This window comes from Amblyomma americanum, chromosome 5, assembly GCF_052857255.1.
Source record: "Amblyomma americanum isolate KBUSLIRL-KWMA chromosome 5, ASM5285725v1, whole genome shotgun sequence".
NCBI classification, from domain to species: domain Eukaryota; kingdom Metazoa; phylum Arthropoda; class Arachnida; order Ixodida; family Ixodidae; genus Amblyomma; species Amblyomma americanum.
The window spans coordinates 209181049-209235577 of record NC_135501.1 but is presented as its reverse complement, the minus strand read 5'-3'; the positions used below and the strand labels follow the sequence as shown (position 1 = coordinate 209235577).

The 54529-nt window shown below is 47.3% G+C and overlaps 3 protein-coding genes across 5 annotated transcripts in view; 1 reads left to right on the top strand and 2 right to left on the bottom strand.

The window, feature by feature from the left end:
• Positions 1 to 7697: 7697 nt before the first annotated feature.
• LOC144133554 (xaa-Arg dipeptidase-like) lies at positions 7698 to 23229 on the bottom strand. Of its 2 annotated transcripts, none has more exons than XM_077666728.1 (6): positions 22418 to 23229; positions 18304 to 18449; positions 13431 to 13580; positions 12741 to 12903; positions 10393 to 10635; positions 7698 to 8978 (listed from the first exon to the last, which is right to left on the bottom strand). In XM_077666728.1, exons 1-6 carry the CDS (start codon positions 22644 to 22646, stop codon positions 8647 to 8649), a joined length of 1263 nt encoding a protein of 420 aa, XP_077522854.1. In that variant the 5' UTR covers positions 22647 to 23229; the 3' UTR covers positions 7698 to 8646. The 2 variants fall into 2 exon arrangements, with proteins under 2 accessions (XP_077522854.1, XP_077522855.1); XM_077666729.1 differs by having other exon boundaries at positions 7701 to 8978; positions 12741 to 12882; positions 22418 to 23219.
• Positions 23230 to 25476: 2247 nt separating this feature from the next.
• On the bottom strand, positions 25477 to 41141 carry LOC144133553 (xaa-Arg dipeptidase-like). Its single transcript, XM_077666727.1, has 6 exons — positions 40805 to 41141; positions 37134 to 37279; positions 34017 to 34166; positions 31466 to 31607; positions 29468 to 29710; positions 25477 to 25851 (listed from the first exon to the last, which is right to left on the bottom strand). The coding sequence occupies exons 1-6, from the start codon at positions 41034 to 41036 to the stop codon at positions 25562 to 25564; spliced, it is 1203 nt and encodes a 400-aa protein (XP_077522853.1). The 5' UTR covers positions 41037 to 41141; the 3' UTR covers positions 25477 to 25561.
• Positions 41142 to 54212: 13071 nt separating this feature from the next.
• LOC144133552 (PI-PLC X domain-containing protein 1-like) overlaps positions 54213 to 54529 on the top strand; it is a 26583-nt gene continuing 26266 nt past the window's right edge. For both annotated transcript variants that reach the window (XM_077666726.1, XM_077666723.1), the window contains exon 1: positions 54213 to 54318. The gene's annotated coding sequence lies outside the window, so the exon portion shown is untranslated. The remainder of the gene's footprint in view (positions 54319 to 54529) is intronic.

Below are 54529 nucleotides of genomic sequence, written 5' to 3'. Positions count from 1 at the left end.
CCCGTGTGTGCGCGCGTGTGTGCATGCGTATGTGTACGTGCGTGCGTGTGTGTTAACACTCGATGGTATCCATGAACGATGGCGTCCTCATGCAACCTGGCAGGTGGCGGTTAAATTAATGATTGGCCGCTCGAGGATGCTCGCGACAACTTGGATAGCATGTGTTTTCTCTTCTCGTTCGCTTCTGCCCTCGTTTTTTAGGCTGCTAAGTGCGAATCTATGAATGTCAAGTAAAGAATGACCAATTGAGCATTTGTGGACATTGACCCCTTAGCTATCGTGTATTCTTAACTCGGAGCTCGGGCCGTGGTACGGCGGCGACTGCCGTCGCAAAGCGCGCTCATCAGAAGCGGTGTGGCGGCCTCGCGGCGGCTGCTACGTAGAGCCACGCAGGGGTAGAACTGCCAGCAGCGTGGCATCGGGTTATATCACGCCGTAGCGCGCGGCGACTGCGTTCACAAAGTGAGCGGGTGGGTTTACGCCTTCTCACACGTAAGCAGTATGAAGTGCCTCTGCCGACTTTATTTTCTTCATATACTGACCAATGCCAGAAAGTGTTGCCTTCGAATTTACAATTTCTAAGTAAAGCTTACACCGACCTTTACTCTATGCCAACTTTAAATCCTGAACTTCTGTCTTCAGGTTGCTTTCCCGCTTTTAGGCCCCACTCACCAACCATCTATTCCTGGCGTCTACCGCATGTGCCATCGCGTTACGTTCATTATCTCCGAACGCTAGACGTCTGGGAATACTGGCCGTCTCCGCCTCTACATCTGTATGGGTACCAATCGAAACATTATACAAATGTAGCCTCAGTTGTTGCTTTTTTATTTCCCGCACACTCCAATTGATTCCTCGTCATTAGCATTCTTTTTTGTAGCTGCGCATCCTAAGGCTCATCCTCCCCACACCCGGCTGCCGATAGCAAACCAGAACCAGTTTTCTAGTGTTTTGATCACTTTTCAAATTCGACATATCATGTGCAACGTATCTACCTTTTCGACAAATCCGTATTTCTCGCTCACAAATACAATGCCGCCGGATTTTCATCAGAGCGGGGCCCTGAAAGCTGTCGATCTGAAAGCCTTTGTTCTCTGTGTTTTCCCTCTTACTGCTTGTACGCACTGTCACAAGGCCCCTTGCCCGTCATGAAATTTTACGAGTACCGCCTTCGTCAAAAGTAACCATGCAAGCGCCGGGGTTTCAGTTCTCAGCCTTGTAGAGGAGCCGGTACGGCGTCCTTACAAACCGAAATGTGTCGACAGGTGAGGACAAACGGATTTCTTACCCCACCCAGGTTTACAGCTCCGCCTGGTCGGCTTCTCTATTCCCTGATCTCCTGCCTTCGGAAGCTTTTTTTCGCAGCGGCGTCGGCAGTATCCCTGTTGCGCTGGTGCCTCACGATGGCGGTGCAATCAAGATGACCAACCCTGGAGCTGTTCGGGCTGCTCTCCAGTCAGCCACTTCTCATTATGAGTCAATCTCAGAGGCAGGCCAGTTTGGACGCGGCGGGATTCTGTGCAGATCTCCAGACATCGCCTGTGTAAGGGATTTACTAAACTACTCATCCTTGGCCTCGCTTAGGGTAAGTTCCTTCATCCCTTCACATCTGGCTTGCGCGAAAGGTATTGTTCGAGGCGTGAACTCTTCCCTGTCTCCAGCAGAGACTCTTGAGCTTCTGTCTGCTGCAGGTTTTGTTGTTGTGCACCGCTGTAGCCGGGATGTACACAACATGCGCGTGCCTACTGAATCTGTGATTGTCACCTTTGCCGGCACTTCCTGCCCCTCTGAAATAAGGCATGGCCTCTACTTTTTCGGGTAGACACATTATCATCTAGGCCTCTGCAGTGCATAAACTGCTGGCGCTATGGCCATAGCGCCGGCGGTTGCAAATCCAACTTGCGGTGTTGCAACTGTGTGGATGGTCATGCAACGAGCATCTGCACTGAGCAGAACGAGAAGTGTTGCCTTTGCGGTGGGGCCCATTCTGCAAACTACTCAAACTGTCCCTCTCGAGCGCAGGAAATTCAAATTCTTGAGATAATTGACAGAAAACGCTGTTCGCGCCGTGACGCTATTACAGAGGTAAAAGGACGTGCCCACGGTTATGCAGGTGTGACCGCTCGTCAAGGAGTCATGTTAGACTCGACGCTGTTCCAGGAAATTGCGGCTGCTGTGGAGGCTTCCATGTCTAAAATGGTAGAAAGGATTCTCGCAAGTGTATCGGAGTGCCTTACAAACGTTCTGGCGACTTAGATTACACATGCCGTGCAGGCCGGTTTGGCCCCTCTCTCGACAGCAATTCCCTCTCCTCTTACCAGGCCGTTCTACAATACCTTAAGCATCTCAGCCCTAGAAACGAACTACTGCCCCTTCCGCTGTACTTACCTCGGGTACTTCGAATGATGTTGGTATCATCTATAATTCTGAGATGATGGAGTCTGATGCGCGGGTTCTCAAGCACAGCGGGTCCCCCATGTCTCATTCGTCTTCTTCTCCGCGTACCCAGCCCAAATCAAAGAAGCAGCAGCTTGGCACAAAGCCCAAGGATACCATTTTGGAGCAAGCAGTTGCTACTGCTAGGCTTTCGACACCTTAGCGTCGTTGCGAGTTCTACAGTGGAACTCTCGCTCTATTGTTTCAGCTTCCACATATTTACTCCGTATTTCTATCCAGCTTAATTCGGATGTCATAATTCTGCAAGAAACCAGGCTTTCAACCGAGAAACATTTTCATTTTAAAAATTGCCGTTCATTTCGCCTAGATCGCCAGTCAAGAGGAAGGGTTTACTAACTTTATTCTCTTCAAACTTTTGCCACAGGGCTAAGGCATCTTTTCAACAAATGTGTCCCGACTGTGAGATTTTGACATTAGATTTCGTGCTTCCTGGGTGCTCTCCATTTTCCATAGCAAAATTGTTATTTCCCCTCTGGAGTACAGGATATTAGACCTCTGGACTTGTTACTCTCTAACTGTAAAAACCCAGTTCTCGTGGCTGGGGACTTCAATTCTCACCATGTGTCGTGGGGTTTCAGGACTAATACATGCGGCGAACGCCTTTGGGACTGGGTTTCTGATCACAAGCTTATGTTCCGGATCGGCCACTTATCTTCACGTACAGACTCAATCTGTTTTAGATCTCACGTTCATTAGTCCTGGAATTGGCGTAACGAATTGGTCGATTGTTGATAGCGGCACCTCAAGTGACCATATACCTATTCATTTTGATATCATATGTCGTGTAACTCCGGCGTCTTCTCAGTAGCAGCCACATGTAAATTATGACAGACTTCAGACGACGTCGCGCTCTGCCCTTGCGTCAGTGTCTTACATCGCCGGGGCCCACCAGTCAACAAGCATATGTCGTGCTATAGAGGACTGCCGTAAAAAGTTTCTGGTGCGGCCTAAAAATGGGAATTCTTCTATCTGGTGGAATGCGGACTGTACAAGAGATTACAGGTGGAGGAAGGCAGCATGGAAAAAGCTTCTTCATAACCAATGCCCAAATAACTGGAGTAATTACAAATTTATTGCAGCCACATTTAAACGCACAGTTTGTCGTGCGAAGGAAAAATATGACACAGAACATTTCGATTATCTTTCAAAGTCGGGCAACCGACGGGCACTATTCGGCTTTCTACTGTCTGGAAAACAGCTCACGTACTCTCGTAATTCACAATCATTAGTTATGTCACCTAAAGAAGCAATCCAGGCGGTTGAATTAATTGCCACGGGCCTGCAAAAGCTGTTCTCGTCTCTACTATACGTGTACATTTGCGACTAATGTTGTTTTGCGCCAGTGGCGCCAAATAATAATGCCTCACAAGTTAACCTATCGGAGCTTTCACAAGTTCATAGTTTGCCAGCTGCTGCTTCTGGTCCTGATGGTGTCACTACAGAGATGCTCAAGATTCCTTTGAAGAGTCTCCCGACTCCTTATTTCACCTAATAAACTACTCTATCAAACACGCTTGGATACCTTCTGAGTGGAAGCGGGCCAAGGTGATCCCTTTACTTAAACATCAGGTTGGAGGCTACGAATTGGATAATATTAGGCCAGTTTTTTAACATCAAACGTGATAAAGTTAATAGAAAGGGTGTTACGAATTTGGGTGTCAGCCTCCGTGGACAGCAGAAATATACTCAGCCCGTGCCAACTAGGTTTCCGGTCACAGTGTTCGATATGGAATGCAAATGCTGATATTGAGAGCAGAATTCTCCTTGCTCGTCGTCAACGCCTGGTCGCGGCCTTGGTTACGTTAGACGTCGCAAAAGCTTACGACAGTGTAGAACACTCCATCCTAATATATAGGCTACAGTCTCTTCAGGTTCGAGATTATATAGTTGCTTGGATATCTGCATTTCTTTTAACAGGGAATTCTTTCGCGTCCATAATGGTGTTCTTCAGATAGGTACAAACAAACGAGAGGTGTACCGCAAGGAGCTGTTCTTTCTCCTGTGCTGTTTAATATTCTGCTGAGCTCAATTCCTCTCCATCGCCATGTACGCACTTACGTCTATGCGGACGACATTGCGTTTTTTGCGGCTGCGCCTGATATACATTCCCTCTATGGTCTGTTGCAGTCATATTTGAGTACACTTGAGCACTGGTTGAGCAGCTTACAGCTGAAGTTAAATGTTAGCAAGTGCGTCATCCTTCTTTTCCCGCTCCAGAATCCTGTAGTGGTCTCTCTTACTTGCCAGTTACAACCAAATACCACAGGTTCAATCCCTAAAATGCCTAGGGGTCATTTATGACGACAAACTCACCTGGCGACCCCACGTTGACCATGTTGCGGTGAAACGGGCTCGTGCCGTGGGCATGTTACGTAGATTATGCAGTCACCGGTACGGCATGCGCAGAGATGCGCTATTAATGATTTACATGATGTATGTCAGGCCAATTTTAGAGTTCGGATCTGTGTTGTTTTCAGGCTCGGCTACATACAAAATTCTTCCTCTCGTCCTTCTGGAGAGGGAAGCTCTTCCGAATGTGCCTCGGCCTCCCCAAATTTGTGGCTACCAGTGTGCTGTACCTTGAAGCCCGCATTCCCCCTCTTTTACCTCCACTTCAATTTCTAACTGTGCAGACTTACGTTGGTCAAATGTTTGAGGGGAATCCTCCACGGTGGAGTATATTTGTTGTAAGGGAGTACTTACTCACTGGCATCCACCCAAGTGCAGCATTACGGCTACAAAGGAAAGCTATTGATTGCTTTAGCTTTCCTTTGTAGCCGTATGGCTGCGCTTGGGTGGATGTCAATGAGTAATTACTCCCTTATTACAAATCTCCTCCACCGTTGGGGATTCCCCCCAAAACATTTGACCAACACTGCTCCCACTTCGAGTTACTGATCAATTCGCTCTCGTCCTACCATAAGCTTGCCGTCGCGGTTAGCTCTGTTGGTCGAGCGTATGCCTGCGCTCGGGTGAATGTCAGTAAGTACTCCCTTGTGAAGACTTACCTCAGAATCTATGAATCACATTTCCACCGTTCGCAAAGCATTTTCTGTTGTCAGCCAACCTCCTTTGTTGGTGCCCTGTGGTCTCGTTTCCATACACCTCAGGTAGTGCTTGTGCAAAGATTACCTGAGCCTTTAGATGCGAAAATTTATAACATCCTTCCTGCGTTATGCAATGGGCCCGCTGTTCACATTGTTTTCGACATTTTCCCCCAAAATGCAAAACTTTTGCCACCCTGCATTCTAAATGGTCTACTAGAAGATCATCTAAGAACCCTACCTACAAATATTGCAATAGCAACAGACACATCGCAATGCAACGAAAAGACAGGTATGGGAATATTCTGTTCGCATTTAGACTGGTTCTTTTCATAGCGCCTTCCAGATTTCCCCCATATTTTTCAAGCAGAGTTTCTGGCAGCTAGTAGTACTTGCTCTACGCAAGCTAGACCCCTCTATTGCCGCAGTGGCAGTAATTGCCGATTCTTTATCTTTGTGTTCGTCCCTCGCCGCACATGTGGACGGTCCCATTTTAAACACATTCCTATCCTTGCTTCCTCCGAATTTGAGTCTTGTTCATTTAGTATGGGTTCCCGGTCACAGCAGTGTGACAGTAAATGAGATTGCTGATAATCTCGAAAAAGCTTTCCTAAGCGACCCCGTGTTGCCTATCATCCCGGCTACAGCCTATATTGCAGCAACTAGGTTTCGGCGACGCGCGTTTTTAAGCACGCAAGACACAATGCTTTTAACATCGGCGGAGTATAAGCACCTCAGATATTCTTGGGACAGGAAAGTTTGTCGATCTCGGCAGCTTGAAGTATCTCTGAAGAGGCTGCGCTGCGGTATCCCTGCTCTAAATTTCTATCTACACAGGTCGGGTTTGGCGCTCTCTCCCCTCTGTGCATTTTGCCGTGAGCATGAATCTATTGAGCATTTTTGGCTTTATTGTCGCCGATTCACCTCTTTGAGAAGAAAGTTGCTAGAGGAGCCCTTGCAGCATCTTGGCCTTAGTTTGAGCAGCCCACTCTTGCTATCATTGGGCACCACCATATTTGGGTTCAGCCACAGATCTGTTTGTACCGCTGTTATAAATTTCCTGCTAGAATCTCATCCCCTGTCTTGCTAAGTGTTACAAAACTTTCTTTTCTATTCAGTATTCAATTTTGACTTAATTCTTTTTAATCCCTCTTTATTATTATTATTATTATTATTATTATTATTATTATTATTATTATTATTATTATTATTATTATTATTATTATTATTATTATTATTATTATTATTATTATTATTATTATTATTATTATTATTATTATTATGAAATCAAAACACCTTTCCCTTTTCTGTTTATGAAGTAGAATTCAGCGGTGTTGCGTGCCCGTGTGCTTTCTTTTTTATTAACTGAGTACAGGTGAATTCTTTGCCGATCCCCCAGTGTTAGTATGTGCCGTCTTTTGATAGGCTAACAACAACAACAACAACAACAACAACAACAACAACAACAACAACAACAACAACAACAACAACAACAACAACAACAACAACAACAACAACAACAACAACAACAACAACAACAACAACAACACCCATCTTCACCACTTGCCCAGCGGCTTAATCCCTGTATATGTAGACAACAGCACCCAGGGCATTGAAACTACATCTGCAGTCCCTGTAACTGAGCCTGCACTTAGAATGTCAGGTTTAAATTAGCGGAGCCTCCACCTTCCTTCTGCGCCGAGCTGGTTGCTGTCGAAGACGCACTTCGCTCGGTAGCCGCCGTTACCTTGCTTCCTGCAGCCCACGTTACCATCCGCACCGAAGCCCTTTAATCAATACGTCTTCTTCAACGCATCAGTCGCAGCCCAGAGATCTGCCAGAACACACACCGTCTGACAGCTTGCATCCCGCAATCCATTTGAATTGAGCGTGACCTGCTGAGTTCACAAAGCTCTGCAGATTCTGCAACCGACCTCGGACGTGGCCTCAATTTCTGCACTCATAACCCCGCCCAGGGTGCCCTGTCAGCAACTCACAAAATAATAAGGCACGCATAGATATTCACAACTTCTGGGTCTGCGCGGTGCTGAAGCCAACGAGAATTCGGCACCTGGTCTCCCGCCGAACAACCCGTCCTCGTTATTGCTTGGATAGACGACGCGGGGGCCCCACCATCACTCCCTGCTCGCCTTCAGTAGATCGGGAAACCTTTTCTCTTTTACCCCCCATTTTTTACCTTCACAACTCTCTTTATGACCCGAGGCAATAAACAAGGTTATAAAAAAAAGATGAGCATTCACCCGCGCCGCATTGCCATCGCTCAGCGCGAGACGCTGTTCGGAATGGCTCAGCAGAAACATAAAAGAAACGTAAAAAAAGATGGGCCTCTCTGAGTGTTTCATCTATATCGCTGTCAAAGAAAGATTGCTTTTCTTGAAAATGGAAACAAAAGTTCAGCTGTGTGATATGTAGCGACTCGCGGTGCGATAACCTGCTGGAATCCTGAATGCTCATGTTCCCACATCATAAAACATATTGCGGGGCTAGTCGGTGAAGCACCGTTTCTGTAACAGTAAATCAGCGCCACTATTAAAGACGAGCACACAGACAAAATGACACGGCGCCTGTCCCGTCATCTCTGCGTTCGTCTGAAGTGAGTAGCGCTGATTTATTCTAGAGACAGTCATGTTCCCAGGGTGTGTAAAAAGCTGTGAGGTGAAAGTTAGCTAAAGTGTTGTTTACTTCCCATCTGTCCGTGTGTTTCAAACGCTACAAGCTTCGTCATGACGAACCAACTTGCCCGAACAGCCACACAGACAGCAAAAGGAAAACGCTTGGATTTGTACGCATCAGCTCCCCTCGCAATAACTTTTTCCTTCAGTGTATTATAAATTCAGCGTTCAATATATTAGAAATTGTCACAGCTATCCCAACATGTTACGCACTCTTAACAACTAACTCAGCCAGAAACCTCCGACATGGTCCATATTTTCTCCTTTTATCCATCTCTCGACGGGAGAGCACAGCGTCTCTTCATTTCTTCCGCTTATTAAATGCAACCATACGTATTCGTTGCTGCGTCGCCCATCGCCGGTGTCTGTACTTGGCAGTTTACTTCGCTGGATTAAGCATAACTGTTCACTTGGTTCACGGCTGCATTCGACGCTAGCAGCGGGGCGTGAATTCACTTGGGCACCGGAGCCGGGCCCGGAACGGCGGCCGGCTGCAGGGTGTTTCTGCGCCACTCGGCGAACTCCGCCTTGATCTGCTGCACCAGCGCCGGGTCGGAGAGCAGCTCGATGGCGGTGAGGGCGAGCGCCTTGGCCGTCCTGCGCGTCGGTCCCTGGGCGTCGATGGCTCCGGCCAGCTCGGCGAAGCCGCGCGTGTGGTTCCGCACCCCGGTGCCCACGGCGTACACGCTGTGCAGGGTGGGAAGGCAGTGAGACACGTTGCCGGCGTCCGTGGCCGCTCCCGTGGGCACCACGTTGCTCATGTCGGCGTCCAGGAACTCGGCTCCTGCGAATGCGCCAGGTGATGCATGCGTGACGTCACGGGCGCCATAGTGCAGGGAGATGGAAAGCTTCAATAGCGCACACATACCCAGAAATTATGAACAAAAACATTTTAAGAGCGTTAGCTCTTACTCATCACGTTTCTCGATTCCTTGGAGTCTGCTACCACCTCCCTTAGGCGTGAAATTTTCCGTCCGAGGAATTCAAGATGGCGGCCCCCATAGTAAATCGATATAGCAACCGAATTGGTGATTGATTGGTGACGTCATTGGTATATCGAATTGTCGATTGATTCGGTTTTTATGTACGGGGGTGCGCCACTCTGTCAAGCCAGTCGTAGGCTTTTTGGGCGCACCCCTAACATCCTTGATGCTGAAATAAAGGTATTTGTATTTGTATTGGTGACGTCACTGATATATCCAATTGAAAATTGATTGGTGACGTCACTTATAAATCCAAGATGTCAAATTCGTTTAAAATCATTTTCTGGGTGAGTTGGTATTTCATGCTTACGATTACAAAGCGAAGACGAACACGGGCACGAAGGGAGACACCACAAAGCGCCACTCCAACAAACGTTTATTGCCGGCGCAATGTATTCGCTACGGACAGCAATAAACGTTGTTGAAGTCGGCGCTTTGTGGTGTCTCCCCTCGTGTCCGTGTTCGTCTTTGCGCTGTTAATGTAAGCGTCAAATTCGTATTTCCAGTGAAGAACTTCACTTTAATCTCATCCATATCAATTCTAGTAAACCAAACAGCTAACGCTCGTTACTTCAACGTCTTCCAGTTGGTGGCGACATCTTTTTTTCAACAGGAAAGTTAATGAACGCAATCTTTTCAAATATAGTAAGAATTTTCTGTAACAATCAATTAAACCCTCCTGTCGGAAGGCATGTATTTTTGGCTGTTAATGTTTTTCCAGTCGTCAAAAACGTTGCCCGTTGGTTTTCCATGGCAGTTAGCATTATTGGGACCTCGAACTTTAAAAGAGGAAGGTTTTCCCTCACTATTCCGAAGTCATAAACTGACCTAGTAGCCTCAACAATGCGATCGTACACGGCCGACTAGTTAACACAGATGCCTGGATACTGTTGAAGGTACATTGTAATGATGACGTAACTGTGCGGCAGCTCGCTTCATTCGGTGAAATTCGCGAGTAGGATAGAACACAAGTATGTCTGTCTAGAAGTATGCCACAGAGAAATAAGTCAAGTGTCAGGATATCGCCTGCTGAGCTCCGCCACAGAGTACAGAAGTTGTGGAACTTCTGAAGAAGTTTTTGCGCTCGCCATCTGTGAAGGATTGCTCAGGAAAGTTCGGTTGCGGGCTAGTTTGCGTGGCAGTATGAGAATACCGTGTCGGTGGATTACCAGAAAGACGTCTTTAAGAGGCAATCTGGGCTCCCAACGAGCGTACCGAGCGAGAGGCCGTGCTTCCGGTACACCCTGGTAAGCGCCACGTTATGCACCAGGTTCTTGTAGCGGATGCCCCACTCGAGGCTCATGGAACAGCCCGTGGCCAGGGCCGCGGCCCGGAAGCAGCCCTCGACCCGCATCACCAGGTCGTCCAGCTCGGCCAGGTCGGCGCCGCGGATGTGGTAACTCAGCTCGCTTGACTCCGGGATCAGGTTGGGGTACATTCCACCCCGCAGGATCACGCCTGCAGCGAAATCACAACACGCCTCTCACCACTGACCTCACACGCTGTTAAGCGACCTCGAATTGCGACGCCTGTGGTGGTTATCCTGGTGTAAAACGCACGTCCTTAACTAGCCGTCGTGCCCAAAAATCGCCATTTTGTACTTCCGTGCTTCCTTCCTCCGCGTGTTAATTTTACATGATAGTGCTCCGCCTATCCATTAGCACCACTCCGAGCTGCTAGAAGAATATTGCTAGCCTCATACTATGGCCTCATCTAGCACGAAACGTCACCGTGTTCTGGATCATTTACCTGCCTCAGCTACCTCCCAAGATCCTGTGTAATTCACCGGCGCACCTATTATTTTGCATGATTCTTAGTCGCCAATAATATCTAATAAAATCTCACAACTTTAAGGCAGAATCATATCGTGATGCGATAAATAGCCGATTCCTTCGTCTTTTCTCCGTATCTTATAGTTTACGAGGCATTTAACAGTCAGCAACGTCGATGCGAGCGGTGAATTTGCAATACGGCCCGTATGGACGATTTACAGCGTGAGAACATAGGCGTCGCCATATTTAATAGGTCACGTACCAAATGGACACTCATTACTATTTGCCAACTGGTTAGCCAAACTGGCCTTACCAACTGCATCTAATTAGTCATCCAACTGCACCCAATGTATCCATGTGAACATTTGGAAATTGGACAAACTTACGGCGCTCGGCTGCTGATCACCCGAAAGACGCGGGTTCGATCAGGGCTGCGGCGGTCGAACTTCGACGGAGGCGAAATGCTGGAGTCCCGTGTACTGTGCGATGTCAGTGCACGTTAAAGAACCAACAGGTGGTCTAAATTATTCTGAACCCTCAACTACGGCGTCTTTATATCCTATGAGTCGCTTTTTGACGTTAAGCCCCCATAAACTAAACTAACTAAATTGGACAAACAAGGCAGAACTTATATGCTTCTTACAATAACGGATCTCAGTAGCTTAACCTAGTGAACTCTATTCATGATTTGCGCTATCAATGAGGTGACTATTTAATGAAACAGCCGAGATCATCGGCAAGGGCGGCACGCCCCAGCAAGAGGGTTCCAGAAAGGGGAATGGAGGCAACGACGTATGAATGACGATCTGTTATCATAGAAATCACGGAACACACGTAATATTGCTGTGTGTACATTGTGCTCTGTATGCCTCTATCTATGTGCACCGTCGTCTTGTACCGAACCCAGGCAATGACCCAGGTAATTACGGTACAGCTACGTTGAAAACATAAATGCTGCGCATTATCTTACGAAGTGGACATTATTTTTATGGCATTCCTCCTGATTGCATTATCACGTACCTTTTATTATTCCTGAAACACCACTTCGAATTTATTTCTAAGCAGATTGAACATTTTTACGGCACCTACGCTTCACAGATTACGAAAGTCCCCGGCATCTATTTGCCAGCAGTTTTAGTTTGCTAATTTAATAACACCTACACGAGCGCTGGCCATTAACGACAGCCAGCGATCCGACGACCCAATCGTTCCGCAACAACGGAAGATGGTACAAAATAATGAGGTGCATAAATTTAGTCGGCGAATACGAACGCATGCCGTGTCAAGGGATGCCGTGTCATCTTTTGTGCAACCCGTTTTCGTGCTGTTTTTTTCTCGCGTTTGTAGCTAATAATAATCATAATTGGTTTTGGGGGAAGGAAATGGCGCAGTATCTGTCTCATATATCGTTGGACACCTGAACCGCGCCGCAAGGGAAGGAATAAAGGAGGGAGTGAAAGAAGAAAGGAAGAAAGAGGTGCCGTAGTGGAGGGCTCCGGAATAATTTCGACGACCTGGGGATCTTTAACGTGCACTGACATCACACAGCACACGAGCGCTTTAGCGTTTTTCCTCCATAAAAAACGCAGCCGCCGCGGTCAGGTTCGAACCCGGGAACTCCGGATCAGTAGCCGAGCGCCCTAACCACTGAGCCACCGCGGCGGGGTATTCCTGGTTAGATTTTTTCTTTAGGCGTGCAAATAATGCACAATGTTATATTACGGCGCCTGTCGTATAGCATGCAGCGCTACCTCGGGAGAGAGCAATGCACGTAATTTCGAAGACTCGCACCGTGCACCCTGCAGGTGGGCTTGATCTGCTGGCGCAGCAGGGAGACGTTCACGTAGGAGGCCACGGCCGCGTCCAGGGCGTTGACGCCCTTGTAGGCGGACTCGGCGGCGTGCGCTGATCTGCCACGGAAGCGCACGGTCACCTGCGCATCCACGATGCATGGCTGGGTGGCTGGGGCAAGCAACAGGTTGGGACAGCGTCGCTAAACCACCCTTAGTTATTCATGATGCATGCATTCAAAGAAAAAGAGGCAATGTCTGGAAATAGCTTGCCACGGGAACAAACCAAAACAACAATTCTTGAACAGAAATTTAGATTGCCTCGAACATGTGTACGCTTTGCATTGTTCGTTACGCCCTCCCCCTTTCCCCCACACTTCCGGTCTGCCGCCCTCACTTCTCCACTACCGTGTGCAGAGGCGTAAAGTCCGCTATCGCAATGTTCCGCGACCATTGTTCTGCAGTAAAGAGCATTTTGGGTAGAGGCTCGAGCAGCCCGAGTTCACGCTTCGAAAAGAGCCATGGATAAAGCGGGGTCATGCCGCTGGAGGAGAACCACTTAGAAATGACAAAAGAAAAAGCAACGGTTCTGCTCGGTCATGAGCAGTCACCCATTGGTGTGTCAATCAATTGTGCCTTCAGTACTGATCGGAACGGTACGTCGACGCAGCAAAGCTCCGCGGGGTTGTACCTGCTGCCTGGCTGTGAACCCTGTCCGGAGAGCCTCGTACGGGAAAGGGTGAGACATGAGAGCGATGTCGATGTCCTTGAAGGCCCCTTTGTCGATGAGCATCTGCTTGCCGCCGCAGTTCTCCTCGCCCGGAGTGCCCAGCACCACGACCTGCGTCGACGACGGATATAAACACGGCACGCGTCACGGACAATTGAAAACCAAAGTTCTGCGATTCTCTCCGTTACGAGACCTCGAACCGAAATCCGCGGGCATGACATGGGGCCAGTTTTTCAAAAGGTTATGAAATGGTTGCGCCGCCTATCATACCGACACTATCATACCTTGCCACTCTGCTTCCCCCTCGACACCCATGCGGTGGGTAGCGCTTGTAACTTCATCAGAATCCGGCAGGTGCCGTGACAGTCAGCTTACCAATGCTTGAGCATGGTGGCACTTCAAAAGGGACGCTCTTAGCATCCGTTCACTCGACCTAGTTTCGGACCTGCCATATTCATTGCGAAGAACGCGACTTACCTCCGTGGGCTGTGTTCACTGAGGGCAAGCGTTGTCAAGGGTTCGACCTACGTTGAATAATAAAACTTAAAAAAGGACGCTGACAAAAAGGAAAAACAAAAACGACGTTTCGGCTACCGTACAGGAGTTTTGTTTACAATGAGATGAATTAGGTAGCGTACCGGGATTAAACGCTCTTGAGAAGAGGGCGCAGAGAGCGTGCGTATACGTGGTTAGATTTCCAGTGTTGCGACTGAGGGTGTGATTAGTCGTTTGAATAAATAATGATTCGAGGTGAAGGCCACGGAACAGATTCTTTTCAGTTGCCAGCACGGGTGCCCTACACCGGTCGATATCGTGGCCAGTTGATACGGAGTGTTCGGCAATAGCATTGGAGCTCACTTTCTGGCATCGTTACAATACTCTTTTAGCGCCCTTTAAAATCACCAGTCTCGCCGTTGTAGACGCTGTCACAACCGGAACATGGGACGCTGTAAATAACGCCAGGGTACTTTTCTTTGGGGTCAACGTCTTTGGCGTTTACCAGCGCATGCCGTATTTATCTTGTGGGGACATGGGCAACGTGAACTTGGAATGTGCGCAGAATGCGCGCCAAGGCTTCGCTTATTCCGGGTGTGTGGAGAACAGCGGCACGTTCCAGAGGGGACGACACGGGAGCTTCACGTGTCGGCAAAGATAACTGCTTTTCTGCGGAAGCCACAAAAGCAGCTGGGTAATCGTTCAGTGATTGCAACGATGCTGCAACGATGTTAAAACGAAAAAGTGAACTCTAATGCTATCGCCGAACACTCCGTATCAAACCGGCCACGATATCGACCGGGGTAGGGTACACGTGCTGGCAAGTGAAAAGAATCTTTACCGTCGCCTTCACCTCGAATCGTTATTCATTCAAACGACTAATAACACCCTCTGTCGCAACGGTGGAAATCTAACCCCTGTATACCAAGCCTCCCTGCGTCCTCTTTTCAAGCGTGTTTAATCCCGGTGCACTACCTAGTTCATCTCACTGTGAACAATGCTCCCGCACGGGAGCCGAAACGTGTTTTTTTATTGTTTTTCTTCGTTGTTTTTCCTCTCTTATGTTTCATCATGATTGTACTCGACCAGAGGAGATTTCGTCCAACTTTCGACTTCTGCGTTGAATACTTCGGGAACGATGAAATGCTCTTCTCGGGCACCCGCTTCATCGTGATACATGAAATTTATTGCGTTTGACAAAAAAAATATTAAACGCCAGTCACAGCTTCAAATAGAATTTTCGACTGGAATCCCCAAAATTTTCATGGTGAAACTTGCTGATTTCTCTGCAGCTGCATGGCTACGTAATGAAAATAGATATATGCCAATGCTGTCGAATGCAGCTGTTGAATGCAGTTTGCAGAACTTCCAACGTGGCCAGATTCTTAATTAGCGTTCGCTCTGTTTTCTCCATAGCAATTCATTGTGCAAAGTGCTTTGGTATGGCCACCAGTTCCTGCACGTGAAGGAAGAAAACAGGCAACACGCAAAGCAACGCATCCGCAAAGCTTCCCCTTTGTGTTCACGTAGCACACAGCAGCAATAGCCACAAGTAAAGTCAGAATTTCTTTTTCTTTTTATCATGCTAGTTCCCATTGTGTGCTTCCGCAGTCAGTTATGCGTAATGTTTTCTTTCGCATTAACCCCACCGAGTCGCTAAAAACGATCATCAGGTACCTGTTGCACATAGCGCATGTGCTGTCAAAATACGTTCACTCTTCCCATTTGAGGAAAAGACGTTATCAATTGCCGCTTTTTTCTCCAATTAATGCTGCTCTCTCTCTCTCTCTCTCTCTCTCTCTGTCTAGCGGTGTTATTGCTCTCATTTAACTTCCATACACTCGCTTTACGTTAACATGGAAACTGTCATCGTCCATGAGGAACAAGATCTTCAACGCGTTCAACTCAGTGATGTATTATTGTGACATTACTGCGCAACATGGAAAGCAAGAAGAAACGATTTTTTTTCTTCGCATTTGTGAGGCGCCTTCGCCTCACAGTGTCTGCACGTATCTGGATGCATCGTTCCTGTGCCATTTCTGTTCTACACCAACTACCAAGCGCACTGAATAACTGCAGGTGTAACACCTTCTGCATTGGCCGCAGCTGATTGCGCGATGCCACGACGTCGCCGCGCACACGCATGCATAGAGCTTCTAAATATTACCTAGAGGGATAGCTGGCGGCACCGTCTACGCGAGTTTCTTAAATAGCACGCGATCAACGGCGGCAATGCCGGCAAGACGAGGTTTCGTATGTGTGTCGTGTGTTAGGCCGATAGCGTGGACTATACGTCGGAATTTGTAGTTGCGCCGCGATGCTCTCCTCTGCGCGCATATGATTGCAATTTCTCACTTCTTTAATAGATTTTACGCAAGTGAAGGTTCGGTGTTAGGCTGCTGAGGAAACTTTCTCAGCATGCCTTCGAGATTTGCCTCGAGAAGAGTCGTATTTTTGCGGCTCAATCCACGTGTTATGCCCAACAATAGCCAGGCCAAGAAAAAAAAGCTCGTCTTCGTGGCATTCCTTAGCATCTCCAAGGCGGACGAAGTGTTGCGCCGCCAGCTTTTCCTCTATATATAGTTCTATTAAACTCAATGGCTGCATGCTTACACGTCACCAATCTCTGATGGGAGGTCATGTGACATTGATTTACGACGTCACAGTTTTCCGCAGCTGACACCGACATAAAAAGACGCCTTGAAGCCCGGCGAACCTCCTGGATCTTGCCAGCGCAATAATAAAAGCAAAAAAAAAAACCGCTATGTGTCATTGCAAGGCCGCGCCAGCAAAGATAAGTCATTCGCTTTAGGCGAACTGTCCGAGGTGGGATAGCACTTGTGTGCTGTAGTTAACGCATGCAAAAACTGGCAGAACAGCTGATGTCAGCCAGGCGATAAGAGCGGGGCAATCTTTATTCCGTGGCCTCGACCATATCTCCCGGCACGATCAGTTACTTGAACGACGCCGTTTTATTTGCTACAGGCCCGCAAATTCCGCTGGTGTGGCCGAGTTACCGCTCGCTATCTGTACGGCTAAAATCACTGCTTTCAGCGCACGCTCTTTCTCAGTGAGCGTGCTGCAGTGCAGTGGAGTCACGACAGCGGCGCTAGCCCCGATGGCTGGCGTTCCACTGCGGCGGTTCTCCGCTGTGTCGTCGGCCAACGAGGCGAATAAGCAGACGACGCTACGAAACGCGAGGGGGCGTGAGAACGCACGGAAGTGCCGAGTCCGAAAGGAAAAGTGTTCCAAATAAGGGACTAATTACTCACAAGCGCCCACGCAACGGCAGACGTATATCGGCTAAAGGGAAAGATGTACAGGCAACGCAGGCGCTCCTCCGTTTCTCGAGCAGCGCACGTCTCGACTCGCGGTTGACATTAAGAGCGTTTCTATCTAGAGTTAAAAAAAGCGAAGAAAAAAACACCGGGATACCTGGCTGTCCGACGAATAGTTTATGCTTCTTGCTGAGCACACCGTATTAACCGCGTCGGAACGCCCCCGAGTGCACCTAGAAGCTGTGATACTCCAGCAGACCTCCAGCAATCGACAGGGGCATTTCAGTCAGGCGGGCATGCTTTTCTTCCGAGAAAACGGACATATATCGATTCAGCTTTAACTTTCCGTGAGTTGGCATCAGGAGATGAGTTTTTCTTACTAATTCCCATAACCCTACCCATGTTTCCCACACCCCATTCCCATATCCCATCCATACCTACTGCTTCCTGGAGGAGATCCGGCCAGTCTCCCCGGACCCGCTCCTCCGGCTGTGGGTCGCTGTAGTAGCTCTTCCCACATTGATTTCTTTCCACCTTCAGATGGCAAAATCACAATTGCGCAAGGGCCTCATCTATTATTTTACAATTGGGATTATACCCGCGATACATTAGTGGTGCGAAAGAGGCTTATTTATTATTCATTTTTATATGCCTCAATCTATAATATGCCACGTGTATGGCTTGCAACGCTTCCTTCCTGGTCTGAGCAAACTTAACGATCTGCCGCTTGGCTTGATACCACGCCTTAAGCGTGAAATTTCGCAGCTTACGCGATCGAAGCGTTATCGATAGTAAGGCGAGGTTGCCACCGTCCTTTATCGTCGTTGCTTTCAGGCAGGCGCCTCCCTCCCTCTGGGCTGCTATGTTCTAGAGGATACGACGAACAGCTGCATGTCGTGTTAAACCACACACACACGCACCGGAGTATTTTTAGCCGTCTTGTACGCACCGGGACAACAGCGCCAGCACACTTGCTGGCGTTCGGGAGCGGTTATACACGCCAGCACCTTTTTGTGAAAGCTGCAAAGTTGAGGATGCGAAGCAAGAAAGGAAAGGCCCACCTTCCCTCGCAGGTCGTGCGACTGCTTCATGGCGTCCCTGACGGCCACTGCGGACGCCACGGCTAACTCGGCGATGAGGTTGTGACCGCAGGCATGCCCGATCTCCGGCAGGGCGTCGTATTCGCAGAGGAAGGCTATCGTTGGACCTGCGCGCGTGAAAACACACACGAAACTCATCGATAACCAATGGTAGTTGTTGGCGCAAGGGCATCTGAGGCCAAAGAGGGCCAGAGACTGGCGCTGGATGATTCACGATGACAGAAACTTATGGCGACATGCGTTTTATATAACCACGAGTGGCATTCAGCAAATCGTAGAAGCAGGTGTAAATTTGCTTAAAATCAGTTGCTGGGCGAGTTGGTACTTCATGCTAACATTCACAGCGCAAGACGAACACGGACACGAGGGGAGACACGGCGCTTTGTGGTGTCTCCCCTCGTGTCCGTGTTCGTCTTGCGCTGTGAATGTTAGCAGGTGTAAATTGCCTGGAAAACTGAACTTCTAACTTGTGCACTGTGCAGCCAGCATAAAGAACTCACAGGACGGTTACGACTACGTAAGGCGAGATTCAGCGATACCTGTTTAGGCGTTTAGTCGCGTGACCACCTGTATAGTGGTAACGTGATGCACCCCTGCACTGGCAGGCGGCTGTCCCAAACAGAGCCACCCGCAGGCTTATGCGACCCAGGTTGACCGGCGCAACCGGTGGGTCCGCACCCGGTGGGTCTAACAGCTATCGCTGTAAAATCCGGGACCGCGTCAACTGTTCACTCAGAAGAGACGAATTGTAGGAAATCAATCTTGTAAAGTGTTTTTGCAATAAAAATAATGAACCTGGTGCAAGGAAGAGCTTAGGGCGAAATGGGATGCACTGGTTGTACATTTCCAGAAAACGTGCCCTCCGGTCGCTCTCACGCCAACTGCACTGATTGAGAGCATGCGAGACAAATTCGTTGTGCTCACATTTATGATTTATCACATACAGAATGACGTTGTGGCGCGAGCAGATATGAGTGCGTCCGGTGGGTATGGCCTACCTTCAAGCCTGGTAACTCATAAACCCACCTCTTTAAAAGTTACAAGCAGTAATGACCGATAAAATTAAGCTTACAGCGAGGGTTGATTCGATTGTTTTGATTTTCTTCGCCGGTGTAAAGGTTATAACACCTCAACATGGGCGACTGATACGTTATTTCGAAAGAAGTTGATGTATAAACCATACAGAAAACCGCTTTTCTCGATTCTGTAACTGACAAAGTTTTTTCGCCAAGGTCAGCCGGGTCCGACCCAACCGGGAACCTCGCTGCCATGAAGAAAAGGACAGAAAATGTTTTTTTCCTCTAAAGACATTTGCTTCATCCTCTGTCCCCATCAAACGGAGCGTACTAGAAGAGAAAACGGGGCAGGAGCCGGTCGGCTTTCCGTTGGCTGCTGCCGCGTTTCGCGTTTGCCTGTGCTCCGGCCGGGGTGCAGGATTCTTTGCTCTGGCGTTGTACTGTGCCGCGCGTCTCTGTTATAACTGCACTGTTATCGCTGTGAGCTACACGCGTGTGCGCGGCTTACAAGCAGGAGCCGAAATAACCTTCGTGAGTTGAGAGGACGCGTGGCCGAGGATCCATTCCGAACGACAGCGCGACTTCGGTGAGCAACGTCCCTTCATGTGGTCAGGCTCGAGGTTTTCGCCTTTTAAGAATTCTGCTGGGCAAGCCGTGTTATCTTGTTGATATGGACGCCCATGCACGCTGGTAATACTCATGCTTCGACACTACGTTTATTGGCTTTTTTTTTCAACTCATACAGTTATGCGGTCTCCGGAGAAACCCACCAGCCATCGGCGACTGACGCTTCTCATTCGACTTATTTGCATGCTGTCGCGAGTTAAGTTGAGCGGTTTTTCGGAGTGCATATATAGTATTATCAAGTAAGCGAGCAGTCTCGTTGTTTTCTTTTCTGTGCTTTGCGTAATTCTAACAATTTGACGGAAGAGTGCACGTGTAGGCTGAATGTGATACGCTAAATTATTGCACGTTCCAGTGTGTAACTGAGGCATTTTCTGCATTGCCCAGTAAGCTTCCCTACTTTAACTCCATACTAAGCCGTCATCTGTGTATACTTAACGCTTTTTTGGTAAGAATCGCCTGTTAAATCTATAGTTACTTTTTAAAATGTTGCGCATGCAGTCGCCGATGTCTACATTTCTTCTATGTTACGGTGGAAGACCGTAACATAGAACCGGGCGAGTGTTCATTGGCAATAATGGTATAAGCACCCACGTCGAGTATAGCTCGGGGTTGGCGGTTGAAGGGCTAAGCTCCTCCTTTAAGGGCCCATGAAATGGTACGTACTGAGGTTAGGGGAAGCGCATGAGCGATCCGTATTCCATAATTCGTCATCGCACCGCAAAGACTTTGTAGCGAGAGCTACACTTCGCCAGCTCTTTGAGCCTTCAGCGTGGCACCCCTTGAGCTCAAGATGGCCGTCATCGGCGCTTCATCCAGCCAATGCTGATAGCAATTGACGCACCATGTTGCGACATTCTGGTGATTGCTTTCGTAAAGCATAGTTTATGGGCCAAGGAAGAACTGAAGACGCTGTTGAACATCCGGGTGATTAGACACATCTGGATTTCTAAGAACTATGCGTTGCTGATGCACAGATGGCCGGACATGATTTCGCCTGGGATGACTTCACTGCTGCGGATAATGACGCTGGCATTTCAAAGCCACACACAGACGAAGCTATTGTACGAAGCAGGGGTACTTCCGCTGCCAAGCATATTATTACGACAACGAGGAGGCCGACCTGCCACCAACTGCCCTTAACGCCTTAACCACCATTAGTTATAACCGTCTTCTTATAGCAGCTTTTTGACATTCAGTGTCTAAGCGATAAACATACGCATGACCACTGTGGAGAGGTCGCAAAGTGCCATGACCGCGGCGGCCGCGTAGCGATGTAGGCGAAATGCAAACGGCGCGTGTGTGCCGTGCGATGTCACAGCAAAGATCCCCATAATAATAATAGTAATTGGTTTTTGGTGAAAGTAAATGGCGCAGTATCTGTCTCATACATCGGCGGACACCCGAAACGCGCCGTAAGGGAAGGGATATAGGAGGGGTGAAAGAAGAAAGGAAGAAAAAGGTGCCGTAGTGGTGGGCTCCGGAATAATTTCAACCACCTGGGGATCTTTCACTTGCACTGACATCGCACAACACACTGGCGCCTTAGCGTTTTGCCTCCATAAAAACGCAGCCGCCGCTGTCCGGTTCGAACCCGGGAACTCCGGATCAGTAGCCGAGCGCCCTAACCACTGAGCACCGCGGCGGGTGCAGATCCCCAGGTGGTCGAAATTATTCTGGAACCCTCCACTACGGCACCACTCTCTCTTTCCTGTTTCACTTCCGCCTTCCTCCCTTCCCTCAAAGCGCGGTTGAGGTGTCCACCGAGAAGTGAGACAGTTATCGCGCCTTTCATTTCCTAATAACCAATCATCAATCAATCAAAGCGTCATGGTGTGGCCACCCTCGAAGAAGCCGACGCGCATAACAAACTTTCCTAAGAAATAAAGTCCAGTTTCGTCGAACTTCGTATTTCTGGCTGTAAAATGGGATGTGCACTTTATGGAGCCCCGTGTGCTGTGCGACGTCAGTGCACGTTATAGATCAACAGGTTGTCCAAATTCTACCGGAGCCCTCCACTACGGCACCACTCACTTCCTTTCTTCTCTCAGTCACTCCTTTATCCCTTCCCATACGGCGCGGTTCAGGTGTCACCCGAGATGTGAGACAGATACTGCGCCGTTTCCTTTCCCCAACAACCAATTTTCATTTTTCTAATGGAAACCAGCAATACACCGAACGCAATCTGCGCGACCATCAGGTTCGTTATGAATGGGGCCGACTGTATCATGATTACACCATCATCATCCTCAACTGCATCATCAATATTATGATAATCATCCCTGACCTAAATTATCGCTGGCGTTTCATCAAACTGAAATACATTCCGTAACAGGCAGATTGCGTGGATTGAAATCAAGCTATTTTTTAAGGTAGTATGCTAGACCAGTTAGACAAGCTGCGTGTTACTTCATGGCAAATAACATTCGACTTACCGTCAGTTCCCCCAGGTGCGTCAAACTCCGCCCTGAACGCCGTGCTCAGCAGGTATTTCCTCTGCACCCTGAACTCGCGCTGCTCCAGAAACTCCGTCAACTTGGCATGCGCCTCCACTTCATTGAGGGCGAGTTCCGGGTGCTCCCAGATGAACCGCGACAGCGTCCAGAAGTCCACCGACTTCCCCTCGATCACTCCGTTTACCAGTTTCCCCAAGGAACCATCCATCGTCCCCGGCTTCCGCACGACTCGAAGCTTCCTCGACCCCAACAAGTCCGAAGGTGAGCCTCTCTCTTCAAGCTTCGTCCGTCGTCTGTTACGATACTTTGCGTCGGGCAAGACGACGCTAATAAAGCGTCAGTAGGCCAGTGCGGCAGCAAATGCAAATCGAGCCGCGCATGTGGCGTCGCCGGGGAAGTGAAGTGCCTCAACAACAACGCGACGCTCGCGTCCCTACCCGGCCGAGCTACAGCAGCGCGGGAAGCAAACTTGATTGCCCCCAATTGAAGACTGGAGGCTACGTCGCAACACCACGTGGTAAGCAAGCACTCTAGGCTGGCTGCGGCCTTGTGTCCTGGCTATTACGCAAGGTCGAGCGAAAAAAAATGGGTCACGCTGGCGGTCGGGTTGCGGCGGACGGCACGCTGAACCAGCAGGTCCAACGCGTGTGTTACTGACGGCAAGCAAAACCGACGGGGACTCTTCTGAGCGGAGCTTTACCGTGGGAGCGCAGCTGAGGACGCGGGAACACGCGCACAACGAACGCGGGCAGGCGACGCCCCGTGGGAACAGCGTCTCTCTTGGCTATTCTGGGCCGCCTGCCTCGAATAGAAAGCAGCGCCTTCTTCGGGGGCTCTCAGTTCTTTTATGGCTGAAAGTAGCAGGGGTGTTTTAACGACCCGCATGCGTTGCTTATCTTGCTTCGCTATGATCACACCGGGAAACCAAAGAAGGCCATAGTACTTATTTCCTGGTCAAATACCACACATCGAAATTTTCTCACAGGTCCTGTGATAATATGGAAAGGGCCACGACCTCGCTTCGTCTACTGCGGTGAGATTACAAACAGAACTAGCTGTACTTGACACGTATGCAAGAAACTGAACCCTGTCTGTCCTCAGATTCAGGCCGTACAGGCCATACGGATCCACACGTTCCCGACACATTCACCTGGACGACCTTCGTAAGACTAGGTAGCTTATCAGGCGAAACTTGGCGCAACATCACCAAGTGAGCAAAATTTGACTGCGATGTAGAATAAATGGTCTGAAATTGAAAAATGGTTTTTGAGGAAAGGATATGGCGCAGTATCTGTCTCACATCTCGCGGACACTTGAACCGCACCGTAAGGGAAGGGATAAATGGAGGGAGTGAGAGAAGAAAGGGAGAAAGAGGTGCCGTAGGCAGGGCTCCGGGATAATTTCGATCACCTGGGGATCGTTAACGTGCACTGACATCGCACAGCACACAGGAGTTGAAAAATGGCAGTGGCTTAGCTCGGCTATGCCAGGATATATGTAGTGAAAGCAAGTGTGAAACTCCCCGGTTGGCCTTGTTCACATATTCCACAACGTATGAAGCACAGGCATAAACGTCCAGTATGACCTGTATGTCCATGTTTGATTTCAGCACCCAGGCTATCCAAGGATGGAAGGGGTCGCGTCACTCTTACGCCTATTCTCTCGTCTAACGGCACGTTGTTCTTCGGTTTCTTGAGCCCGCCGCTGAAGTCTCTTGGTCGCATCCCATCGTTCATCACGGGCTGTCTTCAGTGAAGCAGGACTCAGGTCTCTCCTCCGGCTGCTGTCGCTGCTGCTAGCGGTCGAGACACCGGACGTTAAACGTGCCTGTCTCGCGGCGGCATAATCACTGCGGCGTTTAGCCAGTCGTTCGGCGCGCTGTTCGCCTGTTTCCTGGACGATTCGTTTCCTCTTCATCTCGTTCCAGTTGTCGATTCCAGGCCTCCTCCAGCTCATCAGAATTGTCGCCTTCCATACTGTCGCCTCAACTGTGGTTGCGGCGCACGCCAGCTCTCCCTGTGACATCTTATCACGCATGCGACGCAGCTGTCGAAGCGAGCGGAGGCGAGCGTAACGACGAGGAACGCGGTGTCACGTCCTACCAAACGGCTGCGAGCGGCGCGGTGTGACGTCATGACAGATGGCGCGGCGAGGCACGCGTTGTGACGTCACCAGCCTCGATGGAGTACCGCCATGGCGAAATCGCCAGTTTGCGGCCAATAAAGCTTTCGGTTTAAAATTGGAGGACGCTTAAGCTTCGTCTTTAAGAGTGAGAAGTGACAACGTGTTGCAGCGTTGCCAAGGGGTGCACGGAACACCATCGCCCGTTCGGCGCGACGCGTGACCCGTTCGACAATTTAAGGAAAGGACGCCTCTCTCACATATGTCGGTGGACACCCGAACCGGGCGGTAAGGGAAGGAAAATGGAATGAAAATTAGTTTGAAGGAAAGGAAATACGCCTGTCTCAATTCTCGCTGGACACCCGTACCGCGCCGTAAGGGGAGGAAAATCTCTTTTACGGCGCCGTTCAGGTGTCCACCGAGATGCGCCATTTTACGCTCACGGACAACGCCGCTGACGCCGACGACATCGGCTTTTCTGCGAAACGAGCTCTTTAACGCTCTCGCGTTAAAATTGCTTTTTTTAAAGGAAATGGCGCAGTATCTGTCACATCTCGGCCGACACCTGAACCGCGACGTAAGGGAAGGGATAAAGGAGGGACTAAGAGAACAAAGGAAGAAAGGGGTGCCGTAGTGGAGGGCTCCGGTATAATTTCGACCACCTGGGGATCTTTAATGTGCACTGAAATCGCACAGCACACGGGCGCCATAGTGTTTCGACTCCATTGAAACGCGGCCGTCGCGGTCGGGTTCGAGCCCGTGTATATGCCGGCTCAGTAGAAGAGCACCCTAACCACTGAGCCACCACGGCGGGTTATGGGTGAGACCAGCGATCAAAATTACGATTGTCTGCAGTATTCTATTATTATTTGAAGGAGACCCGAGTGCTATGACCAGCACCGCAGGAGGAATGCAGGAATGATTAAGGTTTTTATTAATGGACGCTCAATATACGTCCGCGACGAAGACAAACACACAAAAGGCGTAGTAGCGGGCAGCATCTCAAGAGCACAGTTTGAGAGCAGCAAACTCGTTGTGGGCCTTCTCCATCAGCTCGGGGTCTGTGAGCAGGTCAAGCGCAGTGAGGGCCAGGGCCTTGGCCACGTTCAGTGTGGGCTGCTGGGCGTCTTGGGAGTTCGCGTCGTCGGCGAACTCCCGCGTGTGGTTCCTGGCTCCGACACCGAGCGAGTAGACGGGATGCGAGGTCGGGATGCGGTGGGACACGTTGCCGCAGTCCGTGGATGCACCCGTGGGAGGAAGCTCACTCATGTCGGCGTCCTGGAACTCGAACCCTGCGTTTCGTTAATGAATGCCAGAGAAATAATTATTAGATCTAACCATATTTATTGATTACTACACACTGTGGATCCCTGGATCCAAGCTGCGGGGCATTAGAATGCATAAAAAATAACAATGAACAAATCGAGAACAAGCGAGCACAAAATTACACAGTTTTTAATCACTACGTAGCTGTCTGTAAAGCGTCATCCTAGTCTAATAAGGTTCGAGGAAAAAAGGAAAATTTAAATTTATCTGCTTGAGCATAGTAGGGTGTTAGTGAATTAGGATATGAATGATGTCTTGTGTGGCGTATTATTGGTGCTGTTATATAAGGCGTCTGGTTCATTTCAAGCTTATTGTTAAAAAGCAGAGAAAGCAATTCAAGCCTCAGCTCTTTTCGAGGTGATTCATGTGTAGGTATATAACTTTTCTCTCATAATTTCAGAGGCGGAGTATCGTCTTGCGAATTTATTAAATATATAGCAGAGAGTCTTTTTTGTCTTCTTTCGAAGCGCTTGATATTTGACTGAATGTAAGGATCCCTTGGTATGCATGCATGCTCTAGCTTTGGTCTAACAAATGAAAAGTAACAGGGTATTTACGCATCAGGAAGGACATTTTTACGTTTGTGTCTGAGCAAGCAGAGTTAACGGAATGCAGAACAACTTGTTTTAATATGCAGGTTCCATAACAATGTGGAAGAAAAGATAACACCCAAGTATTTTTACTTGTTTAGCTTCGGACAGTGGTCAAGAACCTATTATATAGAAGAAATTAAGTGGGAATTTTTTTTTATGAGGGGTACGGAGAAATACTGATTTCTGAGCTTTAATATGTATGCCCAATTTATTGCAGCACATAAATATACTCTTTAGACCTCTTTCAAATCGTACCATTCGAAGAAATTACAACTCTATACAAAACACAATGGTCAGCAAAGCAAACAATGATTTGTACACCGGGAGTTATAATGGGAGTTATAGCGGTTTCACGCTATAATCAACGAAAGCTGATTAGTATTAGCGGCCGAGGGATCTGCAGGGTGGCTGGCCAATTTTGACGTTTCACAGACGACTGCCCCGTTGGGCGCCTCACAGACCCGTTTTAGCGCCTATATTCTCACGTGCATACTCGGCATTCTTCCAATCAGAGTTTCTTCGCAGTATATTTGCCGCTTTTCGCTGGACACCTCAATCACATCATGATGAAAGGTAAAAAAGTGGAGTGAAAAAAGAAAGGGGGAATGAGGTGCCGTACTGGAGGGTCGTAGAATAATTTCGACCACGTTGGGATCTTTAAACGTGCACTGACATCGCACAGCACAGCCTTTGAAGTTTCGCCTCCATCGAAACGCGGCCGCCGCGGTCTGGTTCAGGCCTGGGCACTCCGACTCAGTAGATTTATGGTTTGGCCAGGGTAAGGCCATCCTCAAAGTCAAGAATCCTAAAAACTAAGTGAGACGGTTTGACCTCCTGAAGTGGTGCTTTGGCACTAAAACGCTCACAGTGCAGCGCTTGAAAAAAAACATTGCCGTTGTAACCATTAGCTCAATTTGGCGCCAGCTTTTTCCAAGAAGCCGAGAAATTGCGCCAGACGTATGTGCGGTCCTTTCCTCCATTCGCCCAAATAGCGATGCACCTCCTGGCAACCGTCTCTTGCTAAAAGAAGCTTCAGTGTATATGGCTGAAAAGGTGGAACGAAAGTGTCGGCCGGTATGCTTAGGACGGGGCACAATACGAAACCACTTTGTCTTCGACGTTTTGCGCTGCAATAGGTGACAAGCACATTTTCCCTTCATGCTGACGAGTCACCCAAAGCACCGCCATCTTCGGACTGCACACTATAACATTTGCAGTGGGCGAGGGAGATGTCGAAACGCCTTCTCTCAGGTCTGTTGCAAATCGATCCCGCTGCCACTAAGGCTGCGCTAGCGCAGGAACGTGGCGACGCACTAGGAGCCTTTATTGGCAAGGTCAGTACCAACGCTACGCGGACACTCTGTGGATGCGCCAAAGCACTTGTCAGCACCCTTCGTGGATAGCTCCCTCTGTTATTTCCACATGGCTAGCTTATTGCGTAGTCTTAACGATCGATGCTAGAGAGAGAGAGAGAACGACTTTATTGAAAATGCCTGCAGAATCAGTTAGGCTCCCTCCACGCAGGGAGGACAAGCTTTTACCGCGACGCGACCACTACGTCAGTCTCGTGCAATTCACCACAGGCAGGCCCAATGTTGTAAATGCTTTCTGAAGCTTGAAATGCATTTAGCTCCTCTTGTCGGCATGCCGTGGGTGACCAACAAAGGAGAGCACAGAGGCGAACCTAAACGACTTTGGGGAAGCTTTCAGTCCGCCTGGTGCTACGTGCTGCGCTGAATCTGCTTGCGTCAAACAACAGCGTCCTCGTGGTCCCGTGGAGGGTGAAGCTGTAGCGCGGCGCAAAGGAGCAGAAGCTTTGCCCTGCAGCCCGTGAGGCGCAAGCGCCGTCCTGGTGGCCATTGAAAAGCCGGGCGGCAGCGCCGCGTGAGTTGCCGTCATTGCGCAATGCACGCGAACACGAGAGCACAGATCCCATCTATCAGCACGGCCAACAACAACCTCTAATTTACTCAAGAGCACACTCCTAAGACTCAAAAGCACACCAGCACCGTGTACGGACAGGATTACTAACCGAACCCTCCAGAACCACGATGAGAATTCCTTCGAAGCGCTCACCAAAATTCTAAACCAGAGTTGGGAGGACGGGAGCATCCGAGAGCAATCGAAACTTGCTACGGTGATATTCATCCCAAGTCGGACAAACCGCTCCATATTTAACGACCCGCCGCGGTGGCTCAGTGGTTACGGCGCTCGACTACTGATCCGGAGTTCCCGGGTTCGAACCCGACCGCGGCGGCTGCGTTTTTATGGAGGAAAAACGCTAAGGCGCCCGTGTGCTGTGCGATGTCAGTGCACGTTAAAGATCCCCAGGTGGTCGAAATTATTCCGGAGCCCTCCACTACGGTACCTCTTCTTCCTTTCTTCTTTCACTCCCTCCTTTATCCCTTCCCTTACGGCACGGTTCAGGTGTCCAACGGTATATGAGACAGATACTGCGCCATTTCCTTTCCCCCAGAACCAATTATTATTATTATTATCCATATTTAACACCTATGCCACATTTAGCTAACCTCCTGCTTCGGAAAACTAATGGAGCACGTGATTCTTTACCACCTGCACGACTATGTGGAACATTGGTCTCCCACGGCGGGTCCTCAAGACTCGGGTTGCGGCTATCAGTATCTACGAGCCACCCTAGATTACACCCTTCCTGCAGTGAATTTTATGCTTGCATCTACTCTCGACAGTAAGACCGTCTTTGAATTTTTTTACTGGACGACATTGCTTCTTCTTACGCTCATTAAAAACTGAAGCATGAAAATGTCAAGGAACAACACTCATGGTTGATAGTTTGTGGAGGTTTAACGCCCCAAAGTGACTCGGGCTATGAGGGATACCGCAGTGAAGGGCTTCGGAAATTTCGACCACCTGGGGTTCTTTTAACGTGCACCGACATCGCACAGTACACGGGCCTCTAGAATTTAGTCTCCATCGAAACTCGACCGCCACGGCCGTAAACTACACTCACCCAGTGCTTCAGCGTGCTTCTTGTACGACCTGGTAATGGCGGCGTTGTGGATGACGTGCTTGTACAGACTACCTTTGTCGATCTCCACCGAGCAGCCGGTGGCCTGCGCGGCGCCGTGGAAGCAGTTCTCAACCCTCTGCACCAGCTCCGTCAGCTCGCCGGTGGTCGGGGCCCGCACGTGGTACTTGAGTTCGCTCTCCTCCGGGATTATGTTGGGGTACGTTCCGGCGTGTACGATGATGCCTGTGCCGAGAATAAGAACACCCATTATAGGCCGATTGCAGTGGCTACATAAGAGTCATATATGCACGTCCAAGACAAAGAGAAGGTGAGGTCAAGGCAGAAGGAGGCCTCTTCGTACGTCACTATCGTATGGGAGGCTGCGAGGTAATGCGCTTTCTGTCAAAAGTATACAACCCGCCGGGTTCGTTTCTCAGCCACCTAGTGTGGCTCAATTCGTACCGCTAGCGTTACAATCCCTTCACGGTGAGAGGACCTCTAGTACTCACCCAGTTTACGACTTCCACAGGTTCTATGAAGGCCCCATTACATAACTTATAGGTAAAGTCACTGGACTGTAGACTTTTGACGCTCTACTCTGAATTCTTTTTCTCTCCTATTTTCCACTCCTTTCCACCTATTCTTACATTCTATTGTTAGCCAAACATAGTGGGACAGTTTGCACGCTTTTTCCCTCTTTATAACCAATTTCTCCCCATATTGTGCGAGATCTACAGAACTTAAATTATGTGTCACACTTGGAAAAAACACGAGAAATGATTAAACCGGCTCTAAACTCGAGAAATAAAGGTTTCGCGGCGAAACTGAAAAGAAAGACGCAGAGCTCGAGAGGAGGAGCCTCAAGCCGCGCTCCTGCTACGCTGGAAGCTGTTTTTCGCTATGTTGAGAGCCGGATTAACCGTTCCTCGTGTTCCCTCTAAGAGTGACGCGTACTTTACACTGGTTGTAGCAGAACGCCTGTTATGATTGGTAACATTTTTAAAACCAAAGATATGACTGGCCTCAGAATGCCAGTGTTACCTTAGATATTTAATGGACACAGGCATCAGAACAACATAAAGAGGAGGCAGAGTCAACTGTTACAAATAGCAGACGAGAACTGCCAGGGGTGCCGAACATTACGAACAAGATGCATTAATGAAATTGTGGAAAAGGCTATCTATGGTCAGATGTATCAGTAGATTCTGCATGGTTACGAACACCAACGTGAGAATACGTATGGCGTCAGAGATTAGCGATGGTAAAATATAGAACTGAAGCCCAAGAGTACAAGTCTTTAAACATTATGTTCCATGGGCTTCTCATCAGTCCTTGGTAATATTTTCCACGCTTTTTCTTTGCGGAGGACTCACGGACGGTCCCGTTAAAGCCGATGACATCATTATTTCCTCTTCGTGTTCCGCAGGAAAATTCGGGGAGGACTTAAGCTCCGACTAAAGGATATGACACGATAGCGTTAATGGGTACCTTCAGTGGCCTGGGGTCCTCTCCTGACATCTATTCGCAGATATGGCCGCTGTTCTTTTCTTTTATCTGTTTGCTTTTCTTTTACCTTATTAATCTATTTGCTTAGATTTGCGAATCACGCCACTAGTGAGGGGCACGCAATTCAGTGTACTGTCTTGCCTGCTTGGGATTGCTTAGCATTCTTGTTTTCATGAATAAGTAACTACGAAGCAGAAATAGCGAAAGCAGCTTAACAGTGAGACTTCCAAAATAACTAGTCCTTTCGCCACAAAGATGCTTATACGGCATCTCAGAAATAATCGCATCAAACCTGCTTGCCTCTGTGCTCCAGCTCTACGCGTGTTGTATCATCCATATTCGCAAATGTTTCTTCTTTTGGGGGCTTACATCAACAAGACTGCTATCTGCTATCACGTGCAACAAACAGCTTCTTTTGAAGGACATTTATTTTGGGTAGCAGCAGGGCTACAAGCGAACTAGAAAACTGCCTTCGAGATCTGGAACGCCAACCTTGTATTTTTGAGGTAGGCCGAATCTGTTGGCGAAGCAAACCAATGTTGAGGTAGGATGCAACAGCAGCGTCCAGGGCGTTCAGTCCCTCCCATGGTGACGCCGCCGCGTGCGCTGCTTTACCCTTGAAGCGGATCACCAGCTGTCGCAAGAGGCAGTACGACACGCTGTGAGACAATACCTGTCAGCAAATTGGCTACTGTGTTAAAGAATATATTCGAGGAGGGAGTAATAATTCATTCGCATAGCAAAGCTATACAACATTCTCAGAAGATGCGTACTTGAAAAATTCGTTCTGGCCCGGGGATCTAACGTGGGACCAGCGCCTATCCTGGGTATTGTCAGCCCCTACTAGGTAGTCTAGCAGATGCTATGTTGAGGCTGAATTGGTTAACTGCAGGCGAGAGTTGTAATGAGTAATGATTCCGCAACTGAAACCTACTCCGCCTTGGGAGTTCACCCTAAATACCAACAGATATAGCGCGGAAGGGCCTCCCGCATTATATCTCTCCGCTATGTCACAGCTGGCCAAAAGTGCCACCCCTTAATACACTGCAATACAGTCCGAGGCCTGAACTTATAGAACTATAATTGGCAGCCAATATAAAAGCCCAAGATGAGCTGTTCTCAAAGGAACGCGTAATAAGAAGACGCGCACAGTACGTACGCCGCGCGTCAAAACTGACAAATAAGCCACAACAAAAACGTCCAGACTTTTCGTCACCTCCAGAGATAGGAAGCGAACAAGATCGCTTGAGCAGTTGCACAGCTCGCTCCTTGAGGGAAAACGACAGTGGTCTCGTAGTTGGACAGCTGTTTTTAGGTTGCTCATTTTGCCTTCCATGTATCACGTTGCTATCGATTGCGCATTCTTGGGTGGTCTTCACCTGCTTTTATGTTGCACATGGCCAAATCCTACGTACATAGTAGCGTTCTCATAACTTGCGCAAAATTTTAATCATTAATAATTGGTTTTGGGGGAAAGGAAATGGCGCAGTATCTGTCTGATATATCGTTGGACACCCGAACCGCGCCGTAAGGGAAGGGATAAAGGGGGGAGTGAAAGAAGACAGGAAGAAAGAGGTGCCGTAGTGGAGGGCTCCGGAATAATTTCGACCACCTGGGGATCTTTAACGTGCACTGGCATCGCACAGCAGACGGGCGCCTTAGCGTTTCGCCTCCATCGAAACGTGGCCGCCGCGGTCGGGTTCGAATCCGTGAACTCCGGATCAGTAGCCGAGCGCCTAACCACAGAGCCACCGCGGCGGGTGCACATGATTGCGACGTACGTCGTTTGCCCTAGAAGAACCCCTCCACATTTGTCGCTGAGAAAGAAAGGGATGGATGCTGCCCGCTTTATTCTTTTCGGAGCTATCGTAACGTTTACTTTCATTTAATTTTGCAGCGTCAGCTGTTGTAACGCGCCCCCTTCCTTCATTGTCTTGGGGGTAACAGTCCCTACGAAATCACGTAGTCACATACCAAGGTCTCGTGGCCCATTGTCGCCTGTCACCATTGGCCACACGTCATACGGCATGTTTATTTGGAGTAATTGCTCTCCTGTGGCCAATATTTTACTTTAATACTATCATTGCTGCAGCTAAATGCACTTTTTCGTTTACTGAACCCTTAAGGGCAACTCAAACGTTTTTTTTTTAGATTCGCGTATTTTAATGAAACTTTACTGTATATTTTCTTCGCTGCCCTTATCAATTCTACCAAGGTTGGTAGCTATGCAGGGGCTTATTACTGCGCCAATCTACTTTCAAATTTGCTGTTTCAGTGGCCTCATTACAGGGGATTTCTGTGGGCAATGCAGCGTTTGCAATGTCGCATACATTATCACACATTATCACACGTTATTACCATCTGCCCACGTGAAGAACAAACTATGAAGCTTGTATTAGGTTTCTTAGGCATTTTATGAACCGAGTCATCATTTCGAGCTGTTCTTTCAGCCATTCAACGCGCGCAGGAGCGTTTTTCAAGAATGTCTGCGACATAATAGCTTCGTCAACCTAAGCGTTGTCCCGGACTGCGAACAAAGTTTCGGTTTCGATTTGCTGTTTCCAGTGGGAGGCGCGTCGCTTGGCTCCGAATTCTACGTCTGACTCCGGGTGGGGGCAGAATCATAGACGTCGCCAAACGACAAGGGCTCAAGGCCACCTGACGACGCTGGACCCCAACAGACTCCCACCGCACTTTTGTCGACGAATAAGCGTTTACCCTATATCTCTCTTTAATTAGTGCTTAGAAAAAGTTTTTGTGCCGGAGGCAGGGGACTCCAAGGAATGTATTGTCATAATTACCTCAAAATGTTGGGGGGAAAAAACCCGAAGCAGCCTTTTAAAGATCATTTGCAGGGTATTTATTACAACTAGGGGGGGGGGGGGGCACAGCTGAACACCCTCAACACAACTCCATGTCACAATGCGTGAACGCACCTTCCACGCTTTTGCTCCTCGATCATGTAGTACTTTCCGCAAGTAGGACAAAAAACTGCGAGGGAGGATACTAATGTCTGAAATCGCATCCAAGTAAACGATATTACCTGCTGGGTGGCGGTGAAGGCCAGCCTCAGGACATTCCTCCGTCCCGGATGGCACATGATGGCGGCGTCGATGCCCTCCAAGGCACCTCTCTCCACCATGAGCTCCTTTCCTCCGCAGCTTTCTTCAGCCGGTGTGCCGAGGACGACTATCTGCAGTCGGATATTAAGGACACAGTTTTGTCCATGCTCAATCTCCTCTGTTTTACGAGTGCTTCCATTCCAGTGCCAGCCACATCTCTCGCTTTACTACATCTTACGGTGGCTTGCGTCACAGCGCGAATTTGTGGTATTGCTGGGGAAAAGCTCCTGAATAAAGCGTCGCATCAAGGTGAAAAGAGAACAGAAATGTATCGACCCATATTGAAACCATGTTCTGTCACTAGTTGTGAGGTATTATCTCCCTCTCCACCGCGGGTGTGGAGCAGGCATGAAGGCTATCGAATGGGAGATCAAAAGAAAGGGCAGTGGGAGAGGGCTTTAGAAGCCGAAACCGGCTGATCAGGTTGCCATTGAAACTGAGGAGGCAGTGATATTGCAGTTCAGTTCACGGAAAAAGATATTTCTTTCGATTTCAGGCAATATGGTCGCAGATTAGATGAACAGACATGCATGAGAACGAGGTCCTAATATTTTTAGACTGTTCCCGTTTTGCTTCCACCCTAATGTTACAGTGATGTTTTATTACTTGCACCTATTTTATCACCTGGCCCAGCTCAGTTAAGCTAACCTATTGTTAGAAATCAGGAACACACCAGTTTTTGATCAATAATCATGAAGAATTAGCTACTGGAATAAGTTTCACCACTGAGCTTGCTTAAAAAGCAATTGGTTTGCTCATATAGGAGGTCGTGACCAAGTACTACACCAGGTTGGCCAAATCCAGCTCTGATGAGTGAGTGCATTGTCGGTACTGGTACCGAGATCAGGCCGCATCTCAGGCCCGGTTATGAAAGCCCATCGACACGCGGATTTTTCTTTTTAACCCGATGGTCCTAACAGTCCTAATGCACGCGAGGTGGATGCTGCACTTGACGCCAAGGACTTTAAAAATTACAGTACAATCAGCTTACTGTCCGCTGCCTACAAGGTATTTACTCAGGTAATCGCTATTAGAGTCAGCCTTAGACTTTAATCAAGCAAATGATCAGGCAGGCTTTCATAAAGGATATTCCACAATAGACGATATTCACACTGTCAATCAGATGATAGTGAAATGCGTAGAATATAACCAACCCCTATATATAGCCTTCATTCATTACGAGAAAGCATTTGACTCAGTGGAAGCGTCAGCAGCCATACAGGAATTGCGGAATCAGGGTGTAGAAGAGCCTTATGTCAAAATACTGGAAGAGATTATATATATATATATATATATATATATATATATATATATATATATATATATATATATATATATATATATATAGCAACTGCACAGCTACCATAGTCCTCCATAAAGTCAGTAATAAAATTCCAACAAGGAAGGGCGTCAGGCAAGGAGACACGATCTCGCCAATGCTATTCAAAGCCTGCTTACAGGAGGTATTCCGAGGCATGGATTGGGAACAGTTGGGGATAAGAGTTTATGCAGAATACCTAAATACTCTGTGATTCGCTGATGACATTGCCCTGTTGAGTCACTCAGCAGATGAACTGCAAATCAGGATCAGTGAGTTATACAGACAGAGCACAACGGTGGGTCTAAAAAGTAACATGCAGAAAAACAAAGTAATGTTAAACAGTCTAGCAAGGGAACAGCAGTATACAACTGGTAGAGAGATGGTGGAAGTGGTAAGGAAACACGTCTACTTATGTCATGTAATCACCGCAGATCCGTATCGCGAGAGCGAAATAAATAGAAGAAAAAGATTTGGGTTGAGCGCGTTTGGCAGATTCTTCCAAATCATGAACGGCAGCTTACCAATATCCCTCAAGAAAAAAGTATTTCAGAGCTGTATCTTACCTGTGCTCACCTATGGGACAGAAACGTGGAAGCTGACGAAAAGAATTCAACTTAAGGTAAGTACAGTGCAATGAGCTATGGAAAGAAAAATGGTATGTGTAACGTTAAGATGCAGGAAGAGGGGAGAGTGGGTGAGGGAAAAAAAACTCGAGTTAATGACATCCTAGTCGAAATCAAGAGGAAGAAATGGGCTTGTGCAGCGCACGTAATGCGAAGGCGAGATAAGCGCTGGGCTTTAAGGGTAACGGAGTGGATTCCAAGAGAAGGAAAGCGTAGCAAGGGGCGCCAGAAGGTTAGGTGGGCGGATGAGATTAGGAAGTTTGCAGGCATAGGGTGGGCGCAGCTGGCAAAGGACAGGGTTAATTGGAGAGACATGGGAGAGGCCTTCATCCTGAGGTGGGCGTTCTCGGGCTGATGATGATCATGATCAAGATGGAAAACTAATAGTTCTACATCTTTCGTAGTTGCTGATATGCTCTATGTGAGCTCCAAGTTGTCGGCACATCGGTATCTCACTGCTTTAGTTCATTTACCGAGACTGACCCGCTCAGAAGTGACTTGGAAATCAAATCCTGTGCAATGGTTTGGGTACTTCAAGTCGTTCGAGGATGAAGGCATCATAGGAAACTATGTACGTCAAAAAAGAGTCGTAGTTGTTAATGTGCACTAATGCCATCCTATTCGGCTTCCGAAATATGCCCCTATAATCATTCGCCCCTTTTCTTCCAATTTCGTTTCCAGAGTACTGCGGCACTTACCAGTAAAACTACGTTTTAGGATTTGTGGTTTCAGGTTTTGCGTCCCAAAGCCACTCAGGATCGAAGACTTCGAGTAGTGAAGAAGTGCGCTACAACCATTTGAGAATATAAGTGAGTACTGGGAAGGTGCTTTCATCTTCTCTCACGAAAGTTTTGTTCTGATGTATCTAGCTGTGCAGTTGAAAGCAATCGCAGCTTTTCAATACTTTGACCTTTTCTTTTGGACAGCGTTGCCCTGTGGCGTTTATTTCAAAACAAAGCCAACATTGAGCGGAAACACGTGTTACGGTATTCCGCTATCTTGTACAAGCTTTATTCTCTCTGGTAGCAGCTGCATAGGAGTTGCCTTCTCAGAGAACTCTGATTAGGCGGTCTCATGTAGGCAATAAAGATTACCTTGCCACGCACGCTCCTGATCGTCCTCATAACCTCCTGGACTGCGAGGGCAGCCCCAATGGCGTTCTCAGCGATAAGATTGTGGCCGCAGCCGTGTCCAATCTCCGGGAGTGCATCGTACTCCGCGAGAAAGGCCATCGTCGGACCTGCATTGCGCAAAACAATTCCGCACTTCATTATTAAGTCGCTCTCAGTCTATGCATAATTAGACTGTTCTCATCATCATCACCAGCAGCAGCAGCAGCGCGAGCCAAATCACGACGAGTGTAGCACGAAGGCTAGCCATAGATACCTGCAGTAATCGTTGTCTTGCGCAAAGCGTTGACATCATTATCCCAGGCCGTTTCCCAATTTCAGTTCTCCACCCGGCTTTCCAACTGACATTGAGACAGAGAGAAGATATTCTTGTTGAAAGTGGGAAAGCGGGACGGTGCGTTCGGTAATCTCCCTCCGAATGAGGAAATGGTCGTTGCGCCGCTTTGGGGGAGAGGGGACTTTTTTTTTCTTTCTTTTATCCCTTTTCTTTTCAACTGACATTGATAATTGGTTTGCTGGAGGTCAGTAGCGAATGAGAAGAGACTTTATGCCCAGTGTATCGTGCGGGTTGTGTTAGTGCTTTTTTTTGCGGGTTTAGTACTTTCGACACGTTGGCGAGAAGACTACACTGAACCGTATGAGATTCGGCTGAAGCGATCCATAAAGGTTTGGAGGTGGGTACTAGCTTTCGAGTTTTAGAGACACCCAAAGTGAAGTGGCGTTAGCAGTCTAGATTCATATCACATGTCTTATTGTTTTTTTTTTTCGAGCACATTGTATGGAGGTCATCTCTCTTGTCAAATGTTATTAACAAATCGCTGTGACTGAATGCGATACAGTCAAATGTATGCTTTAAACGTTTTCCTTCACAAGCTCCCACGACTTTTCGACATCCCTGCTAGTGCCAAGGCACTTCGTTACCGAATCGCGATATTTTTTACGCCCTCTCTCTGCATGTCGCCGTAGGCAAACCAAGAGGCTTCTTACGCCTCAACCAACTCACAGCCCATCGCGGGGTCTTTGCCGACAGATGATAATTAAAGGTCGACTGAAACGATGCATGCGCTATTGCGACGGCACATATGGACAAATCTTTGGCTGATGGCAGTGTCAGCCCACATGAAGTACTTAAATAAAACGAAAGAAAAACGAAGAAACGAAACATACACATTGCCAGCATAACAACAGGAACCATTTCACAGCAGGTGAGTTTATTAGTATTTGGATACAATGCTATATAATTTTGTAAGGAAAGAAAGACACTTCTTCTAGACAATGATGTGCATGTTATGTCGAGGGCAATGCTACAGACCAACATTTATTGAAAAAGACTAGCTCCTGGAGACTAGCATTCATCATACATTGGTTGTGATATTCCCAGCAGTTACTTCAAATGTAGCCTCTACACATCACCCCTCATGATAAACTACTATTTGAATTGGCACTTACTTATCGGCACTCGTAGCCTTTCACTCACTGTTCGCTCAAGTGACTCCTATCGGCCCTGAGCGGGCAAACAATGATGACCTCGGCAGCTGCGTGACACTAGCGTGGCTTGTTTGTTGCGATGCTTCAGCCCAGACGCCGAGGTCTGTCGCAGACTCGCTGCGTTCGACACGACGGCTGATAGCCTAGATGCACTGGCACGTGTTCTGTCAGTGAATGATGACGTAACAACATAACCTTATTTTTCTTGCCATCGGTAAGATTTTCTGCCCCATCTGCAAGTACTTTTGAAAAAGACAGCGCACGAAGACAGGACAGTGCAGAGACAATACAGGACGAGCGCTAACTGACAACTGCAGGTTTATTTGAAATCCACACTCGAGTAAACCAGTGCGCATGTCCAGCCACGCAGCAACAACCGGAAAGATTAGGACGCCGATACAGTTATAATGAAAACATCACATGTACAAAAACTCAGAGCCCCAGACAAAGGGTAACAGCAAACACCCCTTTTGATTTTTAACTTTCAGCACGAAAAAATTTTTTATTATTATTTTGAATTGAGGAAACAGAATTCTTTATGCAAGAGAGCAAGGGAAGGTTCGCTAACACACTTGTCCCTTCCAGTGCTTTGGATGTTCGATGCCTCAAGAATTTATCTGGCAAGCTGGTCTTTGGCGCGGCCAACAACCTTAGTTTTATACAAAAGAGGACGGCACTCGCAGTCCCTACAATACATGGGCAAGTGCCTACCACTTACATCCTCGCGTGAATTCATTCACTGCAACGTCTTCCTTTACAAGCGCCTACGACTTTTCGATATCCCTGCTAGTGACAAGGCACTTAGTCACCGAAGTGCCATTTTTTTTACGCCCTCTCTCTGCATGTCGCCATACGTAGATCAAGAGGCTTCTTACGCCTCAACCAACACACAGCAAGTGCCTACCACTTACACTCGAGGGTGTAAGTGGTAGGCACTTGCCCATGAATTGTAGGGACTGCGGGTGCCGTCCTCTTTTGTATAAAACTAAGGTTGTTGGCCGCGCCAAAGACCGGCTTGCCAGAGAAATTCTTGAGGCATCGAACATCCAAAGGACTGGAAGGGACAAATGTGTTGGCGAACCTTCCCTTGCTCTCTTGCATAAAGAATTCTGTTTCCTCAATTAAAAATAATAATAATAAAAAAATTTCTTCGTGCTGAAAGTTAAAAATCAAAAGGGGTGTTTGCTGTTACCCTTTGTCTGGGGCTCTGAGTTTTTGTACATGTGATGTTTTCATTATAACTGCATCGGCGTCCTAATCTTTCCGGTTGTTGCTGCGTGGCTGGACATGCGCACTGGTTTCCTCGAGTGTGGATTTCAAATAAACCCGCAGTTGTCAGTTAGCGCTCGTCCTGTGTTGTCTCTGCACTGTCCTGTCTTCATGCGCTATGTCTTTTTCAAAAGTGATGCACCAACAAGCCCAAAGTTCCATCCTATTAATCTGCAAGTACGCACACACTAACGTACTAAAACACCAACACACGGCGCCGGCTTTTCACATATCGGGGCTAGTAAGGCTTTCGCCTTAAAGCTTTGTGTAACACAGACTGGGCTGAACAAAGTCGGCGCGAAGGCAAATTTAGTTATAACTTCGAAGTCATCAGAGAGGAGTGTTCATATAAATGCAGCATGACAGTGCTGTGAAACGGAGTAGTTAAATGTCTTAAGATAAGTGGAATCTTACACGAACTGTCTTCCACAGAAAGAAATGCGAATACCCGCATTGCTTTGGTGTTATTCTTCAAACATTTTACTGTACGAAGACGGCACCACCGGAAACGAGACAGTCAACGGCAAAAAAAAATGGGGCCTTTGCAGTCATTGAGTAATGAGTGCGTAAACAAACGGTATACGATAGCTGTAAAATAAAGCCCGAACGCTATACATATCAACGAAAACAAAAAAACCTTTATGGTTTCCCTCACGAGTGCAGATGACTCATTTTTGTCGGTACTGCACAAATTTTGTCCTTAAGCGCCAATATCACACTTCGGGCTTGCTCGATAATGTGTTTTTTTTTTCACGTTACCAGGCGTGCGCCTTTCATTTCCTGGCTACCGTAAACGTTTACAGCGCAGCATGCATGTGCCCTGTTAAAAGGCTCGTTACTGTATTGCGAAGACGAAAAGAGTGCTACCGTTCGCTCACCATCGGATCCACCTGGGGCGACAAATTCCGCCTTGAAGGCAGTGTCAAGACAGAAGTGGCGCGTCACATCGAAGCCTCGTTCTTCGAGGAAATCCGTCAACCACTGATGGGCCTTCACTTCGTTGAGGGCCAGCTCCGGGTGGTCCCACAGAAACCGACTAACGCTCGCCAAGTCGGCCGCACTGCTGTCAACCGCGCGGTAAACCAGCTCTCGAAAGTCGCCACTCGACATTGCTCCGCTGCAACGCTTCGCTTTTCCCTCGCTACGCGAGCACAAACACACGCGCTCGAGTGCCACAGCGCGGAATGAAGACTGTTTTTCTCCGGAGGGAAACTGGTTTTTGTTTTTCCAGCAGAGAAGGCAACGGAATGTGGAGAAGGAAAGAATGATTTTTTTGTTACTTTGTTTCCTCCTCGCCGCGAAGGCAGCGCCTCGAGGTGTACAGATATTTATGTGGCTGCACGTAATCTTGCTGTAGATACTGCTGCTGGAGCGCAGCAGTGGCGGGGATTGTGTGGGGGTCATTGCTGCTTCGGTGTCCAGACGGCGACGACGAGAGGCGTTATCGCCGTGGAGAGCAGAGTCGTTATCTGGACAGAGCAAAAGACGAGAATGTAGAGAAGCGTATCCCTGATAAGAAAAGGCATACGAAGCAGAAAGGCGAGTCGCACGGACACTACGCCTGCCCTTGCAGCTAAATGCTGGCCGCCATAGAAGCGCGCTGGGCAGTTTCGGAAGGGCATTGCATGGGAGCACTGGCGTCCCTGCGTTAATACAGGATGATCAAATGCAGACATCTGTTTCCGGTATAAAATGTGTCCAGTTGAGCCCAAAATGTGCTTTAAACAAAAGTAAAATCTTTTCACACTTTCCGTCCGTCCGCAGAAGTGCAACCGCCTTTAAGATCACACTCCCATATAGCTACATACAGAAGGAAAGCTCTTGAAGAACACTATGCTCTACCCAACGTGTCTCTTATGTCTCAGGCCGGTCTTAGCTCTGATGTTTTGGGGGCAGAAAGCGCGGATTTTCGGTAATGGCATATTACTATGCGACACCTTCAGCAATCAGGAAATTTAGTCATATAGTTATGGCTGCAACAAAAGGAAAAAATATCAGCAGTCGAAGGTACCAATGTCATGCTCCTCTTGCTCTGATGGTCAGACATGACCAAGCAATATTCCAACAGTTGAAAACTTGAAATCCTTAACGGCGAGTTCGAAAAGTATACCTCACTCGTCCGAAGCTGCGTCATTGCTCAAACAAAGCACAGGTGGATAGGATCCCCTCCGGTGGCTTCGTTGCGTCAATCGTTGAGATCAAAGGACAGCAGCGAGGCTATGTTGTTCACTGCGGTTGGAAAGCCTGACTGAGAGAAAGAGAAACGAATGGGGTCTGCTGTACGAAGAGAATTCCTGTGATGTGCAGGATCAACAGAACAGAAAGTTGGGCTAGTTGCATGCTGTTCATGGATGCTGAACATGTTCAGGATGTTCCAAAAGTAACAGAAAAATAAAAATTCAATGATTCGTACAGTAGAGACAGTTGCGCGATGTGATTTTCACAAAAATGCGCTGAAAGAAATTGGATTTTTTTTTTCATAACGCAAAATTTTATTGCCGCATTTGTGACCAAAAGGTGGCGCTGCAGAATATCATCATCATCGTCAGCCTGACTTCGCCCTCTGCAGGTCTAAGTCATCTCCCATATCCCCCAATTAACCCTGTCCTGTGCCAGCTGCGGCCATCCTATCCCCGCAAACTTCATATTCTCATCCGCCCGCTTAAATTTCTGCCGCCCCTCCACTGAATAACTCCCTGCAATGAACACTGTAGAAGCTAGACACTACTGAAACCTAACCTTGCAGTGGCAATTGTAATTATTCCGGCATTAAAATTTTTCGCTGCTTAAAAATATTCCCAGTTTTTGTGCACATTTCTTCTGAAGCCGTCTAGTGCTAGTGTCTATATGCTTTTAAAATATTGCATTTTTACTTCCTCCATTATCTTTCGATCTCTGTTGTTTATAAAGCAGAATTTCACTATTTCGTTCTCACAATGACCCCAATACAAACCAATCTATTATTGAGAAAAAAAACTCTAGGAAATTAACATTGGAATGCATTTGGGAACATTTCGGGAGGTGAAAATTTTCCTCGGCTGCACCTTTAGTGAAGCAGTTTCTTTTAGTTGACCAAAAGCTTCAGCATTGTAGCGCGGAAGAAGATCACGGAAATGTGAAGCTATGTGGGGAACCACATTCAATGAATTCGCATCCGCTAGAAGTTATATATCTATGGGCGTACCTAGAAAAATATATCGACAAAAATTTCAGTGTTTACATCTGGATGCACAGTTTTGGGCTGTGCCTCCTGCGTGCTTCTGGAACAGCTAGAAATTCTCATCATAGGTAAGCGAACGAGTACAAACTGCGCGAACGAACAAGACGTAGTTTGTACTCGTTCGCTTTATTATGAACTGACTAGCCCGCCAGAACGTCCTTCTTCTGTTCTGAACGTCCTTCTTTGTTCTGTGCATCTCACGTCTTCCAGAACCCTTCCTCGGAAAGACTGTTTGGTGAGGCACATTGAATAAATTCAAAGCTGCTAGTAATTACATACCTGCAGTGGTACCTAGAGGAAAGTATCGATTAATCTATAACGAAAATTTGAGTGCACACGCGGGGCACGCATTTCAGGGCTGCCTCCCCTTCGTGCGCTTTGAAAGAGCGAAGAATTGCTACGGCTGTTCGCTTGTTAGATGGATCTGGGATTTGCCAAGCGCTGGCCCTCAAATGACTACCTGCCCTTCTCTCAGACATCCATGGCTTGTGGAAAAAAGCACGGTTCCAGAGGAATGCTTATCGCTCCCATAAGGACTTCCTTTCATCTACAAACGGACATGGCCATCACCAATTATCGCAACTCTGTATCGGTGGACTCACTCTGTGAAACAAATGCATTGTCTGGCAAGCGCAGGTTGCATGAACAAAGAGTGAAATGCCTTCTTTTGCCTTCTATTTCCAGGCCACCGTCGAAGTGGCCTGTCACTCCTGTCAGGCTGCCGCGAGGCCTTTTGTGCTCCAAGTCTGCGGAAGGCGGAACAGATTTTCAAGGTCAGCACTTTGGGAGGCCACAGAAGGTTCTGCTCTTTCCTGTCTTCATTAACACCGAATCAGGCGGCAAGAATGTAGCAATAACATATTTGGTTCACTAAAAAATCTAAAGGAAATCAAAGGTAGTTTGACATATGAGTTTATAACGCCCTTTCGCAGGATGCCTGTACGTATTTAACGTAATGAAATGGTATCCGCACTTTTCTTAGCGCTGTTTGTTGTGTCTCCAGTCGCTTGCGTTAAAACCGTTTTGCAATGCTTGACTCAGTACCTGCGAGGACTCTTATGTGCACGGCCTGCAGCGTCAGTGAGAATGCCGTTAGCAGCTGCAACCGTTTCCCGTCCTGCCGGCACACACTCAACACTCATCCGCTCGAAATTGAAGCGCGTTAACTCGTGTCTCTTTTTCGCCGTGTCTTGAACATTGGAATCCTCGCCATTGCGATGCGCACGACAAAATCACTGCTGTTTTCTTTTTAACCTGTTTATTATCCTGCGAATTTCTTCGTTTATCTGTTGTAATTTGTTTATTTTCAGTCAGTGCCAACTGCCCGTGCGTACTGCATTAATCAATCAATGTTATATTACTTTCATAAACACAAAAATTACTGAACAGCGCTTGGATCCGTTACGAGCGGTTAGTTTTGGGTACAGACAGTAAAAGTGCACAGATACAGGCAATCTTCAACGCAAAGAGCAAAACGACCTGGATATTAGCAAAATTATTGGGATAAAGAGAAATAAACAGAAATTCCCTTCACAGATGCAGGTACAGGAACACAGTTCATAACGGACGGTATCTTAAAAGAGTGCATTAAGCAAAAACACAAGAAAATTTGTTGTAAGAAGTTACAAAGTTAGTCATGATACGGGTGTCGTGGTAGGAAAAGTACGAAGTGCGTCTATAATGAGGAAAAGTGTCGACATTTGCATAAGATAATAATTTTTCAACTTTCCGTGAAAACTCAGTTGAAACCTTAAATTAACTGGTATTTTATTCCAATCTTTGGCACCAACCTAACGTGTGAACTGGTCACCATATATGTTTTTTTAGTAGGGGTAAGATTAAAACTGCCGAGGGCGAAGTTCCTTGCGCGTCTTAAAAATGTGTGGATTAAGGAAACAAAAAATGGTTGGTTATTTCTAGTTATCCTACGTACCCAACGCGCTACTTTTTAGTCACGCAAATAATCGAATGGTATCAATTTTAACTTGCTAAACTAAAGATTGCTAGATTTATTATGTCTCGAAAAGTTCATTATTCGTACTGCTCGCTTCTGTAAGCGTCTAATACGATCAAGATATGAAGTGTAAGTGCGCTCTCGGGATTCAAACACAGTAAGACAAATGAAATAAAGGCAGGGTATAAATTCACGTAATATCAACGCAAAAAGATTAAGAACAATCCTGGAGACTATATAATCCCGCCTTCTTCTTTGACAGTCTTATTGTGAACAAGGGTCTCGTACAGGACCCGAAACGTCATTTTCGTTTGTTTTTGACTTGGTCAGTGACCCAAACTTCACCCTGTTATTAGAGTATAAATTCGTTACGTGTTAGTATAATCTCGGGATTCAAACACAGTACGACAAATGAAATAAATGCAGAGTACAAATTCCTTACGTGTTAGTATAATCACGAGAATGACGCAGCGATTACGTAGAGGTAGAGCGTCTGCCTCGCGTGCAAGAGGACCGGGGTTCGAATCCAGGTGCCGCGCTAAACCCCACCGGGTCAAAAAAAAAAAAATTCGCGTGCCGATGGAATTGCATAACCAAGCCTGGGGTGCGGGCTGATCTCGGTGACCAGAACTGGTCACCGAACACTGCCGAACACTAATAAATACAGCCAGCCAACGTGTCCTTGGATGAATACTGAAATATTAGCCGTGTTAAAAGATAAGGACAAATGGTATCGCAAATGGAAGCAGTTGAGATCTAACGAATACTACCTAACCCAGTATAAGCGCTGCAGGAACTTGTCTGTATCTCTTATGAGAAAAAGAAAAAAAGAATATTATTCATCACTGGTGAAACAGGCGCATGGAAATACAAAAAAAATTTGGGATATAGTGAACAACGCAATCGGCCTGCGATCCAGTACGGCAACACTCCCTGAGACAGTTGACGAAGACACAGTAGAATCATTCAATACCTATTTTACCTCTATTGGGCCTACGGTTGCCGCGCAAGTTCATGCTGACGCACCTACGGCGATGATGCCGGAACGTGTTAACAACAGTTTTGCTTTGCCTGACATAGACATAGAAGAAGTAATCACTGCAGTCGGCAGCCTTTCAGCCGGCAAGGCGGCAGGACCTGATGCAATACCCGTTAGACTGATCAAAAACAACATTGATATACTAGCGATCCATCTACTACACATATTTAACCATTCATTGGCAAACGGAATATATCTATTTATTTATTTATTTATTTATTTATACATACTGCAGCGCAATTATATGCGCTATGGCAGGAGTGGGAAAACACAAAAATGCAAGGAAACAAAATGCAGCAAAATGTACAAAGTGAGCACTACAAAAAGTTAAAATCACAAATGAAATATCAAACAAGAAAGGAACTGTTAACGACAGGGTAAGAATACACAGCTATTATGCGTCTTCAATGGCAGTAACAAAGTTTTGAAATGGACAAGAACGAATGGACCCGGGTAGAGAATTCCAGGCTTCTATTGAACGGGGAAAAAAACTGAATTTGAACAAATTAGCATGCGCAAAATACGGTAACAAATTAAGCTCGTGATGACTTCTTGTAGATGATAATGGTGCAAAGTTAATGTAGTGGTTAGCTGACAGCCTTACTGAGGAATTGACGACACAATGTAAAAATTTTAATGATTCAGTGTGGCGACGGACAGACAGCGTGGTTAAATTCAATGAGAGAAGTGTAGAAGAAGGTGAGAAATCGCGATCATAACGATGACATATAAAACGCACAGCTTTCTTCTGGACTGCTTCTAACATGTTAATTTCGAATTGCTTGTACGGGTTCCACACTACAGCTGCGTAATCAAGAACAGGGCGGATTAGAGATTTATACAACAGTAGCTTTGTGTCTTTTGGTGAATTGGGTAGCGTGCGTCGTAGATAACCTAGTTTTTTTAGTGCTTTATTACATACGTAATCAATGTGTTTAGACCAAGACATGTTATGCGTGAATATGACACCAAGATATTTGTACTGCGAGACCCTATCCACCACACGGCCATTGAAAGAGTAACTAAAATGGGAAACGGAAGATTTGTTACAAAAGGACATGAGGACGGTTTTGTCGAAATTAATTCTCATTTGCCAGGTACTACACCAACTACAAAACATAGCAAATGACTCTTGGAGGTGACGATGATCATTAGGGCCATTAATTACTTCGTATAAAACGCAGTCATCAGCGTAAAGACGAATGTTAGAAGAAATGTTATGTGGCAAGTCATTTATATATATTAAAAAGAGTAGTGGTCCAAGGACAGAGCCTTGAGGCACACCTGACGTTACATCAACAGCAGTAGAATGAGAAGAATTATAAGATACGAACTGGGAACGAGATGAGAGAAAGCTAGAAATCCAATCAACCAAGTGAGGATTGTTTAGTATAGCATTTAGTTTAGCAAGAAGCTTGGAATGTAGAACAGTATCGAATGCTTTCGAGAAGTCTATAAAAATGGCATCAACTTGGTTACCGACATCGAGGTTATGTAATATATCATGAGCAAATTCTGTTAATTGTGTTACCGTACTAAAACCGCGCCTAAACCCATGCTGAAAGTTAGATAGCAAATTATTGGATTCAAGAAAAAGCATGATGTGTTTATGAATGATGTGTTCCAACATTTTGCATGACTGTGATGTCAATGAAATCGGTCTATAGTTCGACAAGCACTGTCTATCACCAGATTTGAAAAGAGGGAGCACTTTGGCTAATTTCCAAGAAGAAGGAACAGTAGCGGATAATAAGGACTTGTTGAATATGATGGTCAGATATTTCGAAGACCACATGGAGTAACGAACCAGGAACGCATTATGTATTCCATCTGGGCCGGTACATTTCTTAACGTCGAGGTTTAATACAAGATTTAGGATGCCATCAGTGTTTATGACAGCATCACTGATTGCTGGAGAAGAAATTATATTAGTGAGTGGAGGAATGACATTGTTATCTGGAACGAACACCGAGTGAAAATATTTGTTGAAAGCATCAGATATTACAGCAGGCTCACTGATGACGTCATTATCTAATCTGAACGAAGTGGATGAAGTGTCACGAGGTAAGATGGATGACCAAAATTTTCGGGGGTTAGTTCTTAACAGATCGCGCAGGTGGACACGAAAAAAGAAATCCTTGGCCATGCGCAACTTAAGATTAAGTTCTTTTTTTGCCTTGTGAAATCTGTTTAAGGTTATGGGATCGTTGCTTCTTCTCGAACGCCTTAGTCTACGAAGGCGACGAGATAAATGCAAAATGTCTCGAGTCATCCAAGGAACATTAGTATTTCTTTTCTTAGTTTTAATAGGAACAAAGCGTTGGACACAATCCTTGACAAGACATTCAAAGTAATTAGTAAGAAAATTTACGTCGTGGCTTGCTGAGAAAGCAGAGAATGCATCGAAACGATCAGCTAAAACCTCAATAATGGAATGGTCGTCAGCACGAGTGAAGTCAGGAAAAGTAGTAAACAAATAGGGTGATTTGGAGACTGGACAAGAGAGTGAAACTAACACGCCTTTATGGTCTGAGAGCCCATCAATTACTTCGCAAGAGAAGTCATTTTGGGCCAAAGTAGAGTTTAGAAAAACTAAGTCGAGGATGGAATTCAGCCTAGTAGCACTAGAAACAACCTGAGTTAGTCCAAACAATAAGGAAATGTTTATTAGTTCTTTACAAATTGTAATGTCACGACCAAATGCAGACAACGATGGCCAATGGATGCCAGGAGTGTTGAAGTCTCCCAAACAGATAAATCTTGATGAAGTAATGTTGATCTTGGTCATGAAATTTGCGACAGCGTGAAGGACATCAACGGAAGAACCAGGTGGACGATAAATAACACTGATTAGAATACTATAATTGTTTAGATAAACTTTGCACCACAAGGATTCTGTATCAGGGGGAGAAGGCAAAACTGAGAATCGTAAATCCGATCTGATAAGCAATGCCACACCGCCACCGATACTGCAACTTCTGTCTAAGCGCACAGTAACAAAACCTGGTGGGGTGAATTCGGAGTCATAAATTCCACTATGCAGCCAAGTCTCCGTTATGCCAATAATATGGGGGGAGTGAACAGAAATAAGGGACAGTAAATCTGGAAGTTTTTTAACAATGCTGCGAGCGTTAATATTTAGAACAACTAGCTTATCAGGATGGCCAGAGCTAAGTCAGGGAGTCGATGATGCGGCAGTCAAGGACACAGGCGCAGAACAAGCAGGATCATTGTATGCTTTTACCAACGAGCTAGAACTTTCATCCCAATTGTAACGAACCTTATCAATGAAGGCATGATCGAAACTTAACCTCACGATAGAACCGTTGTCACGAAAAGACACTGATGCGTCCCATATTTTTTTCCGAATGGACCTAACCCTTGCAGAAAAATCTTCTGTAATGAAGAAGGCAGAGCCCTTGAGTTTAGAAACGTTTTTAAAAACCACACTTCTATCGTTGAAGCTAGAAAGATTTAGGATAACTGGGCGAGTATAACCTCTGCGAGCTGCACCGAGCCTGTGGAAGCGTTCAATACTGGGACAGCTAATCTTCAATTTATCAGTAAATACAGATGAGATGCTATCCAACAATGTGTCAGCGGTTTCATTCGGGTCTTCTGAAACGCCGTGTATTATAATGTTATTTCTTCGAGAGCGGTTTTCAAGGTCATCATTCTTTTGCACCAGCTGTGTTACTCTGGAATTTAAAGAGTTAATTTCAGCGTGTAAATCAGAAATTAGATTGGAATTTTCGGGCGGGGGCAAAGACTCTAAGGCAGCCACGCGTGACTCCAAAGCATCGAAGCGACAAGCAAAAGATTGCTTAATGTCGGCGATGTCACGGGCCAACTGATTCTGCCCTGCTAGTATTCTAGAAAACATGTCAGACACCGAAGGATTCGAGGAGAATTCACTGTCAAGATTTACAGCGGAAGAACTCGCACCGTCAGCCTCCCCGAGAGTGAGACTGGAACCACTCACAGACCGGGTTAAAGGTCTGGTACCAGATGCATTGCTTTTACTGGAGTTCGCTGACTTTGATGGGGGGCCTGGATTGAGTTCCACGTCACCACTCAGGAGGAGATGACTTGCGCAATAAAACGCGTGTACGCAGCAGGACACAAGAGTACGTGGGCAAGGGTACAGCAGCAAGTATCGATCATCAGACCGGACGCACTCAGCGTCAGAATAGTAACATACCTGCATGAAGAACAAGCATCGATTTAACATGACGCCGGTGCCGCTGCAGCCTAGCCCACTGAAGAGCCGATCCGCGCACATGGCCTTTATATCCTTGGCAGGTGACGTCATAGACCAGCAGTGCAGCGAGATTGGCTGATCTAACGAGAAGTTGGCGAGATGACTGGCTTGCAGATATTGGAAGAAAGCGGGAAACACGAAGCCATCACACAGGGTATCAGCTGGCAAGTCCAAGGGTAAGCACACGGTGGTATCCACGTGCCCATCCAGAAGCGAAGAAGTCAAGCCAGACGAGACGATTCCGCAAGGGCCGTGGTCAGCAAAAGAAGCGATGAACTGCATGAAGAACAAGCATCGATTTAACATGACGCCGGTGCCGCTGCAGCCTAGCCCACTGAAGAGCCGATCCGCGCACATGGCCTTTATATCCTTGGCAGGTGACGTCATAGACCAGCAGTGCAGCGAGATTGGCTGATCTAACGAGAAGTTGGCGAGATGACTGGCTTGCAGATAATGGAAGAAAGCGGGAAACACGAAGCCATCACACAGGGTATCAGCTGGCAAGTCCAAGGGTAAGCACACGGTGGTATCCACGTGCCCATCCAGAAGCGAAGAAGACAAGCCAGACGAGACGATTCCGCAAGGGCCGTGGTCAGCAAAACAAGCGATGAACTGCATGAAGAACAAGCATCGATTTAACATGACGCCGGTGCCGCTGCAGCCTAGCCTAGCCCACCGGACGAGCTGAAGGTTGCAAGGGTTGTACCTATTTATAAAGACTCCAAGGACATGAAAAATTACAGACCGATCAGCTTATTCTCCTTTGCCCGCAAGGTATTGCTAAGTTTATCGCTAATTGAGTAAGGGCAACCTTAGACTTTAAACAACCAAATGATCAGGCAGGCTTTCGTAAACGATATTCCACAATAGATCATATTCACACTATCAGTCAGGTGATAGAAAAATGAGCAGAATACAATCAACGTCTATATATAGCCTTCATTGATTACGAGAAAACATTCGACTTAGTGGAAACGTCAGCAGCCATACAGGAATTGCGGAATCAGGGTGTAGAAGAGCCTTATGTCAAAATACTGGAAGATATATATAGCAACTGCACAGCTACCATAGTCCTCCATAAAGTAAGCGATAAAATTCCAATAATGAAGGGCGTCAGGCAAGGAGACACGATCTCGCCAATGCTATTCACCGCCTGTTTACAGGAGGTATTCCGAGGCATGAATTGGGAACAGTTGGGGATAAGAGTTAATGCAGAATACCTAAACACTCTGCGATTCGCTGATGACATAGCCTTGATGAGTCACTAAGCAGATGAACTGCAAATCAATGTCAATGAGTTATACATACAGAGCAGAACGGTGGATCTAAAAATAAACATGCAGAAAACCAAAGTAAAGTTAAACAGTCTAGCAAGGAAACACCAGTATACAACTGGTAGCGAGATGGTGGAAGTGGTAAGGAAACACGTCTACTTAGGTCATGTAATCACCGCAGAGCCGTATCGCGAGAGCGAAATAACTATAAGGATAAGAATGGAGTGGAGCGCCTATAGCAGGTTCTCTCAGATCATGAATGGCAGTTTACTAATATCCCTCAAGAGAAAAGAGTACAACAGCTGTCTCTTACCGTTACTCACCTACGGAGCAGAAACGTGGAGGCTAACGAAAAGGGTTCAGCTTAAGTTAAGGACCTCGCAGCGAGCCATGGAAAGAAAAATGATAGGCGTAACGTTAAGAGACCAGAAGCGGGCAGAGTAGGGAGAGAGCAAACGCAGGTTAAAGACATCCTAGTCGAAATCGAGAGGAAGAAGTGGGCTTGGGCAGGGCATGTACTGCGAAGGCAAGATAGCCGCTGGTCCTTAAGAGTAACAGAGTGGATTCCAAGAGAAAGTAAGCGCAGCAGGGGGCGGCAGAAGGTTAGGTGGGCGTATGAGATTAAGAAGTTTGCAGGCAAAGAATGGATGCAGCTGGCAAAGGGTTGGGTTAATTGGAGATACATGCGAGAGGCCTTTGTCCTGCAGTGGGTGTAATCAGGCTGATGATGATGATGTACAAGAATATAGCAACATGTCGCTAGCTTTCTGCAGACAGCCTTAGTTTGATACCAAATCAAACACCTAGATATGTAAAAGAGCTATTTTGCAAGAGTGCTTTAGTTTAATAGTCGGTTTAATTATCGCAATGTTTATGGACTTTTTTGGCAAGCGAAACACTGCGTATTAAGTTTTCTCAGTGTCAATTTTAACTTGTCAGCCAAAAACCGACCTGCTGTATTAGCTAATTCCATGTTTAATTTATCTCGGAGCTAGACTCCGTTATCAGCAGTGAATATGATGACGCTGTATCTATTAACCTCTGTCAATCAGAGCAGCCTGCCAGGAACGTTGGCGGACAAACGCCTGGTGTACATTAAAAACCCTGTTGTCTTACAGCCACACGCTTACGTTAACGGCGAAGGCTATATGAAGTGCCGAGGTAAGCGTTAAGTGAAGGTTCTTCCATCTTCGGCTCCAGTCTTGTTTTTCATCCGCTCTCGCTCACGCACTTTGCTCTTCGTGCATAGCCGATGATCACTCAAAAGACGTGCGTTCCCACGATACGTACGGCACAGGCGACGTGGCGCGAGCGTTAATGGTCACCTCTTTTTCCTGCATTGCCTCACATGTTTCAACGCCGTCGGCTCTGACTCATCCCAGGTAGAGGTGTAACTCCACAGTCGCGAGCTGATATTTGAGTCGCCGCACTCTTCGGCCCATTGTGATAATAAGAAGGCGAAAAAGAAAAAAAACAAAAGCCACTGGCTGCGGCACCTTCTGGCCCTCCCGGCGCGTCGAGTTCTGCCTTGAAGGCGGTGTCCAGGAGGTAATGACGCGTCACGTCCAACTCGCTCCGTTCGAGGAAGTCGGCCGAGGCACTGCACCTCTTCAAGGGCGAGCTCTGGATGCTCCCAGACCATGTGACTCGGCTGCCGCAGGTCCCACGGGTTTCGCTCCGCGACGTTGCGCACGAGATCCCTAAAGGTCCGCGGGCGTCCTCGCTTCCACGGTAAGACGCGTGTCAACGCGTACGGCGAGTGATGGCGATTACAGGTTCCGGTGTCTGTGTGCTGCCCGCTCTAAAAAAAATGCTTTTCTTGTACTCCGCTGCGTTTCCTGTAGAAAGCGCGCTGGCTTTTCTAGGCTGCTATCGGAGCATGGACACAGGTGCCGCTAGCTGCAAGGAAGGCAGCCTTCGCAGTTTGGAGGACACGACGCGCCTTATCGTGCGATGTTCTCCTGGTGTTTCGTAAACAGGAGAACGTGAACACTGATGAGCTTAGTTCAGCGTGCTGAAACTACCACTCGCGGAGTAACAACCTCGCGGAGCGCTTGAACAACTCGATTGGTGTAATTCTCTCTGTGTACAGAGAAAAAATCTGCCAGCGTTTTGGTCTTAACCGTACGCAGTCATTGCCAGCAACATTGGGGCGCTGAGGGAGACATCGAAGATGGGGCCATTCAAGATTGCGTTAGGCAGTCACACGCCGGCGTCAACTGTAAGGCGAACCTCGACGTCATCGTCCGCTTTCAGCTTTCAAAAGAGGCCTGAGCTGTCCAAGAATTAAACCTATCTGCAGACTCTGAAGGCGTTGGAGCGTTACGATAAGAATTCCGCGAAAGTGAGCCCCGCGTTTTCATTTCGCTTACCCTGCTGCAATAGCTTCAAGTCTTCAATATCGCGCGGTTTGTTATCAGCCTGCGGTGGTTGTGGCATTTTGCCCACATAACCCCGAGTTGGTCTAATCAGTTTCTTCACACCGCAGCCTGAGATAATAATCGAAGCGTTGCATTTGCGTCACTGATTGGGGTAATACGGCGATACGATAACGATTCTTTCTATGTTTACGAAGAGGGAGCTTTGACTAGATCACCGCAGCCGTGCGAAAGAGTGCATGTCAAGTTCTCGACGTTGACCGAAGGTACGTCTTCGACAGTCCTTGCGCGGTTGAGAATTCAGGTTTATTCGTCCTTCATACAAGATGCTGCTCCCCCCCCCCCCCTCCCCCACTCAGTCACTCGGAAACGCTTGTATTCTCGCCGCCCGCACAATGCGATGCTAGAACGTAGCGGGAAGCTGTTGAAACAAGAGCGCAATCTTTCGGGTTCGTCTCTTGACCAACTTTAACAGAA

Bases quoted from the DNA above. Each gene is read 5' to 3' on its own strand.
- LOC144133554 (XM_077666728.1), bottom strand. From the start codon at position 22,646: ATGGATGGTTCCTTGGGGAAACTGGTAAACGGAGTGATCGAGGGGAAG. The intron at 18,450-22,417 runs GTAAGTCGAATG...TCACGCGCGCAG, and splicing joins CGCACCTGGGGGAACTGACG to GTCCAACGATAGCCTTCCTC. The intron at 13,581-18,303 runs GTGGGCCTTTCC...TCGTCGACGCAG, and splicing joins CGCACGACCTGCGAGGGAAG to GTCGTGGTGCTGGGCACTCC.
- LOC144133553 (XM_077666727.1), bottom strand. From the start codon at position 41,036: ATGTCGAGTGGCGACTTTCGAGAGCTGGTTTACCGCGCGGTTGACAGC. The intron at 37,280-40,804 runs GTGAGCGAACGG...TGCGCAATGCAG, and splicing joins CGCCCCAGGTGGATCCGATG to GTCCGACGATGGCCTTTCTC. The intron at 31,608-34,016 runs GTAATATCGTTT...CTCTTGCGACAG, and splicing joins CCTTCACCGCCACCCAGCAG to CTGGTGATCCGCTTCAAGGG.